We start from the raw sequence: 72,089 nt of genomic DNA, 5'->3' as shown, positions 1-72,089 counted from the left end.
TGGTCTTAGGGCTTCTATCTTCCCCTTCCTTTTACTCTCGTTTAGCAGATATGTCTGATTATTTTGGAGTGTTTGAGCCTTTAATTAGTTAGGAGTTAGTCTCGGGCTTATTAGTGTAACCGAATTATGATACTATTGGGCATTTAATTTATTTTTCATACCTTGATAATTATTTCTATGATTAATTGTGTTTCCCTTTAACTAATAAGACCCCCCTTTTTTAATCCTTATAAATAATAATAATATTTACCTTTTAACATAGTTGATTTTAATATTTTTGAATAAATAAATTTTGAATAAACATCGATTATTAATAGAAACTTATCCTAGGTTTAAAGAATAAATTATGATTGACCATAATTTTAGTTAGATTTTTAGTAATAATCTTTCAACCCTATAAGTAATAATTTATTTACCTAAGGACTTAGTTACCTCTAATATTTTTGAATAAAAAATATTGAACTAATATTGATTATTTGACCATTAAAGGATAAACTTTGATTTACCAAGATTATTGGTTATTCTATTATGAATTAACTTGGACTTTACCCTTAATTTTGGCATTTACCTAGGATAACAAAACTCTAGGAAGAATAGTGTTTTAACAATTTGTTTGGGATTAATAATTAGTTAGTAGTTATAGAGTATTAATAAACATTTATTATTTTAATGACCATTATAGTTAAAATAATGAAGAATTAACTTACCAATGGACCATGAAGTAATCATTACATAATTACCTAATGTAACTTAATTATAAAAAATAGTAGTAATTTATTACCATCCACATGTAATTAAATAGTAATTGAATAATAGTAAATCATTTAATATATATTATATAATGACCCTAGAATTAAAATATTAATATTATACTATAAACTCTCTTAATAATTGAAATAATATATCTATTTTTAAACTAACAAATAAAATTTAATTATTTAATGATATATCTATTATTAAATAAATATATTATTATTTAATAATATAATTAAATAATAATAAATCATTTAAAATATATATTATATAATGACCATTATAATTAAAATATTAATATTATACTCTTAATATTGGAAATAATATTAATAATATATCTACTTTTAAATTAATTTATTATTATTTTTTTATTTATATAATATTTGAATAATATTAAATCATTGAATATATATTATATAATGACCATTATGATTAAAATAGTAATATTATACTTAAATTAACAAATGAATTCTTTTATTTACCTATTTTAACTATTTCTAGAAATATTAATTAACTATTTTAGTAGTTTGACTAGGTCATTAGGTCAAATTAGCCGTTAGCATTATAGCTGTTGGAGTCTCTTCACACTCTATTTAATCTAGCTAAGCCAGATTGGTTCTTCAACTTGTCCTGACGATGAACCACACTGGTTGGTTCGAAACGCGTCGACAAAAGATTGGTTATGTGATTTTGCCGAAAACTATCTTAACAACTTTTTTTATATCATATAATGCTTTTATTAAAACTATACCTTTCCTAACAATTTTTTTTTATATAATATAAAGTTTGCAATACCCGCAAATCCAAAATCGAATCCGAACTTTCAAGGCACGTCATTCATTCCTCATGTCCATGCCAATAGTTGTCAATAATTCGATGATGGAAATGCTAGTTTGAACAATAGATTAAACCAATAATTATAACAATAGTTGTCTGTTCACAAAAATCTAAATTCAAATCTGTGTCCACTTCGCCAATAATGATGTATATATTGCGTGATTTCAGTGATTGACGGTGGAGCATTGAGATCGTTTAAAAAAATAGTAGCATATAAATTTCCTTTCGTTTTCATTTTTTAGGTGTGTGTAATTTGGAGTGTTAGTGGTTTAATAAGTAAAAAGTAATTTATAACTACTTTAAATTAATAAATTAGTATAAATATTTAAGTTTAAAAATATCCACAACCGTGTAGCTATTTTAAATTAATTTAAATGTTTATAAAATTAAAAATCCCAAAAACCATGTATATATAAAATATACTACATAATAATCATAAACTCTAATTTAAAATGTGCTTACCTATAATACCATATTTATATCTTTTAAAATCAAATTATTATTAGCTAAAAAATTGTATTAAAAATTATAAATATATAAATTTTGAAATACAACATTAATTCACATAAAAATAAATAAATAAATTAAACATTATCTAAATAAATTGTATTTAAAAAGAAATCTAAATGATCTATACAAATAAATTAATTAAAATTAATATTATATTTTATATTAAATTTATTATCTATTTATTAATTAAAAAAATTAAAATTATTAATTACAAAATTAAAAACTATCAAAATAAAAATTAAATAATATTATATATGAATGATTATATTTATTGTTTTCTAGATTTTTATTAGTAAAATTATACAGTAAAAAAAATAGTGAAAAATTGAAGTGTAAAAATAAATTACTAAGAATAAATATTTAGATTTGATAGATGTAGTCTTTATTAAATGTTATGACACTTGGTTTGGTACTTCATATAATGACAATTCATTTTCATAAATATTTATATTTAATAGGTGTACTTATGTTATGACACTTTTTGTATAAAAGATTTTTTTGATTTTAAACACCATGAAATTAGTCATTTCATATAAATAAACCAATTAGAAAATAGAAATTCAATTTTAAAAATTTTAAAAATTTATTTTTGATTTTCAAAATATTTAGTTTAATATTTAATTTTCATTTCAAAACTAATTGAAAGCCAAGCCCTTTTTTACTAAAAAGAAAGACAATATAACCTGCTTTGGAGAGGTATAATAAATACTTACACCTTTCCAATAAGACTATGCATAATTTCAGATATGGACAGGTGAGTATACCGAATATTTTAGATAAATAACAAACACAAAAATAAACAATAAAACAATATAACCTTCTTTGGAGAGGTATAATAAATAATTACACCTTTCCAATAATACTATGAATAATTTCAAATATGGGTGTGAGTTTTTATTTGAGAGCCACATGTTTCTTCTCTTCATGTTCAGTGTCTAATTGCTCTTCTATGGGTTTCTAATAAGTGGCATATTCATCAAAAGTCATGTCCCTACTTATTTCAACTTGTTGGTGTCCTTGGAAATAGATTTTATAAGCCTTTGATGAATCATTGCACCAAATAAATATCTCATTGTTTTTGGATGGATCTAACTTTTTTCTTTCATACTTGGGTACATGTATGAACACTAAACAACCAATGATTATCATATGATCAACATGTAGCTTCTTATCAAGGAGGATCTTGAAACTAGTGTCCAAAGAGTACCGATCCAAAAGAAAAGTTCAAGGGATGATTGGTACATGTGGAATTATTTGAGAAAATCATGAGCATAAAAGGTTAAATGTGCCCATGTATTTTTCATTTAAATTGTAAAAAAAATAAAAAATGATTAAATTTGAGAATCCACCTCATAAACCATTTTCCTAATCTAAAGGAAAGTTGAGATTTTCATGGGATTGTTTCCCTTAAATATGTGGATAAGGGAAGAGTTTGGTGGAGTTGAGAGATCTTCTCCTTGAGAATATCATAAGTTCCTCTTTGAAGAAAGACAATAAAAGTGATTCGACCTATGGAGGTGAATCTGGAGATGTATCCCAGTGAAGGGGGTGAACTCCATTATCATCTTGGTTCTGAGGATGCTCTTTGTTCATGCTTGACTATATTATTTTATATGCAGTTTTACGTTACAAGATTATGATGAAATTTGCATGTTTATGGATAAAATTGTAACTTAAATTAATCAGACCTTACAATGAAGTGAAAGTATATTATTGCAAGTTTTGACTGCTTTCAAGTTCTTAGATCAGTTTATGACCAGTGAATGCTTCTTCAGGAGTCTTATCTTCTAGAATTCGATGAGGACTTTTATTTAGGATAAAAACAATTGCCATGGTTGATTCTTCCCACAAGAATATTTTAAGATCTTGATCATGTATCATTGCCTTCATAGATTCTTCAATAGATCTGTTCTTTCTCTTGGGCACTCCATTGTGTTGAGGGTTATAGGGAACCATCAACTCCCTCTTAATACCAACATCCTTATAGAAGGAAATGAACTCCTTGTAGGTGTACTCTCCTCCATTATCTTATCTCAGAGTCTAGATTATCTTCCTTGTCAGGTTCTCCACTTCATCCTTCAATTCTTGGAACTTCCTGAAAACTTCATCATTTGGCTCCATAAGATAGATCCAAGCCTTGTGAGATAAGTCATCGATAAATGATACATATAAAAATGTTCCTTTAATATGTTTCTTTAGCATAGGAACACATACATCAAAGTGGACTAGATCCAAAATCTCTTTGGTCCTATGTTCATTACTTGGAAAGAGTTTCTTAACATTATTTCTAATAGGGCATCCCTTACACACACCTTTATGATCCATCAACAAACATGATACACCTGAAACAATCTACTTCAAAGATTGAAAGGATCTATAATAAAGGTGTGCATATCTCCTATGTTATAGCTCACAAGGATTAATATCATTATGCACTAAATCCTGGGAAGGTTTTGTTGAGAATAGCAACAAGAAATGCTAAAAATAGCATTTAGAATATTCCAATTTTAATTTGTCCTTGAATTAAAATTCGAATTTAGTCTCATTAGCTACTTGGAAAATAATTAATCAATTCATCTTGAGTTATTTAGTTGGAGAAATTCAAGCTAGAAGTCTTTGTGAATTCATGCAACAGTTATCCCTTAAATTAAGGAAGTTATCTCTTAATTAAGGAGATAAGGATGAGTTGTATTTGAGTTGTAATTAGTTAGCTCAGTTAACTTAGTTAAGTCCAGTTAAATTAGTTCCAAACAGTTTGTTGAACTAATTGTGAGTTCAGTCAATTAATGCATGCATGCATGGAACTAGTGTACTCCAGATAACTCAGGATTCTCTCATAAATAACTCATGCATGTCTATTCATACAAAGACTAGTTGTGATTAAAGACAAGGACATTGTACTATTAGTTGGAGGAATTTTCCTATAAAGGAAAATCATCGATGTAGAAGGAGCAAGGTTCCTTGAGGATTGCATAGTTTTACAGGTGTGAGATCAATGTGAGTGATTACTGTTACACTTGGTAACAGTAGGATCACCCAGGAGAAACAACGCAAGGAAATAGGAGGCTTGGAGGGTAGAGTAGAAGGTTTGTGAGAAGCCTTGTTTGCCTATGAGCATCCAGGAGGATTGTACTGAGAGATGGTTAGCTGTGGGAGCTAAAGCTTTGTGTAATATTGATGTATTTCCACCTTGTATGATAATACAGATACCGGGGTTTTTAGTTGAGGCTTTCCCCTGAGTATTTTTTGTGTTTCATGTGCATTGATTCTTCTTCTTATGGCTATATGTGTTCAGCTCCGATACAGTTCGATCTTTAAGCTTCTGCAAGTTTGATTGTACAAGTAGATTAAGTATTTTGCTTTAGTACATTGCATAATCAGATTAATCTGCAATGAGAAATTTTTACATGGTATCAGAGCAAAGGTAATCAAAGTTGTGAACAGTATACTAAGAAGGGAAATTCGAAGTTTGAAGTTCAAGATTGAAGGTACAAATTGAATTCATCTCACACTTCAGGTTGGTCAATGGCGTTCTATGGCTTGAGACTCGAGTATCCATTGGATGGCAGCTCGAATTACATAGCATGGAAATATTGCATGGAAGCTATATTAGAAGACAATGGTTTGAAGGATTTCATTGATCAAGAAATCCCAAAGCCCGGTTCAACTAATGAACAAGAGTTGGTTGAATGGAAGAAGTGTGTGGCGAGGGTGAAACGGGTCATCCTTGAGGGAGTTCGAGACCATATTGTCTCGAGTCTCCATGGGAAGGAGACTCCATTTTCAATGTGGAAGGCATTGAAGGACCTATATCCGAACAGTATCGACCAGAGGAAATTGGCGCTCAAGAATAAGCTTCGAAGAATCAAGATGGAGAACGGTGATACTATATTCACATATCTGAACAAGCTCACCACCAATAGAGATGAGCTTGGAAGTGTGGTAATAACTGCCATACTCCTATACCAATAGGTGTCATATTTCATGATTAACTTGATGAGCTCTGTAATGTGTTCATCCCTTTCCTTGTTACAAAGGTTTTACATATTATCAAAAAATCAAAAAATATAAAAAATGTAAAGAGGGTATGCCCTAAAAGAAAAATCAAAGGGTAAAAAAAGAATAGAATTGTCAAAAAAGTGAAAGAAATGAACCCCAAATAAAGAAAGACTAGGAAAGTGTGCAAGTCCAAAATGCCACTTCTTTTTCATTTCCGTAAATAAAGCATTTTGTGCAACTTTTTAATTTATGCCACAATTGATGAATGGCCAAACAACTTAATCTTGTCTAGTTCATGTTTGAATTTCATGTTTTAGAGATAGAGAATAAAATCTGACCAAACTGTTTAATCTTGGCAGATAAGTAGATAGGTAAAGTAAATAAAAAAGAGCTCAACATTTAAATATGAGCCCTTGGATGTAATAAGTACAGACTTAGGTAGGCTTGCCATGAAAAGAAAAGAAAAGTTGATGAGGGTTTGCCAGTCTAAGTGCACCCAAAGAAATAAGAAAAAATGCTAGGCAAAGTAGGCAGGGTAGGTAGACGGTGTTGCAGAATGATACTTGTGATGGATTATATCTTTAAAAATGTGTTAACTTTCAATTCTATCACAAGTGCCAAGAAGAAATTTTACTTGATGCAGCTCAAGCGAGGCAAGGTTGAATAATTAACTCCCCTTCATATTTTTCCCTAAAGAATTTACTAATTTCCCCCCTAAAATATTAAGAATCTATTGTTAATATCACTCATAAGTCACTCATCTCATTTCATAAGCATTGCCTAAGTAAAACACTATTTTACTTAGCAAAATATATAAGGTCGCCTCAAAAACGCTTTTTCATCCTAAGCCTAAGTTTATAACTTAGTGCTTTTATTAACATTTTTTCATATTAACTATTAACTTTATTATATAAATCTCGCTTTATTACCCAATCCCGTATTGTATATAAATATGTTAAAAACCGAAAATAATATATCTCCCGCCCCTGTTGAAATATAACCATAAGCATGTTCTTTTGGAATTAATAAGTTCATTTAAACTTATTAAGAACCCTCCTCGCATGCCATAAAGGGTTGATTAACCACCTGGGTTATTTAAATAACTGAACCTGCAAACCTAACAAAACAGTCCCGATACGTTTAAAAACACATTTTATTATGTCGGCCTCGCTATTTAACTCTCCGCCATGTTCACTTCCTGTCCACCATTTGATCAACCCCCACACATCCGATGGTTGATAACCAATATCGCAACCCACCTTTGACCGATGTTTAACTCGCGAGGGACCGGTGGTTTTTGCCCCCGTACCGCTGCCACGCGTCACCCATCTACGGTGATCGCTTTCCCTCTGCCAGAAACCGCCCAGCCCCAAAAGTGGTGCGAGAAAAACCGCTTACCACCGTCCTTCTGCTAACGTCACCCGTCACATCACCCTTCACTGACGTCATCTGTCCCTTTAATGATGTCACCCGCCATGTCACCTGCCCCCGTACTCCCACTGACGTCATCCATACTGCTTATGTCATTCGTTCTTCAAATAAAATTTTTTTGCCAAAACTTCATTTTGTCGAATAAAAAGGGTAAAATCATAATTTTTGCTACATTTTTCCGCATACGGTGCTCCAGGAATTTAAATATTCTGAGTTCACAATTCTAGTTTTCAACTATCACCCAACCAGAAAAGCTACAACACGAGCTTCACAGCCTGCCATTCAACCTGCATAGTGCAGTCTTCCTCTTTAATACAGTTCGAACCAACACCCAGGGACTTCCAAGCTTGCACAAAAAAGAAATAAAAGGATATACAGGGATACTTGCTATCCTAACCAGTGGACCTTCAAAGACATAAATTTCTAGAGAAAAGCGGTGAGAAAACACGTTTGCAGTTTTGTTTTACCAGAACACGATGGACAACGATGAGCAGGAGTCAAAACACAATTAAAGAGTATCAGTTCAGCATTAAAGAGTATCAGTTCAACATTAAAGTGTATCAAATCAACGATAAAGAAAGGAGATCATAATTAAAGAGCACAGTTAAGATAGGCAGCCGACTCAGAGTTACTACAGAAGACAGCTGCTACCTGAATTAAACAGCCTACCTCCAGCACAACACCAGTTTACCCTTTTTCTATCATAGAGACTAGTTGTTTCTATTTTCCTAAACTCTTATTAGTTAATCTTAGATATTATCTCACAGCTGTTATGAGATATTTGTTGTACATATTTTTTTGTATAAATACCCCCTCCATTAGAGTATTGAGGGGTGGTGTGTGGATTCCTAGACTCTGCTGTAATATTGAAATTTTGGAATAAAGAGTTGTTGGAATCAACTGTTGTATGGCCTACTGGATGAAGAATTGAAGCAGAGGACTTGTCACAGATTTCTTGAATCAACAACTAGATGAATAAGTCCTCTATATCTTGTGTTTTACAGTTTTCTTATTTATTATATCATCTGTGTTTCATAATTTGAATGAAAAAGAAAAGGTTAATTTCAGAATATGCTTGATTGCACTCTATTTTCAATCTTTATTGTTCTCTGTGTTTTCTTCAGAATTAGAATAAGCAGTGAAATTTTAATTTCTCCTGTTTCCTAATTCTTTCATGTTGGTTACTTGTTAAAGAATACTTAACTGCTCCTTATCAGTAATCATCCATTTTCCCTCTTTCAATAGGTTGAAGGATTCTTAACTGCCCTTCACCCAATTTGAGCCCATTCCATCTGTTTCAAGCCTCTATTTGTTCCCTGTTTGAATACCATGCTCTGTGAATCCATCCTCTGTTAAGAAACCAAATCTAGAAAGCCATATTCTTCAACTCTATTAGCCCAATGGACTGAACTACTCAGTTTTACCTCTCTTTTCTATTGAATCTCACCACCCAAACTCAAACAAAACCCTTGAACTTCATAACTAGCCTAATACCTTTAAAGACAAAGCTAAATCATAAAGAAAGAGCCCTCTTTGGATATAGATTTGCTAGATTCTGTATCTAAGATATTGGTTGGTGGTTACCTCGGCATCCTTCCCTTTCTTACAACTTTTGGGAAAACCTGAGTGATAACATCATTGTCAACTCCGTTGGGGAAGCTGAATAATTGTTTGTTACTACTGTTTTCTGTATAAGCCACAAATGGAGCCTGAAGTTAGCCAGGTATCCTTTAAAATTCTTTTTCTTTGCAATTGCAGAAGTAAATGCATGCTACTTCAGTCTATCTCCGGTCTAGCTTATAGATTGGACAATTGGTTTCAAATGCTTGATTAGTTTCTCTTTTCAAAAAGGTCTTTAGGAAATTTCAAAACTCCCATATCTAAAACCTCCTAGAAGAGACTGTTAAAGTTGTATTGTCAAATCTATTTCGAGAAAAAACCAAAAAAACACCTAGAAACTGGCTTCAGAAAAGATTCATTACACCAGATCAAATCCTAATCCTAATCCCCGACCTATGTTTGAAAATCCTAATCTGATTCCTAGGATTCTTAGAAGACAAGGGAGTCAGGAAAATTCTGCTAGTTCTCGGCCTCTATACAGATCAAGATCTTGTCCTGTGAAGTGGATATACCTTGAGGACGAACCCTTTGATAAATATTTGGAAAACTCCTCATTTGAGACCTTCTCAGAAACTAGGTTAACCCATACAGTTCAAAATCCAATATTCATTGAAAATTTGCAGATTGAAATTGTTACTTCACACCTGTGATTACTACATCTTCTCCAAGTTCACCATCAGCACCTCAAACTACCCTTTCCACTCCTCCATCTGCAACACACATTCCCATTGTTATCCCTACTCCTCCAGTTGTCACATCTATTTCTGCAACCATGGAAAACCGATATACTCCCCTAAACTTACCTTCCAATCCAAGGGCTATGCCCGAAGACTATCAAAGTAAAACACCTCTTTTCGAAGGTACTAGAACTTACACAGCTCAACAACATACCAATAAAATGACCAATTGTTTGAAAGTAATGAGATTGATGCTAATGATGTTAGAATGAAAGTATTTGTTCAAAGTTTAACTGGAGATGTTAGAACCTGGTTTAGAGCCCTCCCTGCAAACAGTATCAATGACCCGCAAGCTCTTTATCAGACCTTCTTGAACAGATGGGAAAAGAAGAAAGATCCTCTCCACATTTTATCAAAGTATGAAAACATAAGACGAGGCACACAAGAAATTGTCCAAGATTACTGTACCAGATTCAATAATGTCTACAATGCTATTCCTCAAAATCTCAAGCCTCCTCCAGATTTTTCCTTGATCAAATTCCCTGATGCATTTGGTTTTGATATGGCATACCAACTTAGGGAAAGAGCTCCTCGAAACTTAGAAGAGATACAGATTATAGCTGTCAGTGTTAAGGCCAACCTGATATCTAAACGATCTAGAGCCAGAGCTGAAAGGAGGACACCTTTCAAAGAAGAACCTTCTGCCTTTGAACAAAAATTAGATGCTATTATTAAAGGAATGGATAGACTTGGAGATAGAATAGAAACAATCGAGAGAAAATCCCCTAGGGACGGTCAACCAAGCAATACTAGGAGAAATCCAAATTTCAGGAAGAACCAAAATCCTAACACTCGAAAGACAGGGCCTGACCAAAATATTAGGCCCCCATTTCAAGAAAATTATGCTGAAGCCTCAACTTTTGATGAACCAACGGAAAACACTCCAATTAATCTGATGGGACTCAATAATGAGCAACAAGTTTTCTTGACCCAAGAGGATCAAGAAGCTCACATCCTTAAACAATTCCAAACTCAGTCAGGTGAATCATTTGACTTCAGGGAGTGATATGATACAGCCATTTATGAAGTCCACAAACAATACAATCTGAGGAGCAGAAGAATAGATGTCCCTGAAACAAATAAATAGAAAGGTACCAAGCAACCTAACAAAGGTAGGATCAGTACCCCCCTGTACATATTCATTCTAAAACAGATCCTAACCCTAATAACCCAATTGTTGAAGAAGTGCCAGATAATCAACCACCTAACAGACAACCTTCCACTTCTATTCCTTCTAAAGGAAAAGTAGGAGAGCCTATAGAACTTGATTTGGAAACAACTTCAGCCCATAATCCCACTCCTGAAGAGGAGAAAAACGCAGAAAATCCACCTGTCCGAAATACAAGAACTCATACCGAAAAACCTTTTAATCTTGAGACAGAAGTAGGCAAACTAAATATAGTTGTTCCATTATCATAATTGGCTAAACATGATGTCTACAGAAGTCAAATCAGCAGATCACTCAAAATTTATGTGAACAAAGATTCAGTAAATGTTTTCGATGACCAGCCTGAATTGATATTTGGCCCTGGAGTAAATGGAAAAACAGTAGAGGGAGAAGTTCCTCCTTTCTATGTAGGTTTTAACATACACGATAAAATGCTTCAGAACGCCATGTTTGATTCTGGTGCTTCCCATAACTTAATGCCTAAATTTGTAATGGAGAGGTTAGACCTTGACATCACCAGGCCATATAAAGACCTTTTTTCTTTTTATTCAAGTTAGTTCAAATGTTTAGGTTTAATCAAAGACTTATGTGTGTCACTAGTCCAATATCCTGCCAAAACCATCTTAATGGACATAGTGGTAGCTGATATTCCACCAAAGTATGGCATGTTATTTTCTAGATCTTGGGGTGCAAGATTCAAGGATATCTACAGTTAGATATTTTTTATGCTACTATTTCAATGTTTGGTCAACCCAAGAGACTATACAGAGAAACCTTAATGAAGTATGTAGTAAGTAGTCAAGAGAAACCTCAAAATTTCCCTATCTACTCAATACATTGAGATATGGATTCTTTTATCCTTTACAATGCTGAAATTGATTACCCACATGCAATAAAAGTTCTAGCAGATGAAACAAAAAAATTGCAAATGAGAGGTCTAGTGTCTAAATCCAAGAAATTTCTGAAAATCATGAAACATCAGATAAACCAAAAAAAAACTATAAAACCAGATCTCCCTATTGAACAGATCCCTGAAACTCCAGATAATAATTGTGAACATGAAATCCTTTGGTACTTAGAATTTGATGGTTCTGTGAACAAATTAGGAGCAGGAGCAGGAATCTGGGCGCACAATATTGAAAACAATCATGCTGAAGGCCATGCCTACAGGTTAAACTTTAGATGCACTAATAATATGGCTGAATATGAAGCTCTATTGCTAGGTCTTAAACTGGTCAAAAAATTGAGAGAAACTAGAATGTCAGTCCTAAGAGATTCTAATTTAATCATTCAACAGGTAGAAGGGAGGTTCTTAACAAATGATCCCAGATTAAGAGAGTATAGAGGAACAGCCATAGAGATCCTTAATACATTTCTAGAAACTAAGCTTGCCAAAATCCCGAGAAAACACAACTTGCAAGCTCATAGCCTAGCTATGTTTTCCAACACCTGTAAATTACCATTTGAACCAAATCATCAATTCACAGCTGAAATTAGACATAGGCCAGCCATAACTGATAATGTAAGGAACTGGCAAGTGTTTGACAGTGATAATCAAATCAACAATTTTTTAACTCTGGAAGAAGAATTCTCTAGCACTAACATAGATGTAGATATAGTTAGAGAGTTTAATCCAACAAATCAGATAGAAACAAACATTTCAATAGAAAATGCAACTCAAATGCTTCATCCAACGAAATTTACCAAAACGGAAATACAGGATCTTAAAGAAATAGATGTTGATGAGATTATTGAAGGAGAATCTGAGGTTATCAATTTGAAAGACAATGATTTGCCCAAAGGATTAACTCCTTTGGAAGATCTCTTTAATTTCAACGATATTCCAAAGAAACCCAAGATGGAACCTCTAGAAGTAGACATTAAAAACTACAACATAGGAATGGAAGAGAATCCAAAAATGATAAAATTATCCAAATCTTTGCCCCCTGATCAAAAACTTATGTATGTTGAACTGATCAAAGAATTGCAGGATGTTTTTGCCTTGAGCTATGAAGACCTAAAATCTTATGACACTTCTATAATTCAACATACAATACCCCTCAAGGAAAATCGAAAACCATTTAAACAAAAGCTCAGAAGAATCAACCTTGTACTACTTCCTTTAATTGAAAAGGAAATCAAACGAATGCATGAGGCAGGGATAATTGCTCCAATCAGATTTTCAGAGTGGGTTTCTATTTTAGTGCCTACAAGGAAGAAAACAGGAGAAATCAGATTATGTTTTGACTTAAGGAATGTAAACAAGGTTCCTTTGGAAGACAATTACCCTTTACCTAAGATGGATCATATTTTACAAAGAGTAGTAGGTGCTTCTAGGATTTCACTTTTGGATGGGTTTTCAGGTTATAATCAGATTCTGGTTCATCCTGATGACCAAGAAAATACTGCATTTACAACACCATGGGGTACATTCAAATATGTTAAAATGCCATTCGGACTTAAGAATGCAGGGGCAACCTATCAACGAGCAATGGACATAGCTTTTTCAAAAGGGATTCACAATTTTCTGGTTCTATATCTAGACGACCTCACTGTGTTTTTTAGATCAGATCAGCAACATTTAGATCATTTGAGACAAGTGTTTTTAAAATGTAGAAAGTATGGTATTTCATTAAATCCTAAAAAGTCTTTGTTTGGTCTAGAAGAAGGCAAACTGTTAGGCCATATCATCTCCAAATATGGCATCAGAATTGATCCTGCTAGAATAGAGGCTATTCTGCAAATACCCCACCCCAAAAATGTCAAAGAACTCCAAGCTTTCCTAGGAAAGATTAACTTTCTGATAAGATTCATATCTAATTTGGCTGAACTAATTAGATTGCTGAACAATATGTTAAAAAAGGATTCAAAGGTCAAATGGACAGTAGAAGCCAAACAAGCATTTGAAAAAATTAAAATGGCTTTGACTAGAACACCAGTCCTTACAAATCCAAAGTTCGCTAGAGACTTCATAATCTTTTCATCTACATCAGAACACACTATAGCAGCTGTTTTACTGCAAAAATATGATCGAGGATGTGAAAAACCCATAGCCTATTTCAGTAAAGCACTTAGAGATGCACCTCTGAATTACAAAATCATGGAAAAACAGGATTTTTCACTTGTGAAAGCTATTAAAGACTTCAGAGTCTATATATTGTACTCCCACGTAGTAGTTTATGTTCCAAATATTGTTGGCAAAGACATCTTGACTCAGGATGGGATTGAAGGCAAACGAGGTAAATGGATAGCTAATATATTGGAGTATGATATTGAAATAAAACCTACAAAGCTTATAAAACGACAGGATTTGGCCAAACTCATGCCTGAAACAAACTTTCAAGCCCTGGATATTAATGAACTAGATAATGAACAGGAGATGGCGACTCCACAAATCATCCAAGCCTTTTTAGATCACCTTGGTATGTTGATATAACTCATGTATTATTAAACCTGCAGGCTCCTCCAGGGTTATCCAGAACAAAGAAAAGGTTTCCAAAGATGAAAGCTTCAAAATTCTGTATTTTAGATAATGCTCTTTCTTGGAAAAATCATGAACGTATTCTATTGAATTGTTTAATAAAAGAAGAAGCTGACAAAGTTCTCAAAGAATTTCATGCAGGGGATTGCGGTGGACACCTGTACTGGAAATCAACTGTGAACAAAATCCTAAGGGTTGGATTTTACTGGCCAACCTTGTTTGTTGATGTAAAAAAATTTGTCACTGCTTGCCACAAATGCCAAATTTTTGAAGGCAAAAGGAAACTGCTATCCTTACCCTTGAGAGCAATTTCCACTGAAAAACCCTTTCAATAATGGGGTTTGGACTTCATTGGAGAAATACACCCTCCCTCTTCTGGCCAACACAAAAGGATTCTTACTGCCACAGACTATTTCACCAAATGGATAGAAGCCATTCCTTCTAGACAAGCCAATGATAGAGTGATTATAGGATTCTTAGAAACCAACATCTTGTCTAGATTTGGCTGTCCTCAAAAGATCATAACCGATAATGCTGGTCCCTTCAAGTCCAAGAAAATGATAAATTTCTGTAACAAATACCACATCACTTTAGGCAATTCCATAGCCTATTACCCTCAAGGTAATGGTCTAGCTGAATCTTCTAATAAAATCTTGATTAATATTATTAAGAAATTGTTGGAAGATAACAGGAAAAACTGGCACAAGAAACTTACAAATGCACTATGGGCAGACAGACTTACTACAAAGAGATCTATTGGAACTAGCGCTTATGAGTTAGTTTATGGCATGGAGGTTGTGTTTCCTTCATCTTTAGGAGTTCCTGTAATGAAATTACTGCAAGAAGCTCAGGTGGAACCCAATGGCATTCAAAGGAGAATAAATCAAACCATCCATTTGCAGCAGACCAGAGAAGAAGTGCACCAAAGATCCCAAGTGTTACAAGAAAAACTCAAGAAAATATTTGATAAAATGACTAAAGCAGAAGAATTCTACATTGGAGACAAAGTTCTGAGGTGGGATTCCAGGAGAGAAGACAAAGGAAAAAATGGGAAGTTTGACTTCCTATGGGAAGGGCCATTTATTATCCAGGCATTGCAAGGGAACAATACTTACTTTCTGAAGAGCTTGGATGGCACAGAAACAGAAGAAGGACCAGTGAATGGTCGAATGTTGAAACATTACTTTGATCCAGTTTTTTAATATATTCTGACTCTAATGTGTACATACTTTATCCTTAATAATGTCACAGTTTGTATTGGATAATAACTTGCTGCAGTTGAAGCCCGAAGAGAAGGCCCTAAGCTTCACAAAATGTGCTGTCATATGTACAATAGAGCAACCAGGAAAAGGAGATTTCAGAAACAGTCTAAGTTATTAAGAAGGCCATATGACCTGTTGTTCTTGACTTTCCACCAGGGAAAGCCATCACCAAGTGGAGCCACTGTTATACTCCTATACCAATAGGTTTCATATTTCATGATTGGCTTGATGAGCTCTGTAATATGTTCATCCCTTCCCCTGTTGCAAAGATTTTCCATATTATCAAAAAATCAAAAATTATAAAAAATGTAAAGAGGGTATGCCCTAAAAGAAAAATCAAAGGGTAAAAAAAGAATAGAATGGTCAAAAATGTGAAAGAAATGAACCCCAAATAAAGAAATACTAGTAAAGTGTGCAAGTCCAAAATGCCACTACTTTTTCATTTTCTGTAAATAAATCATTGTGTGCAGCTTGTTAATTTATGTCACAATTGATGAATGGCCAAACAGCTTAATCTTGGCTAGTTCATGTTTGAATTTCATGTTTAGAGATAGAGAATAAAGTCTCACCAAACTATTTAACCTTGGCAGATAAGTAGATAGGTAGAGTAAATAAAAAGGAGCTCAACAGTGAAATCTGAGCCCTTCGATATAATAAGTGCAGACTTAGGTAGGCTTTCCATGAAAAGAAAAGAAAAGTTGATGAGGGTTTGCCAATCTAAGTGCACCCAAAGAAAGAAGAAAAAATGCTAGGGAAAGTAGGTAGGGTAGGTAGATGGTGTTGCAGAATGATACTTGTGATGGATTATATCTCTAAAAATGTGTTAACTTTCACTTCTATCACAAGTGCCAAGCGGAAATTTTACTTGATGCAACTCAAGCGAGGCAAGGTTGAATAACTAACTCCCCTTCATATTTTTCCCTAAAGAATTTACTAATTCCCCCCCTAAAATATTAAGAATCTATTCTTAATATCACTCATAAGCCACTCATCTCATTTCATAAGCATTGCCTAAGTAAAAACCTATTTTGCTTAGGAAAACATATAAGGTCACCTCAAAAACCCTTTTTCATCCTAAGCCTAAGTTTATAACTTAGTGCTTTTATTAACATTTTTTCATATTAACTATTAACTTTATTATATAAATCTCGCTTTATTACCCAATCCCGTATTGTATATAAATTTGTTAAAAACCCCAAATAATATATATCTCGCCCTAGTTGAAATATAACCATAAGCATGTTCTTTGGGAATTAATAAGTTCATTTAAACTTTTAAGGACCCTCCCCGCATGCCATAAAGGGTTGATTAACCACCTGGGTTATTTAAATAACTGAACCTACAAACCTAACAAAATCGTCCCAATACATTTAAAAACACATTTTATTATGGCAGCCTCGCTGTTTAACTCTCGACCATGTTCACTTCCCGTCCACCGTCCGATCAACCCCCGCACATCCGATGGTTGATAACCAATATCACAACCCACCTTGGACCGATGTTTAACTCGGGGGGACTGGTGTTTTTTTCCCCCGTACTGCTGCCACGCGTTGCCCATCTGGGGTGATCGCTTGTGCTCCGTCCGAAACCGCCCAGCCCCAAATGCGGTGCGGGAAAAACCGCTTCCCATCGTCCTTCTGCTAATGTCACCTGCCACGTCACCCTTCGCTGACGTCATCTGTCCCTTTAATGACATCACCCACCACGTCACCTGCCCCTGTACTTCTGCTAACATCATCCGTACTGCTTACTTCATCCATCATTCAAATCAAAAATTCCCGCCAAAACATCATTTTGTCGAATAAAAAGGGTAAAATGGTCATTTTTCTACATTTTTCCACATATAGCGCTCTAGGCATTTAAAACTTCGAAGTTCACAGTTCCAGTTTTCAACTATCACCCGACCAAAAAAGCTACAACGTGAGCTCCATAGCCTGCCATTCAACCTGCATAGTGCAGTCTTCCTCTTTAATATAGTTTGAACCAACACCGAGGGACTTCCAAGCTCGCATCAAAAAAGAAATAAAAGGATATAGAGGGATACTTCCTACCCTAACGAGTGGACCTTCAAAGACATAAATTTCTGGAGAAAAGATGTGAGAAGACACATTCGCAGTTTTGTTTTAGCAGAACACAATGGACAACGATGATCAGGAGTCAAAACACAGTTAAATACTATGAGTTCAACATTAAAGAGTATCAGTTCAACATTAAAGTGTATCAAATCAGCGATAAAGGAAGCAGATCAGAATTAAAGAGCACAGTTAAGACAGGCAGCCGGCGCAGAGTTACTACAGAAGACAGCTGCTAGCCGAATTAAAGAGCCCGCGTCCAACACAACATCAGTTTACCCTTTTTCTATCATAGAGACTAGCTATTTCTATTTTTCTATACTCTTATTAGTTAAATCCTAGATATTATCTCACCGCTGTTATGAGATATTTGTTGTACATATTTTTTTGTATAAATTCCCCCTCCATTAGAGTATTGAGGGGTGGTGTGTGGATTCCTAGACTCTGCTGTAATATTAAAATTTTGGAATAAAGAGCTGTTGGAATCAACTATTGTATGGCCTACTAGATGAAGAATTGAAACAGAGGACTTGTCACAGATTTCTTGAATCAACCATTGGATCAATAAGTCCTCTATATCTTGTGTTTTATAGTTTTATTGTTTATTATATCATCTGTGGTTCATAATCTGAATGATAAAGAAAAGGTTAATTTCAGAATATGCTTGATTGTACTCTGTTTTCAGTCTTTATTGTTCTCTGTGTTTTCTTTAGAATTAGAATAAGCAGTGAAATCTTAATTGCTCCTGTTTTCTATTTCTTTCGTGTTGGTTATTTGTTAAAGAATACTTAACTGCTCCTTATCAGTAATTATCCATTTTCCCTCTTTCAATAGGTTGAAGGATTCTTAACTACCCTTCACCCCATTTGAGCCCATTTCATCTGTTTCAAGTCTCTATTTGTTCTCTGTTTGACTACCTTGCTCTATGAAGCCATCCTCTGTTAAGAAACCAGATCTAGAAAGCCATCTTCTTCGACTCCATTAGCCCATTGGACTAAACTACTCACTTTTACCTCTCTGTTCTATTGAATCTCACCACCCAAACTCAAACAAAACCATTGAACTGCATAACTAGCCCAATACCTTTATAAACAAAGCTAAATCATAAAGAGAGAGCCTTCTCTGGATAAAGATTGGCTAGATTCTGTATCTAAAATATTGGTCTGTGGTTACCTCGGCATCCTTCCCTTTCTTACAACTTTGTGGAAAACCTAAGTGATAACATCATTGGCGACTCCGCTGGGGAAGCTGAATAATTGTTTGTTACTAGTGTTTTCTGTATAAGCTACAAATGGAGCCTAAAGTTAGCTAGGTAGCCTTTGAAATGCTTTTACTTTGCAATTGTAGAAGTAAATGAATGCTACTTCAGTCTATCTCTGGTCTAGCTTATAGATCAGACAGTTGATTTCAAATACTTCATTAGTTCCTCTTTTCAAAAAGGTCTTTAGGAAAGTTCAAAACTCCCACATCTAAAGCTTCCTAGAAGAGATTGTTAAAGATGTATTGTCAAATCTATTTCAAGAAAAAACCAAAAACACACCTAGAAACTGGCTTCAGAAAAGATTCATTATACCAAATCAAATCCTAATCCTAATCCCCCACCTCTGTTTGAAAATCCTAATCTGATTCCTAGGATTTTTAGAAGACAAGGGAGTCAAGAAAATTCTGCTAGTTCTCGACCTTTGTACAGATCAAGATTCTGTCCTGTGAAGTGGATCTAACCTAAGGACGAACCCTTTGATAAATATTTGGAAAACTCCTCATTTGAGACCTTTTCAAAAACTGGGTTAACCCATACAATTCAAAATTCAATATTCATTGAAAATTTGCAGATTGAAGTTGTTACTTCACCCCTTGACAGACATTTGTAGAACTCCATTCAATCTGAGCTTACTTCTGAAAGAACACCAAAACTATCTATGATTACTACAGCTTCTCCAAGTTCATCATCAACACCTCAAACTACCCTTTCCACTCCTCCATCTACAAAACACATTTCCATTGTTATACCTACTCCTCCAGTTGTCACATCTATTTATGCAACCATGGCAAACCGATATACTCCCCCAAACTTACCTACCAATCCAGGGGATATGCCCCATGACTATTAAAGTAAAACCCCTCCTTTTGAAGATACTGGAACTTACACAGTTCAACAACATACCAATAAAATGACCGACTATTTTGAAAGTTATGAGATTGATGCTGATGATGTTAGAATGAAAGTATTTGTTCAAAGTTTAACTTGAGATGTTAGAACCTGGTTTAGAGCCCTCCCTGCAAACAATATCAATGACCCACAAGCTTTTTATCAGACCTTCTTAAACGGATGGGAAAAGAAGAAAGATCCTCTCCACATTTTATCATAGTATTAAAACCTAAGAAGAGACACACAAGAAACTATCCAAGATTACTGTACGAGATTCAGTAATGTCTACAATGTTATTCCTCAAAATCTCAGGCCTCCTCCAGATTTGACCTTGATCAAATTCCCTAATGCATTTGATTTTGATATTGCATACCAACTTAGGGAAACAGCTCCTCGAAACTTAAAAAAGATGCAAAGTATAGCTGTCAGTGCTGAGGCCAACCTGATATCTAAACGATCTAGAGCCAGAGCTTAAAGGAGGACACCTTTCAAAGAAGAACCTTTTGCCTTTGAATATAAATTAGATGCTATTATTAAAGGAATGGATAGACTTGGAGATAGAGTAGAAACAATCGAGAGAAAACCCCCTTGGGATGCTCAACCAGGCAATACTAGGAGAAATCCAAATTTCAGGAGGAACCAAAATCCTAACACTGGAAAGACAGGGCCTGACCAAAACATTAGGCCCCCATTTCAGGAAATTATGCTGAAGCCTAAACTTCTAATGAACCAATGGAAGGCACTCAAATTAATCTGATGGGACTCAATAATGAACAACAAGTTTTCTTGACCCAAGAGGATCAAGAAGCTCACATCCTTAAACAATTCCAAACTCAGTCAGGTGAATCATTTGACTTCAGGGAGGGATATGATACAACCATTTATGAAGTCCGCAAACAATACAATCTGAGGAGAAGAAGAATAGATGTCCCTGAAACAAATAAACAAAAAGGTACCAAATAGCCTAACAAAGGTAAGATCAATACCCCCCTGTACATATTCTTTCTAAAACAGATCCTAACCCTAATAACCCAATTGTTGAAGTGTTAGATAATCAACCACCTAACAGACAACCTTCCAATTCTATTCCTTCTAAAGGAAAAGTAGGAGAGCCTCTAGAACTTGATTTGGGAACAACTTTAGCCGATAATGCCGCTCTTGAAAATGAGAGAAACGCAAAAAATCCAGTTGTCTGAAATACAAGAACTCAGACCGAAAAACCTTTTAATCTTGAGACAGAAGTAGGCAAACTAAAGATAGTTGTTCCATTATCAGAATTGGATAAACATGATGTCTATAGAAGTCAAATCAGCAGATCACTCAAAATTTCTCTGAACAAAGATGCAGTAAATGTTTTTGATGACCAACCTGAATTGATATTTGGCCTTGGAGTAAATGGAAAAACAGTAGAGGGAGAATTTCCTCCTTTCTATGTAGGTTTAAACATACACGATAAAATACTTCACACCATGTTTGATTCTGGTGCTTCCCATAACTTAATGCCTAAATCTGTAATGGAGAGGTTAGACCTTGACAACACCAGGCCATATAAAGACCTTTTTTCTTTTGATTCAAGTCAGGTCAAATGTTTGGGTTTAATGAAAGACTTATGTGTCACTAGTCCAATATCCTCCCAAAACCATCTTAATGGACATAGTGGTAGCTGATATTCCACCAAAAATATGGCATGTTATTGTCTAGATATTGGGGTGCAAAGCTTCAAGGATCTCTACAGTTAGACATGTCCTACGCTACTATTTCAGTGTTTGGTCAACCCAAGAGACTATACAGAGAAACATTAATGAAGTATGTAATAAGTAGTCAAGAGAAACCTCAAAATTTCCCTATCTAATCAATACATTCAGATATGGATTCTTTTATCCTTTACAATGCTGAAATTGATCCCCCACATGCAATAAAATTTCTAGTAGATGAAACAGAAAAAATTTCAAATGAGAGGTCTAGTGTCCAAATCCAAGAAATTTCTAAAAATCATGAAACATCAGATAAACCAGAAAAAACTAGATAACCATATCTCCCTATTGAACAGATCCCTGAAACTCTAGATAATAATTGTGAACATGAAATCCTTTGATATTTAGAATTTGATGGTTCTGTGAACAAATTAGGAGCAGGAGCAAGAGTCTGGGCGCACAATATTGAAAACAATCGTGCTGAAGGCCATGCCTACAGGTTAAACTTTAGATGCACTAATAATATGGTTGAATATGAAGCTCTATTGCTAGGTCTTAAACTGGTCAAAAAATTGGGAGCAACTAGAGTGTCAGTCCTAGGAGATTCTGATTTAATCATTCAATAGGTAAAAGGGAGGTTCTTAACAAATGATCCCAGATTAAGAGAGTACAGAGGAACAACTATAGAGATCCTCAATACATTTCTAGAAACTCAGCTTGCCAAGATCCTGAGAAAACACAACTTGCAAGCTCATAGCCTAACTATGTTTGCCAGCACTTGTAAATTACCATTTGAACCAAATCATCAATTCACAGCTGAAATTAGACACAGGCCAGCCATACCTAATAATGTAAAGAACTGGCAAGTGTTTGACAGTGATAATCAAATCAACAATTTTTTAACCCTGGAAGAAGAATTCTCTAGCACTAACATAGATGTAGGTACAGTTAGAGAGTTTAATCCAACAAATCAGATAGACATAGACATTTTAGCAGAAAACTCAATTCAAATGCTTCATTCAACGAAATTTACCAAAAAGGAAATACAAAATCTTAAAGAAATAGATGTTGGTGAGATCATTGAAGGAGAATCTGAGGTTATCAATTTGAAAGACAATCATTTGCCCAAAGGATTAACTCCTTTGGAAGATCTCTTTAATTTCAATGATATTCCAAAGAAAACTAAGATGGAACCTCTAAAAGCAAACATTAAAGACTACAACATAGGAACGAAAGAGAATCCAAAAATGGTAAAATTATCCAAATCTTTGCCCCCTAATCAAAAACTTTAGTATGTTGAACTGATCAAAGAATTCCAGGATGTTTTTGCCTGGAGCTATGAAGACTTGAAATCTTATGACACCTCTGTAATTCAACATACAATACCCCTCAAGTAAAATCAAAAACCATTTAAACAAAATCTCAGAAGAATCAACCCTGTACTGCTTCCTTTAATTGAAAAAAAAATCAAATGAATGCATGAGGCAGGGATAATTGCTCCAATCAGATTTTCAGAGTGGGTGTCTAATTTAGTTCCTACAAGGAAGAAAACAGGCAAAATCAGATTATGTGTTGACTTAAGGAATGTAAACAAGGTTTCTTTGAAAGACAATTACCCTTTACCTAAGATGGATCATATTTTACAAAGAGTAGTAGGTGCTTCTAGGATTTCACTTTTGGATGGGTTTTCAGGTTATAATCACATTTTGGTTCATCCTGATGACCAAGAAAATACTGCATTTACAACATCATGGGGTACATTCAAATATGTTAAAATTCCATTTGGACTTAAGAATACAGGGGCAACCTTTCAATGAGCAATGGACATAGCTTTTTCAAAAGAGATTCACGATTTTCTGGTTATATATCTAGATGACCTCACTGCGATTTCTAGATCAAATCAGCAGCATTTATAACATTTGAGACAAGTGTTTTTAAAATACAGAAAGTATGGTATTTCATTAAATCCTAAAAAGTCTTTGTTCGGTCTGGAAGAAGGCAAATTGTTAGGCCATATCATCTCCAAATACGGCATCAAAATTGATCCTGCTAGAATAGAAGCTATTCTGCAAATACCCCACCCCAGAAATGTCAAAGAACTTCAAGCTTTCTTAGGAAAGATTAACTTTCTGAGAAGATTCATATTTAATTTGGCTGAACTAATTAGATTGCTGAACAATATGTTAAAAAATGATTCAAAAGTCAAATGGACAGTAGAAGCCAAACAAGCATTTGAAAAAATTAAAATGGCTTTGACTAGAACACCAGTCCTTACAAATCCAAAGTTCGATAGAGACTTCATAATCTTTTCATCTGCATCAGAACACACTATAGCAGCTGTTTTACTGCAAAAAGATGATCAAGGATGTGAGAAACCCATAGCCTTTTTCAGTAAAGCACTTAGAGATGCACCTATGAATTATAAAATCATGGAAAAACATGCTTTTGCACTTGTGAAAGCTATCAAAGACATCAGAGTCTATATATTATACTCCCACGTAGTAGCTTATGTGCCAAATATTGTTGTCAAATACATCCTAACTCAGGATGGAATTGAAGGAAAACGAGGTAAATGAATAGCTAATATATTGGAGTATGATATTGAAGTAAAACCTACAAAGCTTATAAAAGGACAGGGATTGGCCAAAATCATGACTGAAACAAACTTTCAAGCCCTGGATATTAATGAACTGGATAATGAACAAGAGATGCCGACTCCACAAATCAGCCAGGCCTTCCTAGAATCACCTTGGTATGTTGATATAACTCATGTATTATTAAACTTGTAGGCTCCTCCAGGGTTATCCAGAACAAAGAAAAGGTTTTTAAAGATGAAAGCTTCAAAATTCTGTATTTTATATAATGCTCTTTTTTGGAAAAATCATGAAGGTATTGTATTGAATTGTTTAATAAAAGAAGAAGCTGACAAAGTTCTCAAATAATTTCATGTAGAGGACTGCGGTGGACACCTATACTAGAAATCAACTGCACACAAAATCCTAAGAGCTGGATTTTACTGGCCAACCTTGCTCGCCGATGTAAAGAAGTTTGTCACCGCTTGCCACAAATGCCAAATTTATGAAAGCAAAAGGAAACTGGTACCCTTGCCCTTGAGACCAATTTCCACTGAAAAACCCTTTCAACAATGGGTTTTGGACTTCATTGGAGAAATACACCCTCCCTCTTATGGCCAACATAAATGGATTCTTACTGCCACAGGCTATTTCACCAAATGGATAAAATTAATTCCTTCTAGAAAAGCCAATGATACAGGTATTATAGGATTCTTAGAAACCAACATATTGTCTAGATTTGGCTGTCCTGAAAAGAGCATAACCGATAATGCTACTGCCTTCAAGTCCAAGAAAATGATAAATTTATTTAACAAATACCACATCACTTTCGGCCATTCCACAGCCTATTACCCTCAAGGTAATGGTCTAGCTGAATCTTCCAATAAAAGCCTGATTAATATTATTAAGAAATTGTTGGAAGATAACAAGAAAAACTAGCAGAAGAAACTTACAAATGCACTATGGGGAGAAAGACTTACTACAAAGAGATCTATTGGAACTAGCCCTTATGAGTTAGTTTATGGCATGGAGGTTGTGTTTCCTTCATCTTTAGGATTTCCTGTAATGAAATTACTGCAAGAAGCTTAGGTGGAACCCAATGGCATTCAAAGGACTAAAGCAGAAGACTTCTACATTGGAGACAAAGTTATGAGGTGGGATTCTAGGAGAGAAGACAAAGGAAAAAATTGGAATTTTGACTTCCTATGGAAAGGGCCATTTATCATCCAGGAATTTCAAGGGAACAATACTTACTTTCTGAAGAGCCTGGATGGCACAGAAACAGAAGAAGGACCAGTGAATGGTCGAACGCTCAAACATTACTTTGATCCAGTTTTTTAATGTATTCTAACTCTAACATGTACATACTTTATCCTTAATAATGTCACAGTTTGGATTGGATAATAACTTGCTACAGTTGAAGCCCGAAGAGAAGGCCCTAAGCTTCACAAAATGTGTTGTCATATGTACAATAAAGCAACTAGCAAAAGGAGATTTCAGAACACAGTCTAAGTTATTCAGAAGGCCATCTGACCTGCTGTTCTTGACTTTCCACCAGGAAAAGCCATCCCCAAGTGGAGCCACTGTTATACTCCTATACCAATAGGTTTCATATTTCATGATTGACTTGATGAGCTATGTAATATGTTCATCCCTTTCCTTGTTGCAAAGGCTTTCCATATTATCAAAAAATCAAAAAAATATAAAAAATGTAAAGAGGGTATGCCCTAAAAGAAAAATCAAAGGGTAGAAAAGGAATAGAATGGTCAAAAAAGTGAAAGAAATGAACCCCAAATAAAGAAATACCAGGAAAGTGTGCAAGTCCAAAATGCCACTACATTTTCATTTTCTGTAAATAAAGCATTGTGTACAGCTTGTTAATTTATGCCACAATTGATGAATGGCCAAACAGCTTAATCTTGGCTAGTTCATGTTTGAATTTCATGTTTTAGAGATAGAGAATAAAATCTGACCAAACTACTTAATCTTGGCAGATAAGTACATAGGTAGAGTAAATAAAAAGGAGCTCAACAGTTAAATCTGATCCCTTGGATGTAATAAGTGCAGACTTAGGTAGGCTTGCCATGAAAAGAAAAGAAAAGTTGATGAGGGTTTGGGAGTCTAAGTGCACCTGAAGAAAGAAGAAAAAATGCTAGGCAAAGTAGGCAGGGTAGGTAGATGGTGTTGCAGAATGATACTTGTGATGGAGTATATCTCTAAAAAAGTGTTAAATTTCACTTCTATCACAAGTGCCAGGTGGAAATTTTGCTTGATGCAGCTCAAGCGAGGCAAGGTTGAATAACTAACACCCCTTCATATTTTTCTCTAAAGAATTTACTAATTTCCCCCATAAAATATTAAGAATATGTTCTTAATATCACTTATAAGCCACTCATCTCATTTCATAAGCATTTCCTAAGTAAAACCCTATTTTACTTAGGAAAATCTATAAGGTCACCTCAAAAACCCTTTTTCATCCTAAGCCTAAGTTTATAACTCAGTGCTTTTATTAACATTTTTTCATATTAACTATTAACCTTTTTATATAAATCCCACTTTATTACCCAATCCCGTATTGTATATAAATATGTTAAAAACCCCAAATAATATATATCTCACCCCAATTGAAATATAACCATAAGCATGTTCTTTGGGAATAAGTTTATTTGAAACTTATTAAGAACCCTCCCCGCGTGCCATAAGGGGTTGATTAACCAACTGGGTTAATTAAATAACCAAACCCGCAAACCTAACAAAACAGCCCCGATACATTTAAAAAGACATTTTATTATGCCAGCCTCGTTGTTTAACTCTCTGCCATGTTCACTTCCCGTCCACCATCCGATCAACCCCTGCACATCCAACGGTTGATAACCAATATCGCAACCCACCTTTGACCGATGTTTAACTCGTGCGAGACCAGCTGTTTTTGCCCCTATGTTGAGTGTGGAGCCTGATTATCTTCTATATTCAAAGGTATCACCACATTGGACCCTAGTTCGAAATGGGGGGGGCAACGCCGCCCGTAAAATATTCACTGCAGGGGGGGTCCAGGGGGGGCACCCCGAAGCTAAAAACAGCTGTAAAATTGCCTTGTAAAAGTATAGTAATTTCTTGTCAATCTGGGCTGTTGATTAGGTGGATGATCTGACGGTAGAACTTATGTTTAGTTTAGGGTTTTTTGCCCTAGAAGGCAACCCCTCTCTTTGTATGAGGGTATTGTATTTGAGGCTGTGTGATAGATGTGTATTCTCTGAGTGGGAAATAGAGAGGTGAGACTGCGAGAGAAAACAAAGGATATTACAGCGGATCTGCTGTAGGTTGTGTTTCTTCATTTTGTTGGATAATAGAAAGGAAGGACTGGTTGTTCGGGGTGGACGTAGCCCAAACTGGGTGAACCACGTATATCTGTGTCTCTCTTGTTTTATGTGCTTTCTGTGTTTATATTTCTGCAATATTTTATGTGTTCCATTGCTCCATAATATATAATTTTCTAACACCCTATACCGTTGCCACGCATCGCCCATCCAGCGTGAATGCTTGCCCTCCGCCCGAAACTGCCCAGCCCCAAAAGCGGTGGTGGAAAAACCGTTTACCACCATCCTTCTGCTAACATCACCCACCATGTCACCCTTTGCTGACATCAGCTATCCCTTTAATGACGTCACCTACCATGTCACCTACCCCCGTACTCCTGCTGATGTCATCTGTACTGCTTACATCATCCGTCCTTCAAATCAAAAATTCCCGCCAAAACATCATTTTCTCGAATAAAAAGGGTAAAATTGTCATTTTTGCTACATTTTTCTGCATACAGCGCTCTAGGCATTTAAAACTTCCGATTTCACAGTTCCAGTTTTCAACTATCGCCTGACTAGAAAAGCTACAATGCAAGCTCTGCAGCCTGCCATTCAACTTTCATAGTGCAGTATTCCTCTTTAATACAGTTCGAACCAACACCGAGGGACTTCCAAGCTCGCACAAAAAAGAAATAAAAGGATATACAGGGATACTTTCTACCCTAACCAGTGGACCTTCGAAGACATAAATTTCCAGAAAAAAGCGGTGATAAGACACGTTCGCAGTTTTTTTTTACGAGAACATGATGGACAGCGATGAGCAGGAGTCAAAACACAGTTAAAGAGTATCAGTTCAGCATTAAAGAGTATCAGCTCAGCATTAAAGTGTATCAAATCAGCGATAAAGAAAGCATATCAGAATTAAAGAGCACAGTTAAGACAGGAAGTCGGCGCATAGTTACTACAGAAGACAGCTACTAGCCGAATTAAAGAGCTTCCCTCCAACACAACACCAGTTTACCCTTTTTCTGTCATAGAGACTAGCTGTTTCCATTTTTCTAAACTCTTATTAGTTAAATCCTAGATATTATCTCACCGCTGTTATGAGATATTTGTTGTACATATTTTGTTGTATAAATAACCCCTCCATTAGGCTATTGAGGGGTGGTGTGTGGATTCCTAGACTCTGCTATAATATTTAAATTTTGGAATAAATAGTTGTTGGAATCAACTGTTGTATGGCCTACTGGATGAAGAATTGAAGCAGAGGACTTGTCACATATTTCTTGAATCAACCACTGGATCAATAAGTCCTCTATATCTTATAGCTTTCTTGTTTATTATATCATCTTTGATTCATAATTTGAATCATAAAGAAAAGGTTAATTTCAGAATATGCTTGATTGCACTCTGTTTTCAGTATTTATTGTTCTCTTTGTTTTCTTCAGAATTAGAATAAGCAGTGAAATCTTAATTGCTCATGTTTCCTAATTCTTTCATGTTGGTTATTTGTTAAAGATTACTTAACTGCTCCGTATCAGTAATCATCCATTTTACCTCTTTCAATAGGTTGAAGGATTCTTAACTGCCCTTCACCCCATTTGAGCCCATTCCATCTGTTTCAAGCCTCTATTTGTTCCCTGTTTGACTACCTTGCTCTGTGAAGCCATCCTTTGTTAAGAATCCAAATCCAGAAAGCCATCTTCTTCGACTCCATTAGCCCAATGGACTGAACTACTCAGTTTTACCTCTCTGTTCTATTGAATCTCACCACCCAAACTCAAAAAAAACCCTTGAACTTCATAACTAGCCTAATACCTTTAAAAACAAAGATAAATCATAAAGAGAGAGCCCTCTCTGGATACAGATTGGCTAGATTCTGTATCTAAAAGATTGGTCTGTGGTTACCTCAGCATCCTTCCCTTTCTTACAACTTTTGGGAAAACCTGAGTGATAACAATAACTACTGCCAATGATGATATGGTGAGCCTCGCTCTCCTTGGCCTTCCAAAGTGTTGGCATAGCTACCAGGACTCTGTGAATGGAAGGGAGAAACTGTTGGATTGTGAATCACTATGGTCGGATCTCATGCAGGAGGAGATCAGGAGGAGCGCATGATATGGTTCTTCCTCCAAGGAGGATGAAGAAAATCTGGCCTTATCGAGTAAGGCAACGAAAGGGAATGATAAGGATTCTCATCCCAAATCGATTTCTTCTCATGGAGGGAAGAAGGGTGACAAATCTAAAGTGAGATGCTTTAATTGTCATGAGATGGGTCATTATGTGACTAATTGCCCATCGAAAATGTCCAAGAATGGTTCCTCGGATGGATCTGAAGGTGAGGCATTAGCCTCTCAATTCGAAATGGACTTCACCCTCATCGCATGCATGGTTTCATCGATGATGCGTTGTGGTTGGTTTCTTGACAATGGAACCTCATTCCACATGACCGACAATAAACGTTTATTCAGTACCATGGAGGATAAAGACCTCAAGATACTCATAGAGATGGGTGACGATGAAAGGTATAGTGTTTCAGGAGTGGGCATGATTTCTTTTCAAAGGGATCATGGAGCTCTTCTCACCTTGACAGATGTGAAGTATGTGCTTGGACTGAAGAAGAACTTGGTATCGATCGCGATGTTGGAGGACAAAGGCTACGATGTTGTCTTCAGTAAAGGAAAGGCGTTCCTTAGACACAATACCACAGTACAGGTGAAACATATTGGTTCACGAGTTCAGAACCTATATGCTCTTGAGGTTCAAGATGCATGCAAAGCCTTGAGGAGCAAGGAAAATGTTAGAGACTTGGTGGTTGAGAGGGAGAGTAAATTACCTCTCAACATGCAGCCCGAGAAGAAGTCTCAGACAATTGTGGAGGAGCCACAATTGGAGATATTGAGAGGAGATTGAGTGGAGGCATCCACTCATGCAAAGACCTCCAATAGGGGAAATTTCAAGCCAAGTCAACAGAGGGATCACATGTAGCCATACCTCCAGGTGTGAGGTGGGGCAATGTGAGGTGAGAGTCCCATGAGGGCTGAAATAGGGGTAGGATACTTGAGGTACCCAGCCTCTTTGATTAGACATTGCAATGCAATAGTGGGCAGCATGATGTAACATGATGAGAGGAGGTGCAGTACGGATGCAGTGCTGGGAGATAGGACCAGTAATGGCACGGATGCAGCAGGAGGAATCAGTGTGATTGATGCAGTCAAAGATCAAAATGACGGAGGTTAGAGCAGTCAAATACTAAAGAGCATAGAGGTGTAGAGTTTTCAATCAACAGAGGCAATAGCAGTCAGAGACTTTGATGACAGAGGCATCATACTGATTCAGGTTGGATATTTTTTGTTTCTAGAGTTGTTGGAGCAACAACACTAGAGAGAAGCGTTGCATGTAGAACATTCCAAAGGTTCAAGACTAGGGTCGAGTTGAATTCCTTTCTTGTTGAGAGGGAGTGTTGAGAATAGCAACAAGAAATGCTAAAAATGGCATTCAAAATATTCCAATTTTAATTTTTCCTTGAATTAAAATTCGAATTTAGTCACACCATCTGCTTGGAAAATAATTAATTAATTCATCTTGAGTTAATTAATTGGAGAAATTCAAGCTGGAAGTCTTTGTGAAGTCATGCCACAGTTAACCCTTAAATTAAGGAAGTTATCTCTTAATTAAAGAGATAAGGATGAGTTGTATTTGAGTTGTAATTAATTAGCTCAGCTAACTTAGTTAAGTCCAATTAAATTAGTTCCAAACAGTTTGTGGAACTGATTGTGAGTTCAGTCAGTTAATGCATGCATGCATGTAACTTGTGTACTCTAGATAACTAAGGACTCTCTCATAAATAACTCATGCATGTCTATTCAGACAAAGACTAGTTGAGATTAAAGACAGAGACATAGTACTATTAGTTGGAGGAATTTTCCTATAAAGAAACTCATCCATCCAGAAGGAACAAGATTCCTTGAGGATTGCACAGTTTTACAGGGTGTGAGATCAATGTGAGTGATCAGTGTTATAGTTGGTAACAGCAGGATCACCGAGGAGAAACATCGCAAGGAAATAGGAGGCTTGGAGGGTAGAGTAGAAGGTTTATGAGAAGCCTTGTTTTCCTATGAGTAACCAGGTGGATTGTACTGAGAACTACCTAGCTGTGGGAGCTAAACCTTTATGTAATCTTGATGTATTTCCACCTTGTACGATAATATAGATAGAGGGGTTTTTAGGTGAGACTTTCCCCTGAGTATTTTCTACGTTTCATGTGCATTGTTTCTTCTTCTTATGGTTATATTTGTTCATCTCTGATTGAGCTCGATCTTTAAGCTTCTGCAAGTTTGATTGTAGAAATAGATTAAGTATTTTGATTTAGTACATTGCATAATCAAATTAATCTACAGTGAGAAATTTCTACAGGTTTCTCCAGGATTTTATACAACCTTCCTTCATGAATCCTAATAACCGTAGCAGAGCTTATAATAGAGCCCTTGACCCACATAAGAAATTTCCCATCAATGAAGGCTACTCTATCTCCTTTATTCTTGAAAAATGAAATTGAAAATGAATTCTCTTTCAATCCTGGAACACAGAGTATGTTACTCATGTGAACACTTTAACCTGTTTCTAGCTCAACAGATGTTGTCCAAATTCCTTTGACTGTCATAGATATTGTTGTCTCCAAGCTCCACTTTTTGAATGAATATTTTTTCCATCAAACTTGTAAGATGATCACACTTCCTTATCATATGTCTTAAAGCTCCACTATTGATTAAACATACATTGTTCACATCTGCAGCAGATCCTACAAGTGTAGATTAGTAGAAGTGGTACTCTTTATCTCCTTCAACTTTGGGACTTTTAGATTGTTCTTAAAATTCTATTGTGGTAGCATGTTGATTCCCTCTTCTCTTCCTATTATTGAATCCTTTAGGACATTGGACTTTGAAACTCCCAAATTTGTTGCAACGAAAACATTGAATCTGTGACATATCTTTCTTTATTTGAGGGTTAGTTATTCTATCAAAATCCTTCTTCTTTTTCTAGAAACCAGACTTTCCCCTTCCTCTATCTTTCTTGGAACAAGTTGCTTAGGCTTGAGAATATTCTTCTTCCTTTGTTTTTCATCCTCTAGACAATAGTCTTGGTCATTCTTTAGAAAATATTTCCCATAATTCTTCCAATCAAGGAGCTTCCTTTTGGCTACTTACACCTACCACAAATGCATCCCATGGTAGTGATAGTCCATTGAGTGCTTAGGTCACAAGTTCTTTGATAGTGGAAAATTCCTCAATAGCTTGTAGTTGATATCTTAGTTGAGAAATCATCAAAAAGTATGAAGCCACTATTTTTTTCTTTGCCATTCTTATATCATGAAGCTCATTTCTTAAACTCATGGCTTGGCCAATATTTTTCATAGTATACAAATCATTTAGGGCATCATACATCTTCTTTGAATTTAAGCTTCGAGATGTATGGAACTAGATGATCCTTGATGTAGTCCACAATAATTCTTATGGTAGTTATTTCACATTTCTTACACTTCTTCTTCCCTACTTCATTTGTAGGTTCAATCACCTTGCCTTGGACAATTTCCAAAATATCTTCCCTTGTGAGAATTAGGTTGATTCTCGTCTTCAAAGCCCTAAATTTTGTAGGCCCCTCTAACTTGTTCTTTGATTTCATAGAGAAGACATTGATCCAACTCAACTTTATTGTACATCCATGGTTTCTTCATGACAAGTCTTTTTCAAGAGTGATCTTTGTGCTCTTTCTTTCACCAAAGGTCCGAAACAATGTTGGTTTTTCCATTACAATAGATGAAAGTACTTTATTTATGAACTATGATAATTACTTCCAGTGATATAGATTTCATTTACCATAGCAGTAAGATAATTATGTAATTATACTTCAAAAATTCAACACCATAGAAAGAAGAACAATAAAGATCACAATTGGGGACAAGGAGATTTTACCATTAAAAAAGCCCACTAAGGGGAAAATTATCCAACCAATTTTTTCCTTAGAGCATCAATGCAACAATATATACATAAAAATGAAATTGTCTAGCAATATGACCATCCACCAAGAGCCAAGTTAACCCTCCACGAGATCCAAACCAAGTGTCCTCAGTTCTATCCACAAAATCTTCTGTAATAGGGTCTTGTTTAGATCTACAAAAGGGACAAAATTCATCCTACAAATTTGCCTCAGACTTCTCACTATGCCACAGAAAACATACCATAGCAAACCACCCAAAACTGAGCCTCCTTTGATCACTAGAGTGAGGGAAAATTAAGTAAATCTCTTCCTTTTGTTTTGAGCCTTGTATTCATTGTATTTCTTTGCTTATAATAGATGGAGATGTGATCAACTAAAGTGCCCTTGGGAGGAGTTTGAATGGGCTATTTATAGCCTTCAAGTGATGAAAGTGGGTGTCCACTTGGGAAGGCCGATATGATGATCTGGAGGGCCGCCTTGGTCTATTGAGGAGCCAAAAGTACAAATTCAATTTTTCTTTTGAAAAGGTCGTGAAGGACATGTATTTCATAATTTTTCTTTTAAATAAAAATCAACAAACAATTTCCTTTTCTTGCAAGCATGATGAACATGTTTCATATAAAATTTTATTTTACAAACGTAATTTGTATTTCATTATTACAAGTATAAATGAAACATTATGAAGACCGACAATAGCTACAAAATTCAACAATGGTGAGGATTTCATTTCACAAAATACTCTTCATGTTCATGTAATATATACTCTAATCTTGGTCATCGATAGACATTTTATATTGAAATTGGCCTTTCATAATTTTAGTTTTTCTTTTAAAAAATTGAGTTCAAGGTGAGGATTTCACTTCACAAATGATTTTTCATCTTCATGTAATAAAGACTTTAATATTCATGTAATACAAACTTTAATCTCAAATAGACTTTTCAAAATTTTAATTTAACTTTAGGTAATACAAAACTTAATCTCAAATCTATCTTTCAAAATTTTAATTTTAATTTAAAACAAAACAAACTCTAATCTTCTACATTTCCCTTATTAAAGTGTAATACGGTTGTTGCTTGGTACTAGACTCTTATGTAAGAAGTAGTTTTTACTTGTTTTCGAATTGGATCTGAAAAAGTTTTTGTTTTTGTTTTTGTTTTTTTTTGTATAGTGATTTTAGCATGAAAAATATGATTGAGTTATGTAAAAAGTAGTTTTTGACTATTTTTGAAATGGATCTTAAATACAAGTTTTTTTGTTATCAATTGACAGTGATTTTGACTTAAAAAACATGCTTGAGATCATTTAACTTTATTTAATTAAATTTCCCAAAAAATAGTGAAATGATAGGAAAATGTTCATTCAAAATATGTTGTTCTTCAAAAAATATATGTTTTTTCAATGTAATAGTATCTAAATAAAATTACAAAAAAGTTTAGTGTTCCGAATTCATTGTTAAATTTAGCCATAGTCTAAAAATTATGTTTTTTTGCCTTGAAAGTTGTGGAAATTCCAATTATATTTTGAAAAAATTCATCAGAAACTTTTGTAAATTCAAGTAAAATCTGTTAAACTTCATAATTTTAGGTGCTTTAAAAGTTTTTAATGGTGTTGAATCCATTTCCACCATAAAAACATGATTCAAACACTGGCTCTACAAGATTTTTTGAAATTTTTTTCCTTCGATTCTGGCCACTTTTGGTCGTCCAGGTAATTCCTCCGCTTAGATGACTCCTAAAATTTATATTCTTTTCTTAATGTAATAGTATGTGTATAAAATTAGATAAAAGTTTAGTGGGTTTATCTTGCAAATTGAGTATTTTGAAATTTATATAAAACATGGTGTTGGGATTTTTTTTAATGGTTATGTATTTCATGTTTTATTTGATATTTTTAATGATGTAAGTGTTGTAATTATGTAATTGGTTTATGTTATACTTATGTGATTGGTGTTTTATATATATATTTAAAAGTAAAAAAAATGTAGCCGGTTAATTTATGTTTTGAGTTTTTGAGCTAAATTGTAACATACCCCGGTAACCTCGGATGTAAAAGCAGGGAGTTAGAATTTTTATATACAAATTACCCACAAGTAATTATCCAATTCACAACTCCACAATTCCTCATTAACCATTAGATATAATGCTCATTAGTACATCAAGTAAATTGCAATGAAAGATAGTAAGTTGCATAACCATAACCATTAACCTCCACTGTGGTAGTGTAATAACATAAACTGTCTCACGAATCCTTGCATACATTTCATGATTTTCTTAACCATATTAATTAATCTCATACTTGGAAATTATGGTTATGCCATCAAATAAAGAACCATCAACATCAAGGATTCATCATCTTCAAACTGACACAAAAGGAAATCGCACCATTGAACACCAATATACCCTGGAAACCCTGTAGGGTGAAAACCAGCAAACGTTTAATCTTATTATTAAACGCTCGTGAGGGATTTCACCCCTCACTCAATTGCTTATAAGGGATTCCATCCCTTAACCATAAAATAATTACAATGAATTATCATTAAGTTGTCACATAACTAGCTAAAAGCTAATACAGTTTCCATGTAATCTTTTACTTACATACTGCCACATGCAACATTCCTTGTGGCATGATTGTTCTAGCAATGTACGATCCTGCAACTCAAACTCATCTACATGGACCATTAATCCTTTTCTTGCCACCATGTTAAACATCACTTTTCTTTGGCACCGACCGCCATCGTTTCTTGTCAATGTTGTCGTCAACAAGATTGGGCAACAATATTAGATACCATATTAATGAATCAATAATCAACCTCTAAAAGAGATCTTTTAACATCTACTCATATGCATGAGCAAGCATGACTTTACTATTTAACTAGTACATATACTCAAGTAAATATTGTTTTACCTCCACAATATTTATTCACACTAATGCATAATTCTCTTTAATAGATCTAACTCATTAGTTCTACTAACATGTATAACACAATTGTTATATCTTCATACATGTAATAAACTATTGCTTCTATGCTTAAGCACATATGTTCTTTTCACATAGTTATTTTTCGAAAACTCAACATAGTTTCTCTATCATACAAAGAACATAACTCTTATATCACAATGACTATTCTTTGTGCATACATTAGTTATCATAATAGCCCTTCTTTAATATATGGAACACATATTCCCTTCACTAGAATACTACGATCATTTCATGTAACAAATCACATACTTCTTTCTTAAAGGAAGTCATTATAATCCCATTTCTTTATCTTGCTATAAGTAAGTTCCTCGTGCTTTTTCTTTCAAGAAAATATTGGGAATACCCATCTTTATGCATAAAAATCAAGACACAATAACAAGGTTAACTTACCCTTTTTAGGCACCAGACTAGAAATCGTCCCAACTCATCTAGCAAGACAATCTTTTCAAGAGATTAATATTTCCAAGATAGTTAACTTAATACATTCTCTACGTACACCGAAAATCATATTTCCAATGTCACAACAGCTACCCTTATGTGCATGCAACATGTGTTTTTTCCTAACACAATTACTTTTACTTCAATGCACATAATCTTTTCATGAAACAAGTATGGATTCTTGATATGATATGAACACTATTCATATGTCTTTTAAGGAAAAAACCTTTATTTTTGTTTTCAAGAAAACTCTCATAAAAGCCTTCATCTTCATACATGAAGTATGCACTCTTTTTCCCAAAATAAACTACAGAAAAGAATATCTATGTGCTTAGAAGCACATCATTAACTATTTTTTTCATGCATGTAATGCATAATCATTTCGCAAGAAAGTTAGAGATTAGCTAGTATCACAATGCAATAGCATATATCCCTTTTCAAGAAACCTTTATTAATAAAAATACACATTTTAATTCAAAGAAGACTTGGCCACTTTTCACGCTATGTCCTCGGGAAGTTTATATGCCTCATCATCTTCTGTCAAGAAGATATTTTGGCTATATTTAGCAAGGATTTTAATCCAAGAAAATGACAAGAGATAAGAATTTCCCACACAAGACTCACATGTAGTCTTTCTGAGAGGAACTACCTATTTTCTTCACCAAGAAAACATATATAAAATAATCAATCTTTAACATATTTTCTTTACCAAGAAAACATGTTAAATATTCAATTTTTTACTGCATTCACTAACATATTTTCTTTACCAAGAAAACATATAAAATAATCATACTTTTACTGCATGCATTAACATATTTTCTTACCAAGAAAACATATAAAATAATCATTCTTTTACTGCATGCATTAACATATTTTCTTACCAAGAAAACATACAAAACAATCATTTTTCTATTGCATGCATTAACATATTTTCTTACCAAGAAAACATATAAAATAATCATACTTTTACTGCATGCACTAAAATTCTTTCTTTACCGCGAAATATTCAGAACGATAAGAAGATTCCTAGATTCACCAGAGAAACACTCAGAAACTTAGGCACGTGTAGAGGAAAGAACCTTTATTCAGAATGATAAGAAGATTCCTAGCTTCATCAGAGAAACGCTCAGAAACTTAGGCACTTGTAGAGGAAAGAACCTCCATGTCAAGGCATTGTGCCATGAAACCCTTACATACAGAAAAATACTAGAACGAACCCTGCTTTGTCCTCCTGATGTATTACCTCTGTGTAAACCCGCCAGCAAAGGAGGGCACGGTAAGAGACTCACTGCGAAGGCAAACATTGAGAAAGAGGAATGAAAGCTTACCTTAAAAAGCATGTACTTTAGCTGAAAGATGTATGATGCCAAACCCTTACTCGCCCTCTTACCTGGAGGTTTAGGTAAATGTGAACAGGAGTTGAAGAGGAGGTGTCTCCTGGTAAATGTGAACAGGGGTTGAAGAGGAGGTGTCTCCTAGCAGTTCCATCGATGCCAAACCCTTACTCGCCCTCTTACCTGGAAGTTTTGGTAAATGTGAACAGGGGTTGAAGAGGAGGTGTCTCCTAGCAGTTCCATCAAGCTTACCTTGCTGTAGGTTCAAGAAAAAACTGACAAGATTGCAGCAGACTCCTCCCACTAATAATCAATGGCGGCTCTTAAGACGTAACCCCCCAAAGCGGCCCTATCATTCCCTCCTTTTCGATTTCATCCTCAATCTTGTTTCTTAAATATCAAGAATCAATTTTTATAGCTGATTTGTAAATTTTAAAGTTACTATTTCATAACTGATCGATTTACTTTGAGTTATTTACGAGAGGGATATGACATAAATCTAATGATAAAATTTTAATGAAATTGTGTTTTTTTAATTATTTAGTATTATGGAAACAAAAACCTTTAAAATGGTCAAAGTATGTATAATTTCAACTAATAGTTATTGGATTTCTTTTTTTGGTTTGCGAGGACTACATCTTCATCATGTCCAATATACCATCCGGATCTGGGCAGGGAATTGAACTGGTGACTTCACATCAAGGAGTGTCTTAACAAAGCACCATATCAGTGACCCATAGACAATACCTAATGAGTTTGATATGAAAATAATCAAAAAATATATTGAAAAAAGCCATAACTATATTTGAAATAAATATAATGAAAAAATATATTGCTAAAAAAGCATAAACTATCATGTCAAAAGATATATTAATGATAAATAAAATATAATTAGATATTTGTTTTGTGTATGTGTAACGAGTATACTACATCATTAAATAAGATAAATATAATGAAAAAATATATTCCTAAAAAAAGCATAAACTATGATGTCACAAAATATATTAATGACAAATAAAATATAATTAGATAATTGTTTTGTGTATGTGTAACGAGTATACTACATTAAATAAAATGAATTAAAAAATAAAGAATTTTGTTTTTCTAAATATTTCTTTAATAAAATAATATTTTAATTTAACATTTTAAAATTTAAATTTATGATAAAAGTACATTAAAATATTAAAATATAAATTTATTTAAATAAATATAATTATAATTTTTAATAAAAAAAATTTAAATTAAAATTAAAAAATTATCCAACAGAGACGGAAAAATTGAAATAATTCCATGCCAAGAAAGCTACATCATCAGCAATCACTCAGAATACAAATACTCCAATCAAAAATACACTTTTCATAATAATTTTTTTTATATCATATAATGCTTTTATTAAAAATATACCTTTCCTAACAAATTTTTTTTATATAATATTAAGTTTGCAATACCCGCAAATCCAAAATCGAATCCGAACTTTCAAGGCACGTCATAAATTCCTCATGTCCATGCCAATAGTTGTCAATAATTCGATGATGGAAATGCTAGTTTGAACAATAGATTAAACCAATAATTATAACAATAGTTGTCTGTTCACAACAATCTAAATCCAAATCTGTGTCCATTTCGCCAATAATGATGTATATATTGCGTGATTTCAGTGACTCAGTAATATGTGTGATTTCAGCGATTGACGGTGGAGCATTGAGATCGTTTAAAAAAATAGTAGCATACAAATTTCCTTTCGTTTTCATTTTTTAGGTGTGTAATTTGGAGTGTTAGTTGTTTAATACGTAAAAAGTAATTTATAACTGCTTTAAATTAATATAAATATTTAAGTTTAAAAATATCTTATTAATTTAAGTTTAAAAATATCCGCAACCGTGTAGCTATTTTAAATTAATTTAAAGGTTTATAAAATTAAAAATCCCCAAAACCATGTATATATAAATATATACTACATAATAATCATAAACTCTAATTTAAAATGTGTTTACCTATAATACCATATTTATATTTTTTTAAATCAAATTATTATTATGTAAAAAATTGTATTAAAAATTATAAATATATAAATTTTGAAATACAACATTAATTCACATAAAAAGATAAATAAATTAAATATTGTCTAAATAAATTGTATTTAAAAAGAAATCGAAATGATTTATACAAATAAATTAATTGAAATTAATATTGTAACTTAAAAATATCTTGTTATTTATTTTATATTAAATTCATTATCTAATTATTAATTAAAAAAATTAAAATTATTAATTTGAGCAGAATGGTGTGGTGGAAAGGAAGGACCATACGATTGTGGAAGTTGTCCGTGCTATGCTCCATGATCAAAGACTTCCAAAGTTTCTATGGGCTGAAGTTGCGAACACGGTTGTATATGTACAAAACCGATGCCCTCATCAAGCATTGGGTTCCAAAACTCCTAAAGAAATGTTCATCGATAAGAAACCTGATGTATCTCATTTTAGAAGTTTTGGAAGCCCGGTATATTTTCATGTCCCGAAAGAGAAAAGGAATAAATTGGGTGCATATGGAAAGAAAGGAATCTTTGTGGGTCATAGTGAAAATATTAAGGGCTATTGAATCTATGTAGCTGGTCAAAGGGAAGTCGAGATTAGTCATGATGTCACCTTTGACGAAGATATGGCCCTTAGCAAAGTGGACAATCTTCCTACTTTGAGGAACACTCAAGAAGCTGACACGAGGGAATCGAAAGAAAAACAAGAGGAGACAATGCCCGATGTGGAAGAACCCCTAGATCCTATTGATCCTCCTTTGCCTGAGCCCTCTTCTTCAACAAAGAGGCCTTCATGGCTTAGGGGGACACTTGATGATGCTAAAGCACACACAGCACCCCAAGGACCTTCCGTGAAAGTAAGAAACCAAACAGATATTAGGGATACCTGACCATCATGAGCACAATCATCCAAAATGAACCTTCATCATTCACAGATGCCATCAAGCATCAAATATGGAAGGATGCTATGACTGAAGAATATGAGTCTATTATGAAGAACGATGTCTAGGATATAGTCCCCAGACCCCAGGACAAGGCAGTTGTCACTTCAAAATGACCTTACAAGATAAAGCATGCAGTTGATGAAAGTGCAGAAAAGTATAATGCTCATTTTGTCGCTCGTGGCTTCTCTTGGTAGAAGGAAGGTATAGACTATGACAAGATATTTGCACCACCATTTACTTGATCATAGCCCTTGCTGCTTCACAAGGATGGAACCTACATCAGATCGATGTCAAGACTGCATTCTTACATGGTTTAATCAAAGAAGAGGTCTATGTGGAGTAACCCGAAGGATTTGAGATTCATGATCGAGAATCTCATGTGTGCAAGTTGAAGAAGGCCCTCTATGTGCTAAAGCAAACAGCCCGAGCATGGTATGAGAGGATTGATAGCTACTTGATGATGTTGGGATTCATTAGGAGTGAAGATGACCCCAACCTTTACTTTAAGGTTATAAGATGACAAGCCTCTCATACTGGTATTATATGTTGATGACCTCTTTCTAACAGGTGCAGACCCTCTCATTCATGAACGTAAGAGGGAGCTGGCTTCTGAGTTCGAGATGCAAGACCTAGGACTTATGCACTATTTCATAGGACTAGAAGTCTGGTAGAAACCAGGGGAGATTTTCCTATCCCAACGAAAATATGTGGTGAATATATTGGAGAGATTCGGCATGGTGGACTGCAAGCCCATAACCACCCCGATGGAGCTTGACTTCAAGAAGTTGAGTGGTAGTGCTGCTGGACTTGTTTTACGAAATACCAATGAGTATCGTCAACTCGCTGGAGCATCGATGTTCCTAGTGAACTCATATCCAGATATATGCTTTGCAGTCAACACATGGTTGAACCTCACCACATACATTTGATTGGTGCCAAGAATCTGCTAAGATATCTTCGTGGCACAATCACTTATGGGTTAAGATACACTGCCGGAAATGTGAGACTACTTGGATATATTGATGCTGATTGGGCACGCAATGTGGTGGACCATAAGAGCACTTATGGGTGTTGTTTCTCCTTGGGATCTACTTCGATATCCTGGATGAGCAGGAAGTAGAAGTTTATGGCTTTGAGCACTGCCGAGGCAGAGTACATTGCTGCTAGCATGGCCTCCTGTGAGGCAGTCTGGTTATGAAAGCACTTCAGTGAGCTGTTTGGATTTACTTTGGATACCATCGTGATCCTATGTGACAACCAGAGTGAGATTCATTTATCAGATAATCTCGTATTCCATGATCGCTCCAAGCATATTTATATCAGGTACCACTATATCTGTGACATGGTGCAGCAGGGAGCTATAAGGCTCCAACATATCGGTAGAGATGAATAGGTCACCGACATTTTGACAAGGCCCCTAGGAAAGGTCAAATTTCTGACTTTTCGAGAACAACTTGGAGTCATTCAGAGACCCTCTTTTGAGGGTCAAGTATGATGTAGTAAGCTCTGGGAGCTCCATGGGGGTGCGGGGTACTTCTTGGACCAACATATGACCACAGGGTAACTCACCATCCCCTATTGGTGCACTTTTTATAGGGTAAAAGGTTCAACCTTCCCCTGACACCCCGTGGCGACTATGGAATAGGATGATTAGTTCTCCTGTGGGCCAGGATGATTCGTTCTCCATGGCAATTATGGAACAGGATGATTCATTCTCCTATAGGCCAGGATGATTAGTTCTACATGGCATCCACTGGACAGGATGATTCGTTCTCCTGTGGACAGGATGATTAGTTCTCATGTCGAGGCATTCCTACCCATGCAGTTTGCGACTCATGGGAAGTACCTCTCATCTGATCAATGAGCAAGTAAATGAGGATAGGGACCATAGTAGTTCTATCGATGGACGCATCGTTGTATCTACCATACTCCCTATGCTAGGATGACCTCGATTGATCTGGGATCAATGATACTGGTCTAGGACCAGTGAGAGTGGTACACCCTCTGAAATTGACTTCAGGTCAGTAGAGGACTGGTCTAGAACTAGTGAAAGTGGTACACACTCCAGACTGACTTCAGGTCTGTGGAGGATGGTATGAGACATCTTCAATCACTTCTTCTTCTTCTTCATAGTTTGAGTAGAGTAGAATAGAATAAAACATAGTAGAGCATAGCAGGGGTCAAGCTATACAAGGTAGTGCATTTGATGGATGAATAGTAGTGACGGTCAGACGAATTAGAGATTGATTTCTCCCTAGTTGAGAGGGAGTGTTAAAATTGGAAACTAGGGCCAGACTCCATGTGGGTCACCTTATTCATGGTTGATAGTATATTTCCTAGATTCCTCTCGTCAAGAGGTGTAGGATTGATCTAAAGATCATCCAATTCTGATAAGTATTTATGGAGATATGAATTTATTTTTATTATTAACAAATTATCAAAGTTGGCCAACAACTTATGTAGGCTCAGTTGCCCAACAGACACATCTATTCACCTTCAACATTTGGATATAAATACAAGATGACTCCTCCTCATTTGGTCACTCACTTCTCATCATATCTCTCTCTCCTGCGCAGAAAAAGTGTCTCTTCTCTCTCCTGCGCAGAAAGGCTCTCTCTCTCTCTCACGTGTGAAAAGAAGGATGCGGATTTCTTGGACTGGTGCATGGTGAAGTCTTGGACTGATGCGTGACGAAGTCTTGGAGTGGTGCATGGCAAATTCTTGGACTGATGCGTGGCAAAGTCTTGGACTGGTGCATGCCGAAGCCTTGGACTGGTGCACAGCGAAGTCTTGGACTGATGCGCGGTGAAGTCTTGGACTGGTGCACGGTGAAGTCTTGGACTGATGCGCGGTGAAGTCTTGGACTAGTGCACGACAAAGTCTTGGATTGGTGCACGGTAAACAATGCACCTGTGGAGACTTGACGAGCTTGATCTAGGGTTTGCTGCGCTAGTTTAGGGCTGATCTAGGGTTTGTTGTTGCTGATATAAATCAGATCTTTATACTATTTCTCTCTACTTAATTATTGAAGATAAAAGAAGATTTGATCAAATGGTTTCCCCATCTTGGGGTTTGTCCCTGGCTAGCTGCCACATCATGTGTCTCTTGTCTTGGCTTGTTTTCTGTTGATCATTTAAATGTTCTATCTGCACTTTACTTAATGTATATGTGATTGCTAATTAGTGGATAATAATAAGAAAGATAGGTAAACTGCTCTAAGCATAGAACATACAATAACTTAACATCAACCCCCTAGTGTCACAAAGATGACAAATTTTTGGATTCTATGGTTTGTAATAAGTATCTTGAAATTGATTTTTTATTTGGGTGTACCCACACCACTTTAAGAGGAAGAAGCTTTTATCTACAAACCCCTTAGTGTCACAAAGATAACAAATTCTTGGACCTCATTATGCTTTGGGAATGGTCCAACACCTATATTTGTCACATAGGTGATTAAGTTTGTTTGTTTTATAGGAATGTTGATTTTCTTCTTTGTGTTAGTCATAACTAGGAGATAATTTTGATATTCTACATTACATTAGAGTTGACCACCTCATTATAGTATATTCTATATTACATTAGGGTTAATCACTGCCTTAAAATATTTCAACTTCCTTTTATTTCAACTCTTTATGGCACCACAAATTCTTTTTAAATTTGGATGTAATAGTAATTTTAGTGTTATTGATATCCTATAAGATGACATCTTCGAGTATTCCCAAATGATTTCTACCCAATACTTGACATCTTGATCCCTTCTTCATTTCATTAATTGTTTTTTTATGGCTAGAGTTAAAAGCCATTTTATGGAGCCACTTATCATCCATATTGTTTAACATATTCTTTTTAAATATAGATGTAATAGTAATTTTAGTGTTATTGATATCCTATAAGATGACATCTTCTAGTATTCCCAAATGATTTCAACCCAAGACTTAACATGTTGATCCCTTATTCACTTCATCCATTGTTTTTTATGGCTAGAGTTAAAAGCTATTTTATGGAGCCACTTATCATCCATGTTGCTTAACATGTTCCTACACAAGATGAACTTAAAAACCATGGGCATTCACTCAATAGGGAAGAGGTTGGTTCCTTTGAAGAGAATAGCATAGGGTGTAATTCTTTTAATTTTAATTTTATATATTTTAAAACATTTTTTCATTTTTTTTTCCCTCCACATTCACCAAGATAACAAGAATGATTAGAGTATCAAATAAGAGGGTCTTCTTGTCCGACAACCAAAACTCCATCAATTTACACTCATTTTTGTTAAACACACATGGACAGCAAAGAATAGGAAAGATAAATCATGTGAGTACAATTTTTTATTAACAGGAGATGTACATTTATAATACAATGTTGTGACTCTTTGGTTTTAGATCCCAAGGCCTCTTGGACTGCTTAGTCTTTTCGGCTTCCACACTAACCCTTTAGGATTAGGTGTCCAACATTCCCCCCCTTAATCCGAAGGGTTATGTATGAGTCCAAGAAGAGAGCTGTAATACAAAATGTGCAAAAATGCATGGCAGCACTAGGCTGAATGTGCTCTATGAAATGTTGGTAAAAAAGGGCGGTGGTTTAAGGATGACCACCAACACTGGAACGCTTAGTGCAGTTCCCAGAACTCTTCCAAAACTGGCAAGAAACTGAAGTTTTCTGCTAGAGGAAGTGATCCTATTATTTGAAAGAGGGAAACCTTCAACCATGAAAGGGAGGTCTCACCCCGCATAAAAGGTAAAACTTCAACCTGAAAAGGGAAGTCTCAACCTGTGATGGTTTAAGGATGACCAACAACTCTGGAATGCTTAATGCAATTCCTGAACTCTTCCAAAACTGGCAAGAAGCTGGTGTCTTCTGCTAGAGGAATTGTTCTCAATCTGTGATGGTTTAAGGATGACCAACAACTCTGTAATTCCTGGAACTCTTCCAAAATTGGCAAGAAGCTGGAGTCTTCTGCTAGAGGAAGTGTCCTAGATTGCCAACTGAAGGCATGTTCAGGCATCTTTGTCTCTGGCTACAACTCTGAAACTGGTGTGGCAGGTTGTGGCTCAGGCTCGCTTGATGTGACTTTAAAGCTTGTAGATGACCATCATTTCCCCCCTGTCAGATACAAGGTGAGAAGATGGAGGAAACTCAACTGCAAGACTGTTCAATACTCTGGAACAAGTTTTGACATGTGTTTGGAATATCTTCTTGGCTGTTGATGCCCATTGCCAAGAAGCGATCCATCCAAGATGAATCTTTGTTCTTGCAGGACGTTTGTCTTTGAAGCACCTGTGTGAAGAATGGCTGGTTTTATGACAGTGCTCACATGGATGAAGATCAAAACAGTGATCTTTCAGATGGCCAACTCAGTCACAGTGTTGGCATTTCACGATCTATTGTTTTTGTTGTTGTTGTTGCTGTGGAAGAGAGGCAGAATCTGGAACAGCTGAAGGTGAACTGTCATGAGGAGCAGGTGAACTGTCATAAATGAATCCAGCACTCTGAAACTGAATGGGCTTGGCATAGCCTGGAATATGAAAGGACAAGTCCTTGTCATATCCAAGACCAGTTATGTGCTTCTTGTGGACAAGCTGTTCCCAAGGTCTGATGATGGGCTTGGGAAGTGCAGACTGAGTTTCTGCATCTGCATGTTCAACTGCTGCTTTATTTGAATGAACTGTACCATTATTAATATGCTGCTGATGGGTGGTTGTCTCAATGTTCTGAACAGAAACAGGTTCAGAATGGTGTAGCTCTTCTTGTTGTAGCTGTGATTCAAACTGCAAAAAATCAATCTTTTCCTGGGCATTATATAAGCATGTCTGAATTTCTGAGAGAGATCCTTTGCTGATTTTTAATGTGTCATCAACAGTAGATTGTATAAGAGTTTTTATGAACTCTAATACTTCACTGATTCTGGCCATCTGTCTTAATGCAGAGAAATAATATCTACTCACAATACACAGCAATATCCTTTATAAATGTCAGCAAATGATCAGTGTGCAGCATAAAAGATTACAATCAGCTCACCAAAATCTTTATGAAGCAGTTGAATCAAGGAAACAATGCACTATAATGAGTTTTAAGTTCAATGCCACAATTGGGGCAGCAGCAATTGCAAACTTGCTTGGATCCTTCAAGTACTCCTTCACTCTTCAACGTATATCAACACTTTAGTATCAGCTAATGAGAAGAATATACAGCCACACAAATAGTCTCTAAATGGCATCTAAATTGTGACAAACTCATTCTGGTATGGTAGAAATTGACCCAGAATACCAACAGCCAGCAGCAATATATTAAGTAACTAGATAACTGTGTTTTGAGCTCCTCCAATTTTATTTTATTTTTGAATGGTATCAATACTTGAATGTATATTTTTTTTTTTATTGCAGAGAATCATCCACAAGAACACCTTTTTTTTTTGCAGGTAGCATTCACACCATATGCATACACGGGTTTAATCAACACACAATTCTCATGAATCTTAGACCAAGCTACGAGAAACATTCAACAATGGACTTTGTAATGCACTAATTCACTACAACACCATTCCGACCTCTTCACACTATTCAACGTTGAGACTTAGCTGTTAAAAATGTCGTTGAATACCGCAATACAAGTCTTTTATGTCTGCTAAACCTGGAGTGCACTAGGCCTTCAACGTGCAGGAAGATCTTGACACATTCTCTCACTTGTCAGAGAATATTATCTCGCACCTTTTCCTCCTCCTCGTTTGAAAATGAGCGAAAGGGTGTCGATATGATTCTACTCCAGTCAGTAGAGTAAGATACAAAGAAATTTTTTTTTTGAATAAAACTCGTTGGCTATGCAAATCCTTGAGAACGATACACCATGCCTATGTCGAGAATCAAGGCAGTGTCCACACTACATTAAATAGTCAAGTTCGCTCACGTTCTATGAATCCAAATGTTTCATAGCTTGAGTGCTTTGCCCACTAACTTTTCAACTTCAATGTCATGACAATAGATGAAGATGGAAGAATAAACATATACTGTGCTCTTATTTCCCATGAGCACCCATGGACAACTGTTTGTATTCCTTCTTACATGCCACCTAGAAGATATATACAAGGATCATGACATACAATGAATCATATGATGTAATGGATTTATACATTTAAAACAACTTGGTATATGGATTCTGATTATTACTGTGCCCAGGATTCCTCTGCCTAAGTAGTGGATTACTTGCCCTGAATTTATGAGCTCTTGCAGTCTTTATAATATCCAGTATTATGGCAAATGTTGCGTTCTGCGAAAAGGTCTTTGATTGTCAGAACCGACTTTTACAGTCCTTTTCTTCAAATCGCTGAGCTCTTTCACATGCAGTCGATTCAAGAGAGTCACACTGCAGTGCTCACCTGAATGTTAAATCCCTCCCGATAGAACAAAAAAAATATAGACACACGGAGCGGAGAGGGGCAGCATATATGCAGAGACGGAGGTCCTACCAGGATATGTTGAGGTATTAACTGTGATATCAATGGAGGCGCAATATATATGTGTATGGGAGATCAAATGGAGGATTGTGCGAGGCCGAGGTGATGAGCTTGCAGTGTATTAAACCAATGCATATTACAATATACATAACACAATTAGGATTTACGTAACCAACCAGGCAGCTACTTCACACCAGCACCTTCGGCTTTAATGCACCATCCATAGCACGGCATTCGACGCAGCAAAAAATCCTCAATGCAGCAAATCAACTCTTCAACAGTTAGATTAAATACAGGCGCAACCCACTGATAAAGTTGTAAAATATTACTGTCGTAGTTACGCTCTTGAAATCTAAGGCACCAACAGCTGGAACACTCCAGACCCCACCGGCTTCCGGCAGGTCGGACCATTCGAACTCCGGACGTAGCTTAAGCTATCGCCACTACTAACCACCGGGATAACGAATATGGGCCGAGGGTGGACTGATACAGGCAACGGAGCGGAGGGTGGACTGATACAGGCAGCGCCTACCTCATCTCAGAAATTCGTATGGAGCTCCATCTCTCACAGCCTTCGTCGACCTCCGCACAATCCGAATCTCGCTCAACGCAAATTCTCCAACGTCAATACAGAGTCTTCATGCAAGGAAACTGAAGCTCAGGGTGCTCAGGACAGAGGTTTCATGAGGCAGCAGAGCCATTCACTGTCACCATGTCAGGCACCAGTATTCATGCGTAGAGAGGCAGTAAAAAATGCACCAGTAACAACGCTTCTATGCATTCATCAACGCTCAGGTAAAAACGCATCAACTCTCAGGTGTATAGCACATTCAGCACGGCAGAGGGCGCAGTGTCAGGGCAGAGAATGAAATGCATGACAGAGGCAGCGCTCAGGTATGAGCAGCTCAGACACAGAATTATGGACAGAGGTGCAGGACTGACGTGCACACAACAGGCCACAGAAAAACAAGCGGCTCTGATACCATGTTAAACACACATGGACAACAAAGAATAGGAAAGATAAATCATGTGAGTACAATTTTTTATTAACAGGAGATGTACATTTATAATACAATGTTGTGACTCTTGGGTTTCAGATCCCAAGGCCTCTTGGACTGCTTAGTCTTTTCGGCTTCCACACTAACCCTTTAGGATTAGGTGTCCAACAGTTTTCTAGCCATTAAAAAACTTTCCTCTCCATTTATCCTTTTTTTTGGGACCTAATATCCATTTTAGGGAAATTGTTTAAATATATTTTCTATAAACTAATATTATAATATAAGGAAGCGTTGTAAGTGATCTCATAAGGTTTGAGCTCATGAATTTTGTTTTTTTGTGAAATTTTATTTTCATATTTCCCCTTTTTTAATGAGGTTTGATTCTCATATTAGTTTTGTTTTTTTCATGCTCATAGTTATACACATATTAAAGTAAAAATTCTTGCAGATTTTTAGATGATTACCAAAATTATAAAAAAAGTAATTTATATATTTTGAATGGGATATTTATAGCCTTCAAGTGATGTGAATAGGTGTCTTTCTAGCTAGGGTGACATGATAGCTTGGAGAACCAACTTGGTCTCTTGTGGAGGAAAAAATAAAAAATAAAAAATTCATTTTTTTTTTTTCAAAAGGTCACAGACAATATGTCTTTGATAATTTTCTTTTAATATAAAAATCAATAAATATTTTCCTTTCCTTACAAGCATGAAAAACATGCTTCATATAAATTTTCTTTTACAAATATAATTTATATTTCATCATTACAAGTACAATTGAAACATTATGAATATCGGCCCTAAGTAAAAAATAACTAGGCAGGTATTTATAATAACTATCCACGTGTTCTTTGTATGCATGATTTCTCTTAGGGAAGGTACAACTCATTAATAAAATCGTCATCTATGTCAACAGTCTTGACCTACATCAACATCATCATCATTAATAAGTACCACAACCTAGATTACCACTCCTAACCAATGGTACTCACTCAACCAGTTACCACGATATGTTTGGCGCTGCACCTCATGTTACTGTGACTAGTTCAGAGTTTCCATCACGCATGGTCAAAACCTAGGGACACCCATCTCCCAACTTTGAAAGGTCTCACTCTAGGCCATACTGTTGAAAAGTAACCCACTCCATTAAGTGTATGGTCCTGAGGGACCATCCACTCTAGAATGTTTTTCCATCATGCTATCTCACCAACAATCCGATCCATGCTCATGTTGTCACTAATAGACTAAGCCATGCCCCTATTGTCCATTCATCAACAATCTAGGACATGATCCTATTGTCACTGATAGTCTGAGCCATGCCCCTTTTGATGTCACATCAATGCTCCCTCTCACTAATAGATGAGTTCTCCACAAGTCCAAGCTTGTCCCTGAAGTATACAAACATCACATGGGATAAAGGCTCTGTGATAATATCAACTATCTACACATCAATGGGAATATATTGGAGCCTCATTGCTCCCTTCTGCACCATATCATGAATGTAATGGTACTTAATATCAATATGCTTCATCCTATCATGAAATATTGAATTGTCTGTTAGCTTCATAGAGCTTTGATTTTCACAACAGATTGGATTCCAGCATATGGCCAAACAATCTAAAGAGTAGCTTATGAAGCCATAATCCTTCACAACATGCTAGACAAACTACATTATAGTCTGCCTCTACATTACTTAGTCTAACAAATGTCTAATTCCTACTCATCCATAATATCATAGAAAATCCCAAACTAAAACATACACTATATGTACTCTTCTTGTCATCGCACTCCCTACTCAGTCATAATCCATATATCCTTGTAGTTGTATCTCACCACTAGAGGCATATCTCAAGAAATAATCAATAGTACCACACGAATTTCTTAATATATTATTTTCTACAATCCATTGCTCATGTCTCAATTCCATCTAAGACTAAGTCAAGGTGTTTACTACAAAGAAAATGTCTGCCCTGGTATTCACCAAATACATCAATGATCCAATCAGCATTCGATACACGGATGAATAAACCACATGAGACTTAAAATCCTTTAGCTTTATCAAATTCATCACCATAGGATTTTCCATAAACTTGCATTCCATCATTCCAAATTTCTAAACGATCTTGATGACATGCTTTCCTTGCTTGAGGAGGATTTCACCAAGTCTCTTTCAAACTTCCAATCCAAAATAGTAATGCATCAAGCCAATACCCTTCATGTCAAACTCAAAGGGCAACTCCCTCCTACACTGAAAAATAAGATGATCTACACCTGTTAGGAAAAAATTGTCATCATGTAGTATTTGCATCTGTTGGCATTATGGCTAAAGTGTTGTCCTTGATGGCAACCCATTCAGGTGATAGATCACAGTACTTCAAGTCAGCAGCAGAGATTGATGATCAGCTATCAAATATTGAAGAAAATAAGGGGTACGCAGGTACACCTTACATAAGGTGCGTACACGTAGGTCGGTGTTACATAAAGTGCGTACATACCCGCAGTTATCCCGTTCAGGAGGTGCGTACCCCTAGTGCACACATTTCAAGGCAGAGAAAAGCACACGTGGGGTTTCTTATGTTTAACCTTTGGTATTTAGCCGGCGGTTTTGTGTTATTATGGTGTCGGCCCGTGGTATTGATCCATGATTTAAGGAAGAGCTTTCCTATATAAAGCAAAGGAGATCATTTGGCTTGAGCATGTTTTGTGTTGAATATCTTATGAGGGCTAGATCTGAAATATTATGATCTCTTAGGAGTAATGTCTAGATCTAAATAAGGCGAATCTACTGATGGATTGAGATCTCTTCGGCGCATGTTTAGATCTGTAGATCTGACTGTCTGGGTTATTTCTGAAGTCTTGAAATCATCTATGCCCGAAGGTACGCAGGTACAGTGAAAGAAAAGTGCATACATACGCAGGAACGAAGCGTTTCAGGTGCGCCGGTACGCAGGCACAGAAGGGTTGCAGGTGCGGAGGTCCGCAAGCAGTTCAATGGATACAGTGCGTAGGCAGGCGAGTAGTTGAGCAGGGTGCGTACGTAAGCAGGCGAGTAGTTGAGCAGGGTGCGTACGTAAGCAGGTGAACAGTTGAGCAGGGTGCGTACGTAAGCAGGCGAGCACTTGAGCAGGGTGCTTACTGTAAGCAGGCAGTACATGGGTGAAGCTGCTTACTTCTCGTGAAATCTCTGTTTATCATTGCTGTGTTCTGGGTTTGGTTCTATTATTGTTGATCTGGTTACTACAGTTGACTGGGTGATTCTCTTATACTTAATGATCATTTGATGCTTATGGATCCAGTTTGAAAATTTATGAAAAGTGATCCTTGTAAGAAAAGAAGTAGGGGGTTGTAGCTCCCTTCCAGGAGAGACTGGAAAACGAAAGAGAGTTGTAGCTCTCTGCAGGTTGCAGCCTGCGTACTGGTAAAGGACTGCACCAGTACAAAACCATTGTAAAAGGAGTTTCTAATTTGAAAGAAGATAGAGACATATTGCAGCAGGTGGTTTTCACCCACATTGGGTTTCCACCTTACATCTTGTGTTCTTTGGTGTGACTATCTGTTTTCTTTGTTCATGCTCATTATTTTATGGTACTGACATGCAAAAATAATTCAAAGAACAAATAAGGAAGATTTATTAAAAGAATTAGATAATACTGATTCACCCCCCCTCTCAGTATTATTTCCAACAGCATCACAAGTTCACCTTTCACAACCTTGATATAAAGGTTTGGTTTAGAAACACTCTTCAACAAACTAAGTCTCATCAAATACCCATCAATTCTAGAATACAAAACTCTTGGTTCTTGCTTGAGTCTATATATGGCCTTCTTCATTCCTCACACAAGGTATTCTCTCTCATGAACCTCAAACCCTTGATTTTTCTCTATGTACACCTCTTCCTCAATCACGCCATTAAGGAAGTTGATATTCACATCCATTTGGTGTAACTTCAAGCCCTTTAATGAAGCAAGAGAAACAAGAGATCTAATTGTGGTGTTCCTAGAAACCGCTCTAAAGGTTTCATCATACACTTCTTCCTCCTTCTGGGAGAACCCTCGAACCATGAATCTTTCCTTTTATTTGTCTCTGACCCCATTTGTTGCACGATTGATCTTATGTAACCACTTTTAGGTTACCATATGTTTTTCTTCAAGTCTTCGAACAATTTCCTACAAATTGTTCTTCATAATAGATTGGTATTTCATTCCATCATTGCATCCTTCCATACTTGTTGGGTGGTTTCTTCCTCAAAGTTGGAAGATTCAGAGTCAATCAACTTAGTCATTAAGGTTGCAATACCAAAATATCTCTTAGGTTTCTTAGATTCCCTCAAGGTGCCTTGTGGAGGTGCATTTCCTTTTGCATCCCACAAAGTAGATTTAAGCCAAGCCGATCTTTTCTATATTTTATTGAACAACCATAGGATCCAATGGTACACAAAATCCTTACGATATTTATTCATGATCTTCACAATGACTTAAGGTTCTGGGAGGACCTGTAACATTTTATTTGAGAGCCACATGCTTCTTCTCTTCATCTTTAGTGTCAAATTGCTCTTCTATTGGTTTCTAATAAGTGGCATATTCATCAAAAGTCATGTCCCTACTTATTTCAACATGTTATTGTCCTTGGATATAGATTTTATAAGCCTTTGATGAATCATTGCTCCAAACAAATATCTCATTGTTTTTGGATGGCTCTAACTTTTTTCTTTCATACTTGGGTACATGTATGAACACTAAACAACCAATGATTATCATATGATCAACATGTAGTTTCTGATCCAGGAGGATCTTGAAACTAGTGTCCAAAGAGTACCGAGCCAAAAGAAAAGTTCAAGGGATGATTGGTAAAGGTGGAATTATTTGAAAAAATCATGAGCATAAAAGGTTAAATGTGCCCATGTATTTTTCATTTAAATTATAAAAAAAAATGATTAAATTTGAGAATCCACCTCACAAGCTATTTTCCTAATCTCAAGGAAAGTTGAGATTTTCATGGGATTGTTTCCTTTAAAAATGTGGATAAGGGAAGAGTTTGGTGGAGTTGAGAGATATTCTCCTTGATAATCTCATAAGTTCCTCTTTGAAGAAAGACAATAAAAGTGATTTGACCTATGGAGGTGAATCTGGAGATGTATCCAAGTGAAGGGGGTGAACTCCATTATCATCTTGGTTTTGAGGATGCTCTTTGTTCATGCTTGACTATATTATTTTATATGCAGTTTTAAATTACAAGATTATGATGAAATTTGCATGTTTATGGATAAAATTGTAACTTAAATTAATCAGCCCTTACAATGAAGTGAAAGTATATTATTGCAAGTTTTGAGTGCTCTTAAGTTCATAGATCAGTTTATGACCAGCGAATGCTTCTTTAGGAGTCTTATCTTCTAGAAGTCAAGGAGAACTTCTATTTAGGATAAAAACAACTTCCATGGTTGATTCTTCCTGCAAGAATATTTTAAGATCTTGATCATGTATCATTGCCTTCATAGATTCGTCAATAGATCTGTTCTTTCTCTTGGGCACTCCATTGTGTTGAGGGTTATAGGGAACCATCAACTCCCTCTTAATACCAACATCCTTATAGAAGGAAATGAATTCCTTGTAGGTGTCTCCTCCATTATCTTATCTCAGAGTCTAGATATCTTCCTTGTCACGTTTCCACTTCATCCTTGAATTCTTGGAACTTCATGAAAACTTCATCGTTTGAATTCATAAGATAGATCCAAGCCTTGTGAGATAAGTCATTGATAAATGATACATATTAAAGAGTTCCTTTAAGATGTTTCATCAGCATAGGAACACATACATCAAAGTGGACTAGATCCAAAATCTCTTTGGTCCTATGTTCATTGCTTGGAAAGGGTTTCTTAACATTCTTTCTAATAGCACATCCCTTACACACAACTTTACGATCCATCAAAAAACATGATACACATAAAACAATCTACTTCAAAGATTGAAAGGATTTATAATAAAGCTGTGCATATCTCCTATGTTATAGCTCACAATGATTAATATCATTATGCACTAAATATTGGGAAGTTTTGTTGAGAAGAGCAACAAGAAATGCTAAAAATAACATTCAGAATATTCCAATTTTAATTTGTCCTTGAATTAAAATTCGAATTTAGTCCCACCTGCTGCTTGGAAAATAATTAATCAATTCATCTTCAGTTAATTAGTTGGAGAAATTCAAGCTAGAGGTCTTTGTGAAGTCATGCAATAGTTATCCCTTAAATTAAGGAAGTTATCTATTAATTAAGGAGATAAGGATGAGTTGTATTTGAGTTGTAATTAGTTAGCTCAGTTAACTTAGTTAAGTCCAGTTAAATTGGTTCCAAACAATTTGTGGAACTAATTGTGAGTTCAGCCAGTTACTGTATGCATGCATGGAACTAGTGTACTCCAGATAACTGAGGATTCTCTCATAAATAACTCATGCATGTCTATTCTGACAAAGACCAGTTGCAATTAAAGACAGGGACATTGTGCTATCAGTTGGAGGAATTTTCCTATAAATGAAATTCATCCATGCAGAAGGAACAAGGTTCCTTAAGGATTGCACAGTTTTACAGGGTGTGAGATCAATGTGAGTGATCAGTGTTACACTTGGTAAAAGTAAGATCACCCAAGAGAAACACCGCAAGGAAATAGGAGGCTTGGAGCACAGAGTAGAAGGTTTGTGGGAAGCCTTGTTTGCCTGTGAGAATCTAGGAGGATTGTACTGAGAGATGGCTAGTTGTGGGAGCTAAAGCTTTGTGTAATCTTAATGTGTTTCCACCTTGTATGATAATACAGATAGTGGGGCTTTTAGCTGAGGCTTTCCCCTCAGTATTTTTTGTGTTTCATGTGCATTGATTCTTCTTCTTATGGTTATACGTGTTCAACTTTGATTCAGCTCAATCTTTAAGCTTTCGCAAGTTTGATTGTAGAAGTAGATCCAGTGTTTTGCTTTAGTACATTGCATAATCAGGTTAATCTACAGTGAGAAATTTCTACATGGTGTCAGAGCAAAGGTGATCGAAGCTATGAATAGTATACTAAGAAGGGAAATTCGAAGTATGAAGTTCAGGATTGAAGGTACAAATCAAATTCATCTCACACTTCAAGTTGGTCAATGGCATTCTATGGCTTGAGACTTGAGTATGCATTGGATGGTAGCTCGAATTACATAGCATGGAAATATCACATGGAAGCTATATTAGAAGACAATGGTTTGAAGGATTTCTTTGATCAAGTAATCCCAAAGCCAGGTTCAACTAATGCACAAGAGTTGGTTGAATGGAAGAAGTGTGTGGTGAGGACGAGATGGGTCATCCTTGAGGGAGTTCGAGACCATATTTTCTTGAGTCTCCATGGGGAGGAGACTCCGTTTTCAATGTGGAAGACATTGAAGGACCTATATCAGAACTGTAGCAACCAGAGGAAATTGGCGCTCAAGGATAATCTTCGAAGAATCACGATGGAGAATGGTGATACTATTTCCACATATCTGAAGAAAATTACCACCTATAGATATGAGCTTGGAAGTGTGATAATAACTACTGTCGATGATGATATGGTGAGCCTCACTCTCCTTGGCCTTCCAAAGAGTTGGCATAGCTACCAGAACTCTGTGAATGGAAGGGAGAAACTACCGGATTGGGAATGACTGTGGTCGGATCTCATGCAGAAGGAGATTAGGAGGAGCACAAAAGATGGTTCTTCATCCAAGGAGGATGAAGAAAATTTGGCCTTAGCGAGTAAGGCAAGGAAAGGGAAGGATAAGGATTCTCATCCCAAATCGAGTTCTTCTCATGGAGGGAAGAAGGGTGACAAATCTAAATTGAGATGCTTTAATTTTCATGAGATAGGTCATTATGTGACTAATTTCCCATCGAAGAAGTCCAATAATGGATCCTCGGATGGATCTGAAGGTGAGGTATTAGCCTCTCAGTTCGAAATGGACTTCAACCTCATCACATGCATGGTTTCATCAATGATGGGTTGTGGTTGGTGTCTTGACAGTGGAGCCTCATTCCACATGACCGACGATAAAGTTTATTCAATACCTTGGAGGAGAAAGACCTCAAGACACTTATAGAGATGGGTGACAATGAAAGGTATAGTGTTTCAGGAGTGGGCACGATTTCTTTCCAAAGGGAGAATGGAACTCTTATCACCTTGAAAGATGTGAAGTATGTGCCTAGACTGAAGAAGAATTTGGTATCGATCATGTTGTTGGAGGAAAAAGGCTACGATGTTGTCTTTAGTAAAGGAAAGGCATTCCTTAGACACAACACCATGGGACAGGTGAAACATATTGGTTCACGAGTTTAGAACCTATATGCTCTTGAGGTTCAAGATGCATGCAAAGCCTTGAGGAGCAAGGAAAACGTTAGAGACTTGGTGGTTGAGAGGGAGAGTAAATTACCTCTCAACATGCAGCCCCAGAAGAAGTCTCAGATAACTGTGGAGGAGCCATAATTGGAGATGCTGAGAGGAGACCGAGTGGAGGCATCAACTCATGCAGAGACCTCTAGAAGGGGGAAATTTTGAGCCAAGTCAAAAGAGGTATCACATGCATCCATACCTCCAGGTGTGAGGTGGGGCAATGTGAAGTGATAGTCCCATGAAGGCTAAAATAGGGCTATGATCCTTGAGGTACCCAACCTCTTTGATTAGACCTTGCTACAGGAGCCCCGACGAGGAGTAGCAGGATTGGCTAAGTGAGTAGAGACAGATGCGGATGGAGCGGCAGAGGGAGCTTCAGCATCAGAGGGTGTTTCCAGTCCAATAGGGAGGTCAGTTGGGAGATCAGTTACTTACTTCTCAGTGACTGAGTTGCAATGCAACAGTGGGTATCATGATGCAACATGATGAGAGGAGGTGCGGTGCGGATGTAGTACTGGGAGATAGGACCAGTAGTGGCACGGATGCAGCAGGAGGAATCAGTGTGATTGATGCAGTCAAAGATGAAAGTGATAGAGGCTAAAGCAGTAAGATACTGAAGAGCATAGGGGTGTAGAGTTTTCAGTCAACAAAGGGAATAAAAATTAGAGACTTTGATGACAGAGGCATAATATTGATTCAAGTTGGATATTTTTTGTTTCTGGAGTTGCTAAAGCAACAACACTGGAGAGAAGTGTTGAATGCAGAGCATTCCAAAGGTTCAGGACCGGGATCGAGTTGAATTCCTTTCTGGTTGAGAGGGAGTGTTGAGAATAGCAATAAGAAATGCTAAAAATAGCATTCAGAATATTCCAATTTTAATTTTTTCTTGAATTTAAATTCGAATTTAGTCTCACTTTCTACTTTGAAAATAATTAATTAATTCATCTTGAGTTAATTAGTTGGAGAAATTCAAGCTAGAAGTCTTTGTGAAGTCATGCAACATTTATCCCTTAAATTAAGGAAGTTATCTCTTAATTAAGGAGATAAGGATGAGTTGTATTTGAGTTGTAATTAGATAGCTTAGTTAACTTAGTTAAGTCTAGTTAAATTAGTTCCAAACAGTTTGTGGAACTAATTGTGAGTGCAGTCAGTTAATGCATGCATGCATGCAACTAGTGTACTCCAGATGACTGAGGATTCTCTCATAAATAGCTCATGCATGTCTATTCAGACAAAGACTAGTTGAGATTAAGGACAGGGGCATAGTACTATTAGTTGGAGGAATTTTCCTATAAAGAAAAGTCATCCATGTAGAACGAACAAGATTCCTTGAGGATTGTGTAGTTTTACAGGGTGTGAGATCATTGTGAGTGATCAGTGTTACAGTTGGTAACAGTAGGATCACCCAGGAGAAACATCACAAGGAAATAGGAGGCTTGGAGGGTAGAGTAGAAGGTTTATGAGAAGCCTTGTTTTCCTGTGAGCATCCAGGAGGATTGTATTGAGAGCTAGCTAGGTATGGGAGCTAAAGCTTTATGTAATCTTGATGTATTTCCGCCTTGTATGATAATACAGATAGCGAGGTTTTTAGCTGAGACTTTCCCATGAGTATTTTTTGCATTCCATGTGCATTGATTCTTCTTCTTATGGTTATATGTGTTTAGCTCTGATTCGACTCGATCTTTAAGCTTCTGCAAGTTTGATTTTAGAAATAGATTAAGTATTTTTCTTTAGTACATTGCATAATCAGATTAATCTACAGTGAGAAATTTCTGTAGGTTTCTAATTGGTTTATTTATATGAAATGACTAATTTCTGCAGGTGAGAAAATTCTATTGTGGTAGCATGTTGATTCCCTCTTCTCTTCCTATTATTGAATCCTTTAGGACATTGGGCTTTGAAATTCCCAAATTTGTTGCAACGAAAACATTGAATTTGCAACATATCTTTCTTTCTTTGAGGGTTAGGTATTCTATCAAAATCCTTCTTCTTTTTCTAGAAACCAGACTTTCCTCTTCCTCTATATTTCTTGGAACAAGTTGATTGGGTTTGAGAATATTCTTCTTCCTTTGTTTTTCATCCTCTAGACAATAGTCTTGATCATTCTTTAGAAAATATTTCCCATAATTCTTCCAATCAAGGAGCTTCCTTTTGGCTACTTACACCTACTACAAATGCATCCCATGGTAGTGATATTCAATTGAGTGCTTAGGTTGATAGAGAAAAATTCCTCAATAGCTTGTAGTTGATCTCTTACTTGAGAAATCCTCAAAAAGTATGAAGCCACTATTTTTTTCTTTGCCATTCTTATATCATGAAGCTCATTTCTTAAACTCATGGCTTGGCCAATATTGTTCATAGTATACAAATCATGTAGGGCATCATACATCTTCTTTGAAGTGTTAAGCTTCGAGATGTATGGAACTAGATGATCCTTGATGTAGTCCACAATAATTATTATGGTAGTTATTTCATATTTCTTACACTTCTTCTTTCCTACTTCATTTGTAGGTTCAATCATCTTGCCTTGCACAATTTCCAAAATATCTTCCCTTGTGAGAATTAGGTTGATTCTCGTCTTCAAAGCCCTGAATTTTGTAGCCCCCTCTAACTTGTTCTTTGATTTCATAGTAGAAGGCATGGATCCAACTCAAATTTATTGTACATCTACGGTTTCTTCATCATAGGTCTTTTTCAAGAGTGATCTTTGTGCTCTTTCCTTCACCAAAGGTCCAAAACAATGTTGGTTTTTCCATTACAATAGATGCAATTACTTTATTTATGAACTATGATAATTACTTCCAATGATATAGATTTCATTTACCGTAGTAGTAAGATAATTAAGTAATTATACTTCAAAAATTCAACACCATAGAAAGAAGAACAATAAAGATCACAAATGGAGACAAGGAGATTTTACCATTAAAAAAACCCGCTAAGGGGAAAATTATCCAACCAATTTTTTCCTTAGAGAATTAATGCAACAAGATATACATCAAAATCAAATTGTCCAACAATATAACCATCCACCAAGAGCTAAGACAACCCTCCACAAGATCCAAACCAAGTGTCCTCAGTTCTATCCACAAAATCTTCTGTAATAGGGTCTTCTTCAGATCTACAAAAGGGACAAAATTCATTCTACAAATTTGCCTCAGACTTCGCACTATGCCACAAGAAACATACCATAGCAAACCACCCAAAACTAAGCCTCCTTTGATCACTAGAGTGAGGGCAAATTAAGAAAATCTGTTCCTTTTGTTTTCAGCCTTGTATTCATTGTATTACTTTGCTTAGAATAGAGAGAGATGTGATCATCTAAAGTGCCCTTAGGAGGAGTTTGAATGGGCTATTTATAGCCTTCAAGTGACGAAAATGGGTGTCTACTTGGGGAGGCTGATATGATGACCTGGAGGGCTGCCTTGGTCTCTTGAGGAGCCAAAAGTACAAATTCAATTTTTCTTTTGCAAAGGTCATGAAGGACATGTATTTCATAATTTTTCTTTTAAATAAAAAATCAACAAACAATTTCCTTTTCTTGCAAGCATGATGAACATGCTTCATATAAAATTTTATTTTACAAATGTAATTTATATTTCATCATTATAAGTATAAATGAAACATTATGAAGACCGACAATAGCTACAAAATTCAACAATGGTGAGGATTTCATTTCACAAAATACTTTTCATGTTCATGTAATATATACTCTAATCTTGGTCATCGATAGACATTTTATATTATATTGAAATTGGCCTATCATAATTTTAGTTTTGCTTTTAAAAAATAGTGTTCATTGTGAGGATTTCACTTCACAAATGATTTTTCATCTTCATGTAATAAAGACTCTAATATTCATGTAATACAAACTTTACTCTCAAATAGACTTTTCAAAATTTTAATTTAACTTTAGGTAATACAAACCTTTATCTCAAATGTATCTTTCAAAATTTTAATTTTAATTTAAAACAAATAAAGTGTATAATGAGAATTTCACTTCCAAACAAACTCTAATCTTCTACATTTCACTTATTAAAGAAGTGTAATACGATTGTTGCTTAGTACTGGTCTCTTATGTAAGAAGTAGTTTTTGACTATTTTTGAATTGGATTTGAAAAAGTTGTTTTTGTTATAGTGATTTTAGCATGAAAAACATGATTGAGTTATGTAAAAAGTAGTTTTTGACTATTTTTTAAATGGATCTTAAATGAAAGTTTTTTTTGTTATCAATTGAGAGTGATTTTGACATAAAAAAACATGATTGAGCTCATTTAACTTTATTTAATTAAATTTCCCAAGAATAGTGAAATGATAGGGAATCGTTCATTCAAAATATGTTGTTCTTCAAAAAATATATGTTTTTTCAATGTAATAGTATCTAAATAAAATTACAAAAAAGTTTAGATTTCCGAATTCATTATAAAATTTAGCCATAGTCTAAAAATTATGCTTTTTTGCCTTGAAAGTTATGGAAATTATGGCTATATTTTGAAAAAATCCGTAAGAAATTTTTGTAAATCCAAGTAAAATCTGTTAAACTTCACAATTTTAGGTGCTTTAAAAGTTTTTAATGGTGTTGAATCCATTTCCACCATCAAAAGCATGAATCAATCACTGGCTCTACAAGATTTTTTGAAATTTTTTTGCCTAGATTCCGGCTACTTTTGGTCTTCCGGATAACTCCTCCACCTAGACAACTTCTAAAATTTATATTCTTTTCTTAAAATTAGATAACGTTTAGTGTGTTTATCTTGCAAATTGAGTATTTTGAAATTTATATAAAAGATGGTGTTGGGATTTTTTTTTACTGGTTATGTATTTCATGTTTTATTTGATATTTTTATTGATGTCAGCTTTATAATTATGTAACTGGTTTATGTTATAATTATGTGATTGGTGTTTTATATATATATATATATATATATATATATATATATATATATATATATATATATATATAAAATATGTAGCTAGTTAATTTATGTTTTGAGTTTTTGAGGTAAATTTGATAATAAAATTTTAATGAAATTGTGTTTTTTTAATTATTTAGTATTATGGAAAACAAAAAGCTTTAAAATGTCAAATTATGTATAATTTCAACCAATACTTATTGGATTTCTTCTTTTGGTTTGCGAGGACTACATCTTCATCATGTCCAATATACCATGGGGATCCGGGCAAGGAATTGAACTGGTGACTTCACATGAAGGAGTGTCTTAACAAAGTACCATATCAGTGACCCATAGACAATACCTAATAAGTTTGATATAAAAATAATCGAAAAATATATTGAAAAAATCCATAAACTATATTTGAGATAAATATAATGAAAAAATATATTGCTCAAAAATCATAAACTATGATGTCAGAAAATATAACAAAGTACCAGATCAGTGACCCATAGACAATACCTAATAAGTTTGATATAAAAATAATCGAAAAATATATTGAAAAAATCCATAAACTATATTTGAGATAAATATAATGAAAAAATATATTGCTCAAAAATCATAAACTATGTTGTCAGAAAATATATTAATGACAAATAAAATATAATTAGATAATTGTTTTATGTATTTGTAACGAGTATACTACATCATTAAATAAAATGAAGTAAAAAATAAAGAATTTTGGTTTTCTAAATATTTTTTAATAAAATAATATTTTAATTTAACATTTTAAAACTTAAATTTATGATAAAAATACATTTATGAGCTCCATAGTGAGACTGGTCGTTGGGTAGTTCCTAAAACGCCATGGATGGAAAGGATCTGCCATATTTGTGAGAATAAGAGCATCGAGGATGAAAACCACTTCCTCTTAGAGTGCCCTGCATACAACCACATTAGATCTCAATTTCACAACCTTTGCTACAATACTGACCTTTCTAGCCTTTTACAATGCCAAAATTATAGTGAACTTAGGAGGCTTCTCTCCAAGCTTTTTGAGCATCGAAATAAAATCTTAAATCAAAATAAATAATTTGTCTTTATAGGTCCGATAGATCATTATTTGGTCTCAGTGGACGTTAACAACCATCATCATCATCATCATCATCATTAAAATATTAAAACATAAATTTATTTAAATAAATATAATTATAATTTTTAATAATTTATCCAACAGAGACGGAAAATTTGAAATAATTCTATGCCGAGAAAGCTACATCATCAACAATCACTCAGAATACAAATACTCCAATCAAAAATGCACCTTTCATAATAATTTTTTTTTATATCAAATAATGCTTTTATTAAAAATATACCTTTCCTAACAATTTTTTTTTTAATATAATATAAAGTTTGCAATACCCGCTAATCCAAAATCGAATCCGAACTTTCAAGGCACGTCATTCATTCCTCATGTCCATGCCAATAGTTGTCAATAATTCGATGATGGAAATGCTAATTTGAACAATAGATTAAACCAATAATTATAACAATAGTTGTCTGTTCACAAAAATCTAAATCCAAATCTGTGTCCACTTCGCCGATAATGATGTATATATTGCGTGTTTCAGTGACTCAGTGATATGTGTGATTTCAGTGATTTCGTTTTCATTTTTTAGGTGTGTGTAATTTGGAGTGTTAGTGGTTTAATACGTAAAAAGTATTTTATAACTACTTTAAATTAATATAAATATTTAAGTTTAAAAATATCTTATTAATTTAAGTTTAAAAATATCCACAACCGTGTAGCTATTTTAAATTAATTTAAATGTTTATAAAATTAAAAATCCCAAAAACCATGTATATATAAATATATACTACATAATAATTATAAACTCTAATTTAAAATGTGCTTACCTGTAATACCATATTTATATTTTTTAAAATCAAATTATTATTATTATTATGTAAAAAATTGTATTAAAAATTATAAATATATAAATTTTGAAATACAACATTAATTCACATAAAAAATAAATAAATTAAACATTGTCTAAATAAATTGTATTTAAAAAGAAATCTAAATGATTTATACAAATAAATTAATTGAAATTAATATTGTAACTTAAAAACATGTTGTTATTTATTTTATATTAAATTTATTACCTAATTATTAATTAAAAAAATTAAAATTATTAATTACAAAATTAAAAGCTGTCAAAATAAAAATTAAATAATATTATATATGAATGATTATATTTATTGTTTTCTAGATGTTTATTAGTAAAATTATACACTAAAATAAATATTGAAAAACTGAGGTGTAAAAATAAATTACTAAGAATAAATATTTAGATTTGATAGATGTAGTCTTTATTAAATGTTATGACACTTCGTTTGGTACTTATTCATTTTCATAAATATTTATATTTAATAGATGTACTCATGTTATGACACTTGTTGCATAACAGATTTTTTTGATTTTAAACACCATGAAATTAGTCATTTCATATAAATAAACCAATTAGAAAATAGAAATTTGATTTTAAAAAATTTGAAAATTTATTTTTGATTTTCAAAATATTTAGTTTAATATTTAATTTTCATTTCAAAACGAATTGAAAGCCAAGCCTTTTTTACTAAAAACAAAACCAATATAACCTGCTTTGGAGAGGTATAATAAATACTTACACCTTTCCAATAATACTATGCATAGTTTCAGATATGGATAGGTGAGTATACCAAATATTTTAGAGAAATAACACAAAAATAAATAATAAAACAATATAACCTTCTCTGGAGAGGTATAATAAATACTTACACCTTTGCAATAATACTATGCATAATTTCAGATATGGACAGGTGAGTATACCAAATATTTTAAATAAATAACAAATACAAAAATAAATAATAAAAAATGCATTGATTTGACGGAGTAAGCACTAATTCATTCATTAATGGTGTCAATTTATTAAAAAAAATGCATTGATTTGATGGAGTAGGCACTTATTAATGGTGTCAATTTTAAGTATCTGTTAAGACACTAGGTAATAGTGTATATTTTTAAAAAAATTATAATTTTTATAAATAATTTTTAACCACTAATGGAAAAAAAAAATAAATTAAATTTAAAAATTAATAATTAATTTTCAAAATATTAGAGATCCAAGTTTTTTTGTCATAAACTAACTACAATACAACTTACCTACCTTATTATTGATATCCTATAAAATGACATTTTCTTGTATTCCCAAATGATTTCTACCCAAGACTTCACATCTTCATCCTTTCTTCACTTCATCGATGGTTGTTTATAACTAAAATTGGAAACCATTTTATGGAGTCACTTTTCATCTATGTTGTTTAACATATTCCCACACAAGATGTACTTAATAAACATGGAAATGCACTTAATAGGGAAGAGGTTGGTTCTTTTGAAAATAATAACATAGAGTCCAGTGCTTTTAATTTTAATTTTATATGTTGTAAAATACTTTTTAATTTTTTTTACCCTCCACATTCATCAAGATACCAAGAATGATTAGAGTATCAAGTAAGAGAGTTTTCTTATCCCACAACCAAAATTCGACTAATTTAAAAAAATAAAAATCTCTTTACTTTTATCTTTTTTACATAATATTCATTCTATGAAAATTGTTTAAAAACATTTTTATAAACTAATATTATGAAATAAATAAGTGTTGTAATTGATCTAATAGGATTTGAGCTTTATGAAAAAAAAATTGAAATTTTATTTTCATAATTCTTTTGTTTAATGAGTTTTGATTTTTATATTAATTTTATCTTTTTCCATCTCACAGTTACACACATATTAAGTAAACCCTGAGTTTTGATTGTTATATTAATTTTATCTTTTTCCATATCTTTGAAGTAGGATCGAGCATTCCAAAAATGAAACCCTGAGCTGGCTAGAGGAATGGTGATTCGTGATGCAGTAAGTAGTTGAGACTTAAACCAATCGGGTTTGTGCATTGATCGTTGTCTGGAACATCGGATGCTATGGATCCTCATGCGTAACCCTACTCTCTATATATGTTGACATTATCATCCATGCTTTGCTCAGAGGTAGGCGCTACTTTTTGGGCCCAGCTGAACCTATGATTGCACCGAGTTCCAGAACTTGCAAGTTCATACAATATAGTGAAATAAACAAGGGGCACAATGCTATCATGAGCATATGTTTTTGCAACGACTCTTCTTTCGTTGTCGAGAGGTCTGATCATTGAATGTGGTTACAACCAACCTTTTGATTTTTTGTAATTCGTCGATAGCCGTATTATATTCGAATTGCTTTTCTAAAACATTAGATGGATGTTGGATTTTTCTATTACAAAGTCTTTTATTTCTGAACTATGATAATTATTTCTAATAATATAGTCCTTTTTATTTATGAACTATGATAATTACTTTTAATAATATAGATGTTGTTTAGCGATCATTAAGTAATTTATATATTTTAGAAATTTAACATCATATAAAGTAGAATAATAGAGATCACAAATATACAAAGAGGCAATAAATTTTTATTCTAGGAAAACTTACTAAGGTGAAAAAAAACTCCACCAACCTTTTACAAAGAGAATTAATGCAATAAGAGATACATCAAAGCCAAACCTACCAACAAGATGACCATCCACCAAGATCCAACTGAACCCTCCACAAGATCCAAGACAAGTGTCTTCAATTTTGTCCACGGAGTCTTTTGCCACAAGTTCTACTTCACATCTACTAGATGATCGAAATTTGTCCTACAACTCAACTTCATACTTCGCACTATGCCACAGAAAGTTGTCTAGAACTTGGCCTCTTTTCATCACTAGAGCGAGGGCAAATGAAGTGAATATATTATTTCTATTTTTTACCTTGTATTCCTTGTCTTTCTTCACTTAGAACATAGATAGATGCAACCATCAAAAGTGCTCCTGGGAGGAGGTCAAATGGGCTATGTATAGCCTTCAAGTGATGTGATCAAGTGTCTCGTTACGCAGGGCGACATGATGACCTCGAGAGCAGACTTGGTCTCTTGTGGACGAAAAAATAAAAATTTAAAAATTCAAATTTTACTTTGCAAAGGTCACGAAGATCATGCCTTTCGAAAAAAATTTCAACATAAAATCTATAAATATTTTCCTTTTCTTGCAAGCATGAAAAAAATGCTTCATATAAATTTTATTTTACAAATATAATTTATATTTCATCATTACAAGTAGAAATGAAACATTATGAAGATCAGCTCTAGCTGTAAAATTCAACATTGCTTCTTAACTAGGGAGGTATTCATAATGACTATCCAAGTATTTTTTGTATTCATGTTTTCTCTTAGGGAAGGTAAAACTCACCAATAACATCATCATCTAGGTCAATACTCTTGACCTACATTAACATCATCATCATCAATAGGTACCACAACCCATTTTAGCACTCCTAACCAATGGTACTCACTCAACTAGTTACCATGATATGTTGTGTGTTTCACCTAATAGTACTCTAACTAGTTCAGGGTTTCCATCACCCATGGTCAAACCCTAGGGACACCCATCTCCCAACTCTGAAAGGCCTCACTCTAGGCCATGATGTTGAAAAGGAAACCACTGCATTGAGTCTGCGCGCCTCAGGGACCATCCTCTCTAGAATGGTCGCCTCTCATGTTATCTCACCAACAATCTGAGCCATGCTCCTATTGTCACTAACAGACCGAGTCATGCCCCTATTGTCCACCCATCAAAAATCTAGGCCATGCTCCTATTGTCACTAATAGTCCGAGACATGCCCTTGTTGACATCACATCAATGCTCCCTCTCACTAATAGATGGGTTCTCCACAAGTCCAAGCTTGTCTCTGAAGTATACAAACATCGTCTGGGATAAAGGTTTTATGAGAATACCAATTGTGTGTAAAGAAAAAGGAAATGAAACATCGGATGCTATGGATCCTCATGCATAACCCTACTCTCTAGATATGTTGACATTATCATCCATGATTTGCTCAGAGGTAGGCGCTACTTTTTGGGCCCAGCTGAACCTATGATTGCACCGAGTTCCAGAACTTGCAAGTTCATACAATATAGTGAAATAAACAAGGGGCACAATGCCAAGAGGTATGATCATTGAATGTGGTTACAACCAACATTTTGGTTTTTTGTAATTCGTCGATAGCCGTATTATATTCGAAATGTTTTTCTAAAACATTAGATGGATGTTGGATTTTTCTATTACAAAGTCTTTTATTTCTTAACTATGATAATTACTTTTAATAATATAGATGTTGTTTAGCGATCATTAAGTAATTTATATATTTTGGAAATTTAACATCATATAAAGTAGAATAATAGAGATTACAAATACACAGAGGCAAGAATCTTTTACTCTAGGAAAGGTTACTAAGGTGGAAAAAAATTCCACCAACCTTTTACTTAGAGAATTAATGCAACAAGAGATACATCAAAGTCAAACCCACCAACAAGATCACCATCCACCAACAACCAAGTCAACCCTCCACAAGATCGAAGACAAGTGTCATCAATTTTGTCCACAGAGTCTTTTGCGACAAGTCTTACTTCACATCTACAAGACGGTCGAATTTTGTCCTACAACTCAGCCTCATACTTCGCACTATGCCACAAAAAGTTGTCCAGAACTTGGCCTCCTTTGATCACTAGAGCGAGGGAAAATGAAGTGAACATATTATTTCTATTTTTTACCTTGTATTCCTTGTCTTTCTTCACTTAGAACATAGATAGATGTGACCATCAAAATTGCTCTTGGGAGGAGGCCAAATGGACTATTTATAGCCTTCAAGTGATGTGATCAGGTGCCTTGTTACGTAGGGTGACATGATGACTTGGAGAGCCGACTTGGTCTCTTGTGGAGGAAAAACTAAAAATTTAAAAATTCAAATTTTGTTTTGTAAAGGTCTTGAAGATCATGCCTTTCAAAAAAAAAATCAATATAAAAATCTATAAATATTTTTCTGTTCTTACAAGCATGAAGAAAATGCTTCATATAAATTTTATTTTACAAATATAATTTATATTTCCTCATTACAAGTACAAATGAAACATTATGAAGATCGGCTCTAGCTACAAAATTCAACATTGCTTCTTAACTAGGGAGGTATTCATAATAACTATCCAAGTGTTTTTCGTATTCATGATTTCTCTTAGGGAAGGTAAAACTCATCAATAACATCATCATCTAGGTCAATACTCTTGACCTACATTAACATCATCATCCTCAATAGGTACCACAACCCATTTTAGTACTCCTAACCAATGATACTCACTCAACTAGTTACCACGATATGTTGCGTGTTTCACCTCATAGTACTTTGACTAGTTCAAGGTTTCCATCACCCATGGTCAAACCCTAGGGACACCCATATCCCAACTCTGAAAGGCCTCACTCTAGGCCATGATATAGAAAAGGCAACCACCGCATTGAGTGTGCACGCCTCAGGTACTATCCTCTCTAAAATGGCCGCCTCTCATGTTATATCACCAATAGTTCGAGCCATGCTCCTGTTGTCACTAACAGACTGATTCAAGCCCCTATTGTCCACCAATCGAAAATCTAGGTCATGCTCCTATTGTCATTAATAGTCCGAGACATGCCTCTGTTGACGTCACATCAATGCTCCCTCTCACTAATAGAGGGGTTCTCCACAAGTCCAAGCTTGTCCCTGAAGTATACAAACATTGTCTGGGATAAAGGTCTTATGTGAATACCAATTTTCTACACATAAATGGGAATACATTGGTGCCTCACTTCTCCCTTCTACACCATATCACAAATGTAGTGGTACATAATATCAATATGCTTCGTCTTATCATGAAATACTGAATTGTCTGTCAACTTCACAGAGCTTTGATTTTTACAGAACAAAAGATTCGATTCTAGAATTTGGTCAAACAATCTAGAGAGTAACTTACAAAGCCATACTCATTCACAGCATGCTAAATAAGTTAAAATATACTCTTCCTATGCAATACTGAGTGTGACAGATGTCTACTTCCTATTCATCGAGAATATCATAGCAAATCCCAAACTAAAACATGCACTAAATGTACTCTTCTTGTCATCTGCACTCCCTACCCACTCATAATCCATATATCCTTGTACTTGTATCTCACCACTAGAGGAATATATCAAGCAATAATCAATAGTACCACACAAACTTCTTAGTATATGTTTTGCTACAATCCAATGCTCATGTTTCAATTCCATCTAGGACTAAGTCAAGGTCTTTACTGCAAAGAAAATGTCTCACTTGGTATTCACCAAATACATCAATGATCCAATCAACATTCGATACATGGATGAATCAACCAAATGAGATTTATAATCCTTTATCTTTCTCCAATTCGTCACCCAAGGAGTTGTCATAGATTGCATTCCATCATTTGAAAATTCTAAAGCATCTTGATGACAGACTTTCCTTTCTTGAGGAGGATTACACCAATTCTCTTTTAGACTTCCAATCCTAAATAGTAATGCATCAAGCCAATATCCTTAAAGTCAAACTCAAAGGAAAAATCCCTCTTACACTAAACAATAGGATGCTCTATACCTGTTAAGGAACAAATCATCATCATGTAGTAGTTTCATCACAATCTCACCTTTCACAACCTTGATTGATCTGGATTTAAACAAGAACACAACAAATTAGAAATATAACCATAAATACGAGGATGAAACATAAATAATGCTTCATTTCATTAATATCAAATACTGAAATATGCTTACAAACAGAATGGAAATAAGACTAGCTCGGGTGATGGTAGCTTATCTCTGAGAAGAGATGTGACAGCTACATGCATCTAAACTATGTTACAATGAGGCTCATAGGCCTATTTATTATTAAGAAATAATGGAAAACCCTAAACATCCAAAAACCTAATGCTAGGAGATGAAGTGCCAAACTATGGGCCACGTTTGGATAAATTGTACATCAACTTCCTGGGGTCGTAACTTTGGCATACAATCTTTGTTTGACATGCAAAATACCTCGTTAGAAATATCTAATTGAGGACTACAACTTTTGAA

Source organism: Pinus tabuliformis, chromosome 2_2 (genome assembly GCF_031772625.1).
Source record: "Pinus tabuliformis cultivar Carrire ecotype Pingquan chromosome 2_2, CPIR1, whole genome shotgun sequence".
NCBI classification, from domain to species: Eukaryota; Viridiplantae; Streptophyta; class Pinopsida; order Pinales; family Pinaceae; genus Pinus; species Pinus tabuliformis.
This window is presented reverse-complemented; position numbering follows the sequence as displayed.